A 72,089-nucleotide genomic window follows, 5' to 3' on the forward strand; every position below is an offset into this window, starting at 1 on the left:
GAGTGCTCCAATTTCGCATACTAGATTGCGACTATCCCAGACATGGTTCGACCGAATGGTGACAGCTTTTGGGCTGTGGTCAAACCCATTGGCCTCAGGATATTAGAAAATAGGTGGAGGTGCACCATTGGGTCTCCAGAACCATCGAAACGATCGATATGTGGCATCTTGAACCGGTCCGGTAATGTCACCGCCGAATCGGTGTTTCCATCTTTTATGTCTGGAATGGATTTCACACCCTGAGATTTCTTGAATAACTTTTCAAGCTTGCTTACTTTTAGTGCCGTGGGGTCCACCTCGAACTCAAAGGGAGAATCCGACAGGTTGGTCTGTGCTTTGGATAGTTGGGGTAGGATTGGAGGTGGAGCCAGCCCTGTTGGAATGTCCGTATCTTCCTGGACATTAGCTGTCTCCCCGAGTATTGGCACTCTTGGTGGGGGAGAAGCTTGGTATGAGCGGATGCTCCGGTTTGCTGTTGTAGCCTGGCAATTAACTCTGCCTGTTGAGCCATGACCTCGGCCTGTTGTTTGGCAAATTCTGCTTGACGAACAGCGTCCTACTACATGGTTTTCATACTTTCCTGGAGCTGACACATCATCTCTTCCATGCTAACTGAAAACTGCTGATCTAACTGAATAAGTGTGTATCCTCTTTTTGAGGTGGAAACAGATATCTCAGCCCAACTGTGCATAGGTGAGGTGGATAATGATCACTGATCCGAAGACTGTTGAACTGATGATCTGTTCCTGACTGGCCTTTTTACCCTGCCTCTGGCAAAGGAACACTGATTGCCCTTGAACTGAATCTCTGACCTAACAAAGTCTATCAGCACAAGTCCAATGTACCCGGGGATATCGAAGCCTTCTGAAGCTATGGTTCCCAAGACTACCTAGCAAAAGAGAAAACAAGCAGCATCTCAGCCCAATTTCACCAGAACAGATATGAGCAAAGCTGAATGACTGTGTCCTCCACTGAATTCTGTCCCAAAATTGAATCTGATACCCGCAGATACAATTGATTCTTAAAACACTGATACCGATGCCAGCAGGCCTGATACCCAGACTTGCAAACTGATATATGCATTCATGTAGAGACACACTCTAAAAGCACATAGCAAACAAGTGAGAGCCAAAACACCCCTATGTTAGGATAGGGTTTCCCTGTCCTATTTTGTCAGGAGCTAGGGTTTCACTACGCACGCAGCGGTTTCAAACAACCTATAATCGGGTAAGCAACCTATCCTAGTTTGGAACAGTCACTATGGATTCCGAATATGAACTAGGTCGAATGGTCAAAAAGGGTGCCTTGGTAAAAAAATTGGGGTTTGTGTTCCCATCGTGGCAGAGCCCGTAACCGATCAGCCTTATGGCATGCTTCTCAAAGCGAGCCTCCAACAAATCGTTCAGGAATAGCAGATGGCAAACACGGTGTCCTAGGCGCACCAATACAAATGCAATGCAAAGAGACACATAAGTGTAATCAAAATAAGATATCATGAGTTCAAGTCAAGTTCTCTAAATCCCCAGCAGATTCGCCAGAAACTGTAGACATCCCGAACGTCCCGGGAGGGAATCCCGTTTTGTTCATTGGGCTTAGTACAGTTTAGGACTCAATGTCACGATCTTGTATCTAATCTCGCAGAGTGCAATGCAAGACCGATGAATCATCAAAGAATCCAAATTCGGCAAATCGTTTTGAAAAACTGATTTTAGAAAGAAGTGCCAAACATGGACTGCTTTGCCAGATACAGAGTCGCCATCTAAATATTTTATTTTGGGGGAATTTAGGAAACCCTGACTCGTGCCTAAGGCCACTTGTCCGTCATCACCAAAGTTGCCTCGGCTCGAGAACTTGGGTACGATTGGGGAAGGTCATTTCATGAGCACCCCCGCTCGCTCGATCAAAAGATCGGCCACTACTAAGCATGATATCGAGTTTTGAAAACATTATATGTTCTTATTCCGGTTTATTAGCCTAGGATTACTATGTGATGCACACAGCATACAAGTATAGACTGGATCGTTTGAGTTGGAACAAAACATTTCGTGTTCGTTTATTTGAAAGATGGTTTGATGGTGCTACTCGCAAGTAGGCTAAGACGTGGATTTGCCACCCTCAAGTGGGCTTAGAAAACATGGTGATTTGCCATTATCTAGTGAGCTTAAAACTCGCAATCAATGAATTGTTCCAATTCAGATAATCCAACCTTCACCCACAGGCATTCAGACAGTTATATCACATAAGCACTTAGTCTCATGGTAAGCATGCTACCATGGCAGTCACTCACACACATGCAAGGATGCTAAAGCATAAACACTTACCGAGTACTCCGAGCCAAAGAAAGAAGCTAATTAGAAAACATGCATGAATCCTAACTACGCTGAGATGCCTAATGCAACACATGCAAGAATGCAACTAAGATAGGCTCGGCTATTCTAAGATGGCATATGAGATGCAACAATCGATACATGCATTCAACTTGGAATTGAAATACAATGCAGTTAGCATGATGCGCCGAGCCCGGTGCATGCAATACAGATGAATGAATGCAAACATGCGAACATATAGATGCTAATTGAAACATGCCCTAAAACTAACCATCATAAGTTGGTAAATAAAAAGGAGAAAGACGTGGGGTTGGAAGACATGCATCACACATACGCACACTTATTACAAAGTTTGCCCTCTCGCAGAGGGTCCGAATAAATAATACATAATCGAATTAACTAATTATTACACAATACTAGCTAATTAACAAATTAACTAAACTAGCATGTAAACTAAATGAAAGTGGGCTGCCTCAGCTCTATTTTGGATGACAATGGATGCATGCATGCTCGAGTCGCCTTGCCAAGAAATCCATCGCGATGCCCCGACTCGCCTTTGTTTGCAATTGATTTCAGAAACTTTCACAAAGCTCCAGAAGGCTGAAACTACACCCTAGGAACCCATGGGAAGGCTACCGACCAGCTCAGGACCTTGGAGACCACCTACCGACCACCTTTTGTGGGAGAAACCCAAAAGAGTGGTCAGCCTGCCAGAAAAGCTGGTCGGCCGACTAGTTTCTGCCCCTGGTTTCTGGTTTTTCTGCAACAAAGGCAAGAGAGAGAGAAGGCAAGTTATTTTCAACATATGTGTGCATGACCACTCTCCCCGTCATTGCATAAGATCTAGGGAGTGTAGTCCTTAATCCTCGTGTCATCAATCACGCATCCCGATGCATGATAGCCGAGGAGTCGAATTGCACGACTCAATGTGAAATGAATGCACATGTAAACACCTAAAGCCAACAACTCTATCATGGATAGTCAAGAGTGTCGGTGACCAAGAATCGAGGCACGTTTCGTCACTTTGAGTACGAAACATCCCTCGTTTCCCGTGTTTGGACTAAACCCTACTCCAAACACAATGTAACAAACAATGTATGGACAAATGCAACTCTAGCATGCGATCTAAATGCAATGCAACTAAGTGATGCGAAGATGCACGAAATGTCATGCAAGCATGCAAATGGCATACACAATGCTATGAACTAATCAATGGCATACTCAATGCACATGGATTATAAGGCATGCATACACGATGCACTAACATACGCAATGTTATGAACGAGGTATACGCAATGCAATGATCAAACATGCGATAACATGGACTATAGGGCATACACAATGCAAGATGGACTTAAACCAAGATGGATGGGCCTCGGCCACACTCAAATCAGTGGCCAAACATGATGAAAACAAGGCCCCGAGAACACACAAGCATACACAATGCGGGGGCTCCAAGCCTAAGGCACAAAAACACAACTTTGCACATGCATTGAAAGGACTAAACATGGAGTACAATGGCATATATTCCATCTCTGAAATGGCATATAACATGACTCTAAAATGACTCCGAATCATGCAAACAACTCATATAACGCATGTAGAATGGCTCAAGTATTGAAACTAGTGAAGTGCATTACACTGTAGGCATGCAAAGCGATGCTCAAATGATGAAACCAACCCCAAATAGACCCTATGCTGGCCCAAAACAGTGGCAAAATGAGATGGGATGATGGCTTGAAAGGCACGAAAATGAAGCTCATGTTAAGGCTCAAAAATAGGGCATACAAGCACAACTCTCAAACACATTGAATGAGTGATAAACATGAGAATATGAAAACCTTATATGCTCTGAAATATCATGCTTAATGATGCCAAAACATGTTAAGGGCCCCAACAACGCATGCTAGTGGACCCGATATGCAAAACTAGTGAGCTTAATTGAACTATGACCATATACAACAATGCATGCATGACCCAAAACACTTTAAACAAAGCTAAGGCAGCCCAAAATATGAATAAAATTATTTTGGATCATGGCCAAAATATGCTAGGAAAGAGGGCCAAAACATCATGCAATACAAGCTAATGAACCATGATTTACACTACAACCATATGAAGCACATGAGAGGCCACCAAACCAGAAAAATTTAGAGACATGATGTGCCAAATAAAGCCTAAAAATCCACTGAAACATGATCAATGCATGCAAGAATGATATGCTCCTTTGATAGGCTATAAGAGGAGTTGTTCTACACATGCAAGAGATACACCCAATGTGACAAAAACCAACTCTGGACAGAGCCTATGCAGGCCCTAAAAGTCACTGAAAAGGGCCTGAAACAAGGCTTAGAGGTGTGCAAATGAGGGCTCCTTTGTAAGGCCAAAAATGCTAGTAATAAGACAACAAGAGAGAGAGGGTCACCCCTCTTTGATTTTGGCCCTCAAAACCACATCTTAACTACTGAAAATATGCTGGATTTTAGTGGCTAAAGAGCCAAACAAAGATCAACACAAAGGCCATAAGGCATGGCTCAAAACAAGGCAAAATGAAGCATGCAAGGGGGTAGATGACCCTCAATAGGAAAATGATCTTTAACAAACATGTTAAGGACCTCAAAATAAGACTTTTTTCAGTTTACAGCAAAGCTCAAAAATGCTAGAAAGTATGACTAAAAGATGGAGCAAAATAAAGCTCAAAAGAGGGAATAGGGTGTTACCCTTGTAGCTCAGCAACTCTAGCAGCTTATGGACCAAAAATGCAGCTCCTTAGGACCTCTCAAGACCCTCCAAGAAGCTTAGGTTGGTGTTGGAGGTGTTAGGCTAAGGGATAGTGTGCAAAGGGGCAAGAACTTAGCACTTTGGAGCCAAAATATAGAGACAATGGGGAAATGTATGTGTGTATGCTTCAGTCAAATTTTTCAACCCTTGAAAAGGAAGAGGAGGCCTTCCTTTATAGACAAGAGGGACTAAAGCTTCTCCAAGAAGCTTCAAACCAAGGTGGAAGATCCTCCATACATGTGTATGGAGGATCCAGTCTATGCCTCCCAGCTGGCACAACTGGAATCAACTCATTGAGACAAGACAGAAGGAAAGGGGCCGACCAGTTCAGGTGGTCATCCCATTTGGTAGTCTCCCAACTGAATGCAAGCTAGTGGTGTGGTGGGAGACCAGTTACCTGACAAAAATATTGGTCGGCAGGGGAAAAGTGGTCTCCAAGGAGAAAAGGTGGTCTCCCACCCTTGTACCACCCTCTAAACAATGAAAATAGGGTCCATGCCAAAAATGAACCAAGACGGATGCAAAACGAGGGTTCGGGGGGCCAGAACGCGCAGCCGGGTGCCCCAAAAACTGACTGTTAAGCATCGAAAGTGGCGTGTGACCATGAAGGTGGTCTCTCGGGCCACAGTGTCCCTCTAGAGAGAGGAAACAAGGTGTGTGCCGAAAACCGGAACAAACAGAGAAAGTTAAGCGGTCCCGAATCGAAGCGCACGACCGACGGCTCCGAAAACTAGAAACTGGTCTCCAAACGGAAAAAGTGGCCTACGACCACGAAAAGTAGCCTATGGCCACTAAGAGATGGTCTACAAGACCTCTCCCTCCCTTCGGGAAGAGAAAACAAGACCTGGTTCGCAAATTGAGACAAAGCACAAAAGGGTCCCGAGGTCCGGGGCTAAGGCTCTCAGCCAAATTCTGAAACTTCAGAACGAGCACAACATGCACCATCACCAAGTGCTCAATCGATGATGTCTGAGTCTTAAAGTCGATCAAAAATGGGGTGTCTACAGTGCTAAACTCACTGTTCAGAATATAAATTGCGTACCTTAGACCCATCGGGGGTGCCTCTCTTTTATAGTTAACTCAATTCTTATCCCACTAAAAGCCTAGCTTCAATGGACTCTTACTCAGTGCTTATCCTGGACTCTCCGAGAGATAAAGATAAACTCCCCATGAGTGTTATCCTTATCCATGCTAAAGTCCTTTCTTATTCTAGGACTCTTGTGCCTTATCCGCTTATCTCGGATTCCGATATCTTCGGAGATAACCTAGGCCTTGCCGAGATAACCTCGGCGTCATGACCTGGACACGTGGCACCTCGGCTGACACGTCGGCATCACCTTGGCCACGTGTTGGTACTCAAAAAATATATCCCCACACATATCATCATCAAGTATGTCAAGTTCTTCATATTCTTTGCCATCTTTACCCTCTCGCATTGTTTCATTTGAAAAGTATTACAAAATGTTAGCAATATGTGTTGTTTATTTGAGTCATGACTCTTGTCTATGATTGCCAGTGTATTATTTTCTCAAAAAATGCCAATCACTAATTTATTTTCTTGAATAAGTAATATATTCCATTCAGATGTCTACACAGATAAAATATATGTAATGTCCAACAAATTGTATTGAAGTCCACAACATACTATGAGAAAAAGAATCTTCCAAGTCCATTATAAACCATTTTGTGATATATGGACAAACAAATAATATAACACACAGGTTAGAAAACTTCAAAACGCCTCATTCAATTTTAATTTTTGGAAGTCTCTCAAATATTGTGGCCAAGAGGTTGAAACATAATTAAGGCAAATGACAGAGAATACAATGATCAATCAAAATAATAAACTATGAATATAAGCAAATACAGTATTCAAAATTTTCCTCCGGTGCAAGTATGGATTTGAGACTATTATGGCCGCTAAAAACATTCCTTGATGAATGATTTGGACAAAATACTTGATGATGCTAACATACAAATGGATCAGGATATGAGTCTTTGTCTGTTATGCCACTTATCGTCATTTTAATTTAATACTTCTGTGTCTGCTATATGAAAAGTAGTTTAGCATCTGAAACCAGGTTTACATTTGACGTGCTTTGGTTGATAAATTATGGATGTAGCTGCTGTGCGTATATTTATTTGATGTAAAAAATCATGCTCTATGCTTTTAAGCTTATGCCCTCTGTTAATATTGAGCACTTCTCTATAGGGGTGAGCATGGTCCGGATTGGACCGGATTGGGATAAAACCAGGACCAATCCGTTATTTACGGTTCCTAAAAAATTGGAACCAATCCAATCCGTTTAAATCATGGAACCAATCCGAACCAATCCATTTAAATACGGATTGGATCGGTTTAGGACCACGGATTCACATAATTAAATAACAAAAATATATATATAACACTTGAATTTCATAAAAATATAAACATAGCGCTATATTAGTTCCATAATAGCAACATGTTTTTCTATAATAACGACATACTGTTCTAGAATTTAAACAACCATAAGAAAACTGGTTTCACCATAAGTATTTAGACCATTGCAAATTAAAACTTAAAACTAACAAACAAAAGTAATAAAAGAAGATATTATACGATTTTAGGTTTGAGTTTAGATTTTACATAGAATAAGAAAAGATACTATGGGGGAGGATGTATAATAAAAATATAGACTATTTGTATACGGTCCGGATCGGTTCCAATCCGGAACCGTGGGATTCAATCCGGAACCAATCCGTGAACTACGGATTTTTAATTATTCAATCCGGAACCAAACCACGGATTCAAAAAACCAATCCAAACCTATCGGATTGGACTGGACTGGATCGGATTACGGATTTCACGGATTCCTTGCTCAGCCCTACTTCTCTAGCTGTTAGTCATACAAGCATTTGTTATTATCTAAAAACAAATTCCAATTGTCTAAGAAACAAATCCTTCATGTTCCACTGTAATTGGTTTTTGGTTTGAGCCAAGTTTGATAAATGAAGCTCTTCAATTATTTGGTCTCTTATTTTTGGCAACATCAAATTGTTAAGAGTTTCTGGTGCTTACGTTCTATCTGCTTTAAGGTACTAAAGTTTGTTGAAAAGTACTATAATTATGTATTACTGTACTTAGATTAATGTTTATCAATGTTAACAAGGTAACACCTATATTAGGATCAACTGTCCATCCTTACCATATCATAAGCTGCACATTGACATGATGCACTTACTAACCATTTGATGTATGAAGTATGAGCAGGGCAAAGGTAGATTTCAACTATTCTGATGCCAAAAAAATTGATGTTGGGCAATGATGGGAAATGTTTTTTAGAGACTAATTATGCTAAGATTTTGTTGCAACTAGTGGGCAAAACAATAGAGTTTAAGGGTTTGTTTGGGTACAAAAGAAGGGAAAGAGTTTAGGGCTATGATTTTACAAAGAGAAGCAAGGGTTTGGAGCTGTGATAATACGACTGTGAATATTAATAAGCAGTTGATTTCAATGATATGTAGTGGTTAGAGTTGAAGGATTTAAAATGAAAGGTTTAAGGTTGGTAAAATATGATTTTAGGTTAGGAGAAATGATGAGGTAGATAGGGTTTTGGGGCTTTAAATGCTAATTCAGTACAGTAGAGAAGTAGAAGTATAAATTGGGTAGCACACATAGATTCATGTAGGATTGTGTCCAACTATACATGGACTTTTAAGAGCTCCTAAGCTATTCCTATTTGAAAACTAAGAATTTGACGAGCATAATCTATTTGAATTTACTAAAACTTGGATTGAAGACCCAAAAAGTGTGTTTGAGCCATCATGACCATTACAAATATCATGCATTTCATTGCTAATAGGACAAATTTCAGAAAACAGTTATATAGTTGACCATTCTTCATGATTATGCGAATCAATAACTAATGAGCATAGATGACAAGATGGTCTAAGCTTATAAAAGAATCAATATTCACTACTTCAATTCATAGTAGTAGTTTTAAAATTATTAGAAACTTGTCCAAAGCAAGGATCTTGAAATCCATATATACAATGTGTAACTGGTAACAACAATAAACACTAGTATTAATCTAGAAAATAGAAAAGACAGTTTCTCATAAATTAGCACAGAAGAACAAAATGTTGGTTGCCAACCAAAAACTGCAGCAATTTGATGTAAATTACATTAATGTATGCATATAGATATTATATGCATTGCAAAGAAGAAGATAAATTACCAAACACAGGCGATATTGAAATTTTGGCAGCCAAGGAAGAATAGAAAGGTCTCAGTAGTCATTACTTCTTCCAATCAAAATAATGATTTAACAAGAAGAACAAAACAAAATACACAAGATTCTAGTTGGATAGCATAGAGAAACAACTTGGCCTTAACCACTCATACACAATAATTAAATTTTAGTAGTGAGTAGAAAAATTAAGAGGGTTAAAGGAATACAGTAGAAAAGAAAAAAAAATAAAGCATGAAATCAAAAAGGTATTATTATTCTAGTTTTGTATTTTGTTTAACGTACAATACAAGATCATGTAATTTATTTTAAATTTTTTGTTTCAAGATTTTCTTCTCAAATGCATAATTTTAGATTTGATTGCAACGTCTTCCCTCCAAACGGAGAGACAGCAATTTTAACATAACTCGTACTGAACGCAATTTCGACTTACAAACAAAATATTATTTTCTGCCCATTTTTTTACTTCTTCATTTAAGAAAGGAAATGAATTAAAAGGGCTAGTATATGAAGGCCTCTCTCTTTTGTAATGATCCCTGGAAAATGTTTTTAATTGGGGGTATTTTGTGACGTAATCGGTGGGACATCTTTCTTTACAGAGAGCAAAGAATTGTTCCTCCGTTTCTGCTTCGCCAAGTATTCCCTTCCAGAGTTTGTCTCTGTTTTTCGAAGGACTTCTCCCCTTAGATGAAAATTCTCCCCATTCGACGAACTCGCCCCCTTTCTGTATATACTATCGACTTGCTGTTGGCGAGTGGAGTTTTTCTATATTTGGATAGTAGATCCTCCCATTGGTTTTAGTGAGATTGAAAAATCTCAGGTTGGAGGTTTGGATCTTCTTCGTGCATTGAACCATGGCATGAAGGTGAGGGTTTCCATCTTCATGGAGCTCCCTTGCGACAAGTATGTAGTATGGCTGACAAGCTAGTTGGAGGAGAGATTGGAGGAGTTCTAAGAGTTGTTCTTTTGGGCATGGGCATTGTGGGTAGGTGAGGAAGACATTCTTGGCATAAAAACGGAAAGAGGCTTGGCGAGGCATTATTTAGCTTATTTAGTGATTAACACTTAATTTACACTGGTGTGAATGTTGTTAGTTGAGGCTTTATATAGGGGGACGTCACACCAGCTGGGGGGGCGCTATATATAATATTACTAGCGCCCCCCTGTTGAAATTGTACCCGATAGGCAATTTCATCCGTCGATGGACGTACGGATGGTGACGTGTAAGGTGGAGATTAAATCCGTACTCACACCAAATAGTAATCACTATTTGGTGTGAGTGGTGTGAGTAGACGTGGCCGGATCCTGTCCACCCACGTGTCACGATCGTGGTGTTTTTGCTTGGAGATAAAGCAAAGGTGCACAGAATTCCGCGTGAATGAACAGTAATGGGCGGGAATCCAAATTTTAAATTCCGAATCTCCGTATTTATAGCTGTCTGTATATCTGGGTCCAGCCTCAGATATTTGTCGGTGGAGAGAGATATGAGAGATATGCTTTTGCAGTTGGAGAGTTATTACAAAGAGGTGATTTTTTGGTACCTTGTTTCGTCCCTCCTTTTCTTTCTGCCATTTTTGTCGATTTATTTGGTATACAATGTTGTACTCCTTAGAAGAGTATACCGAGAATTACGGGCAGTTCACTCAAATGTGTGTAGATCGCTTTTTGACGTGGCAACTAGGACTGTGGGAAGAGAGTTGGCGGAGAGCTCCGGCGAAGTTTGTTCCGGTGTACGAAGATCAGAGGGCAAAAATATCAAAGCTAAGGTGTCTGAATAGAAGGGTTAGCAGAGGTAACAAATCCTGTAGAAGTGTTCGTATAAAAGATTTGGAGTTATTTATAAAAAATGGAAGGAATAGGAAGCAGCTATTACCGGACCCCCCTTGCGTACCGGAGGTCAAGGACACCGGCGGCCAGTGGATATAGGCGTAGTTACCGTAATCGTGCACCTTTTAAGACCCAGTATGTTCGCAGACGGTACGTTCAGAATATTCCCCGATTTATTAAGAAGACTAAGAGGGGAGTAAGGAAATTACAGCTATACGATGAACAATTAAGGGACGTTAAGTTTGATAATAAAGGCGTGGCGAGATTACTTAATGGTATTGAGTTGGGTAATAAGAGATCTAACCGTCAATCAGACAAGAAATTGATTAAATTGAATAGTTAGATCAATATGTGCTTTGTTAGATTGGATTTTGTCATAGTGAATTATAGTCTTAAAGAGTCCAATATACAAGAGGCAGGAGCAGTATGATAGTTTTGATTTCAGCTTAACTCATGCTATGTTCTCTATTTATGTAATCATGTTAATGGAGCTCTGACTACTATTTGAAATAACTAGCCTATCTTCCCAAAAATGGAAGGACATTGAGATGGTTACTTGACCCATTGCTGGACATCATAACAAGAGGGGACTAGAGAGAAATGAAGTACATGTCCAGCATAAAAGGGCTTTAACCAGTCTTACTTTTAGAGAAATGAAGTACATGTCCAGAAAATTGGGGCTATAGCATTTTCCTTGTGATATAGTGCTAAATGCGAATATTTTATATGATTTGGATTGATTGTCTGTATTTGTTATTGAACATAAATGCTTTTGATATTTGTGATATAATGGTTTATGATTGATGAAATAGTATTTTGTATGTTGAATGATGTTTAAACAATGATTTTAGTGATTTTTCATATTAAATTATTGTTACTGAATGAGTGGAATGAAGGGACCCCTGCTTTATCCTCCATAAAGTAATAAACTACTTTGTTGTTAGATAACGAAACACTGTTAATAATTTCTTAGAACTTATCTATTTATTAATATTGCTTTGCCACACTCTCATAAAAAAATATAATTTAACCTAATCTTGTGAAAACCAAACCAGAAACAATGAAGGGATTTGTATGTTAAAAAGTTTAATGAATGTGTCAACGAATCATTTGTAATAGGATAGAACATCTCAGATAATCAACATGATTAATCTATTTTGACCACACACTAACAAGTTCCCATATCTGTATCTTTCTTTATCTTGCCAAACCTCAATCAATACAAAGAGAGAGAAACCTAGTAGATCCAGAGAAGGCATGATACAAATTTCTAGATAGGGCAAATCAATACAAAAGTTTACCATAAAAATTTCACAAAATGACATCAAAAAACACGGAGAAGGGAAAAGCAAAACGAAAAAGGCATTTAACCAATAGCTGGTTGACTAATCACTAATTATCTACGCTGTAAAAATAGTTTGATTATTGCTGATTTAAAAAAAGAAGGTTGATTCTTGCCACTCTTCATGTTGTAGACACAAAGGTTTAAGGTAATGAGACAAGACTAAACAAAAAAACAAGGATTTTAATATTTTTGTGATTTTTGGTGAGAAAATTATTTTATCACCAATTTTGGAGATATTAGTGATAATGAAAAAAAAAAAATAGTCGACTATTCCCCCCCTCCTCCTCCTCCTTTTTTTTTATTTTTTTATTTTTATTTTTGTGCTTATCAGTTTTACTCTCATCCCTCACTCCCAAAATAATGACTAAAGCTTGTTTTGGAAAAATCTTGTTGCTAATTTCTCTTGCTTATTGAACATCTACACTCATCAATTTTCATCAGAATTACAAACATTGAACATCTTAAAAAAGAAGTAAATACACACTTCATTATGGGTAATATTTGAAACAACAATGGAAGAACTTCATTGGACCCCTACCCTTTGCAAAGTTGATGCATGCCAAGAACATTGAAAAGAACTCAGAAAGTGAAAGAAACAAAGGAAACCCATCCAATACTCTCTAAAATACCACAAACACTATATTCATTGATCAATTATTGAAAAGGCCTATGGCCACATAACTTATCAAAATTTTCTTAATGATTGCAGCATAATTCTCTTAATGAAAAGATAATAAACTTCAAATTATAACTTTGCGCAATGGCAACGAATTATACCTACTAGCCCATTAAACAAATTTTTTTTACCCAGCAATGCCACTTAAAACTTGTAAAGAACACATACCTTTAGGCACTCCATTAAAAAACTTGTGCATGGTGTTTAAAGAAAGAAAGAAAGAAAGAAAGAAAGAAAAAGAGTTTGATGGTGTTTACAGTACCAGTAAGAGCTTTCTTAGTATCACACAAATTATAAATCATTGTCTAATTGACCCTTGTATGAAAATTTGAAAACAAGAGCATGAAACATCTTCACATGAATGAAGTCAAACTGTTTTGACAGCATAGATGATTAGTGATCAGTCAACCAGCTATTGGTTAAATGCCTTTTTCGTTTTGCTTTTCCCTTCTCCGTGTTTTTTGATGTCATTTTGTGAAATTTTTATGGTAAACTTTTGTATTGATTTGCCCTATCTAGAAATTTGTATCATGCCTTCTCTGGATCTACTAGGTTTCTCTCTCTTTGTATTGATTGAGGTTTGGCAAGATAAAGAAAGATACAGCCATGGGAACTTGTTAGTGTGTGGTCAAAATAGATTAATCATGTTGATTATCTGAGATGTTCTATCCTATTACAAATGATTCGTTGACACATTCATTAAACTTTTTAACATACAAATCCCTTCATTGTTTCTGGTTTGGTTTTCACAAGATTAGGTTAAATTATATTTTTTTATGAGAGTGTGGCAAAGCAGTATTAATAAATAGATAAGTTTTAAGAAATTATTAACAGTGTTTCTTTATCTAACAACAAAGTAGTTTATTACTTTATGGAGGATAGAGCAGGGGTTGACCCTTCCCTTCATTCCACTCATTCAGTAACAATAATTTAATATGAAAAATCACTTAAATTATTGTTTAAACATCATTCAACATACAAAATACTATTTCATCAATCATAAACCATTATATCACAAATATCAAAAGCATTTATGTTCAATAACAAATACATACAATCAATCCAAATCATATAAAATATTCACATTTAGCACTATATCACAAGGAAAATGCTATAGCCCCAATTTTCTACCAAATAAATGACCAAATGTCTCACATGCCATTTGCCCAAATACAGAATGAGTCATGAGTCAATAAGAAATATATCATAAACCCAGATACATACAACAACAAAACAAAACTGAGAGTAATCAAAGATCGAACAATTATCATATAATAGAGAGAGAGAGAGAGAGAGAGAGGGGAACCTGACCCTTGACTTTAGATTGATGTGAGCAAATTGATCGGAGGGTTTGTTGTCTTCTTCTTGGTTCGTCACGCCCGACATTTTTTCACAATTGAAGCCTTGCTCACTCTGATTCTTGTTCTTCATTGCAAACAACAGCTATGACTCTCTCTCTCTCTCTCTCTCTCCTCTCTGTTACTGATTTATCTCCACTAAGATTTTGTATTTTTTTATTTATTAAAAAAATGTCGAAGAGATTGTGGTGGGGAGTATTATCAACGGTTCAGATGCTTTTGTACCTTGCTAATCGACGAAAAAGGGGTAAAGTTAGTAGTCTTTTTTTTTCATTGCCACCCAATGTCAAAATTTTTCTTTCAAAATTAGCGACAAAATAATTTCCTCACTAAAAGATCTTAAAATATTAAAAATTATTAGTGATAAAAATATATTTCTCACTAAATGATCTTAAATATTTAAAATTAAATTTCTCAAAAAAAAAATATATATAAAATTATTGGTGACAAAAACATATTCCTCACTAATAATTTTATAATTGATGACAAATTGTTTTTTCACTAAAAGTCCCAAAATTTTGGCGCCACCAAAAAAAATTAGCGGGAAAATTTTTGGTGACGAAACTTAATTTTTTCTTACCTAAAAATAAGTATTTATTGACAAAAATAAATTTCATCACTTATTTTTTTTTTTTAATTATATGTGACAATTTTTTATAATTTGTCACGGGTTATTCTTATTTAGTGACGAAATTTATATTCTTCACTATTTTTCGTCATCATAAGTTACTTTTGTTGTAGTGTCATTATGTTCAAAATAAACAAGTCCAATGTCATCTGTCACATAATAGTCCACATATCAATAGGAATCAAAGTAGAAGCATGGGTTCATAATTCCAACAAGTCAATGAGTACAGTCAACATGTGTACCATCTATATCAAGCCAAAAAGTTTCACACTAATTTCTATATAAACACTTTGCACATAATGAAAGTCATACCTGCTTCAGGTGTCTCTGTATTCTGGGTCTTTTCTGAAACCAAGGTGTAAACCCTTCCTTGCTTGAGCTTGTTTCCCTTGGGAGTAAAAGTTGCCTTTGTTCTTGATACCGGAGTGGAAACTGCCATACTAGCATTCGGCCTATTGTTGATCGGATGGGCATGTGAGCAAGTGTAGCTCGACTTTTCGTGCCCCCTTTCGGAAGACGAAAAAGCCCTACAGTTCAAACTCTACTTGTGGTTCTGAATCTGATTTCACAAGTGCAATGTGAAATAGTGAAAACACAAAAAAAAGTCCAAATTCGGTAATTCTTTTTGAAAAATTGATGTTTTGAATAAAATGTCAAAAATGGACTGCTTTGCCAGATTTTAGAGTCGCCACCTAAATATTTTTAGAAAATTTAGGAAACCCAAGACTCGTACCAAAGGCCATTAGTTCGTCATCACCAAAGGAACTTAGGTACGAGAGGGAAATGTCATGAATTGAGCACTCTCGCTCGCCCAATCAAAGATCGACTTCTACTAATCATGATGTGATTCTCATCTACATTATATGCTCTTCTTCTAGTTTATTAGGCTAGCATTACTATGTGATGCGCACACACACAAGTATAGACTAATTTGCAAGAATTGGAACACTTTGATCTCATGTTTGTTTTTTAAAAGAGTTTGTAAATGTACCACTTGGAAAAGTGGGCTTAAATGAACATTACTCAAATTATCCCAATTCAAGCAATTCGCCTTCATTCACAGGCATTCAAACAATTTATCATGTAAGCACTTAGCCTTATGGTGAACATGCTTTGACATGGCAACAATCATACTCATGTAATTATGCTAAAGCAAATAAAAGCTCACCTAGTACTCCAAACCAAAAAAAAGATGAAAGAGTTAGAAAAAAAAATACATGATCCTAACTTATACAATATGACTAATGCAAGGCATGCGATATACAATCTAAATAGGCTTGGCTTCTTAACATAACGTATGAATCAATTTGATAGCATGCAGTCTGAGTATGTATTCAAAAAATGTTTAGCTAACAATGCAAGTTAGAATGATGAACCGAGCCTCGATGGATGCAATACAAGTGGATGCAAACATGAGTTATGCTAAACAAAATATGATGCTCTAATCTAACCATCATAAGCAGTTAAATAAAAGGGAGAAAGACGTGAGGTTGGAAGACATACACATTGTTACAACATTGTGTCCTCACACAGGAGGATTTGAATAAACTTACTAGCTAAGCTAATTAACTAACTATTACAAACCCAAATGAATAATTGCAACAAATTAAAACTAAATAATGAACTAACCAATTAATTAATTACAAATAAAAACGAACTAATTAATTCAAATCAACTAGTTAAATAAGAAACTAGTTATTCTAATTACTTCACCTTGGGAAACGAAGAGTGCTCATGCGTGTGCGGACTTTTCACTCGAAAAAGCCATTGTTTCTGCTACCAAATGCCTCTATTGCACAGTAAAACACTTCCACTGTTTTTCACCTCAAATCAGCTCTGGTTTGCCTGAAAAAGCACACTGCCTGGTTTTGCAGAGGTGGCCTGCCGACCACTGATGATTGGATTTTCCTGCTACAGCAGAGAGCAAACAGAGCAGGAACAGGGTATTTTCAAGGGTTGTTTACACAACTCACCCCTCCTTATCATGTGAACAGATCAAAGGAGTAGTAAACTTGGTTCACAAACCATCAATGGATGAAATTTCATTGCATGATGGCCTATGAACCAAGAGAGTAAAAGTTCAATAAATGCAACAAAACAAGACTCTTAAAACCACCTCCCTATCATGAATGATCAAGGGAAGTAGTTGGCAATGAATCTTAAGCCGTTTTCATCACTAATGAGTATGAAACGACTCAAGACTCAAGGGTTCGATTAACGTCCGATTGAACCCAAACCAAATTATTATCTTACATCATTTTAATCCAAGTTTTATTACTCAATTTTAGTTACCTTTCAATTCTTTAATCAATTAAGTCCAAAAGTGAGTTTAATTCCTCTAAAGGAGAGAAGTGTCAAACCAAGATTTGGCTTAAGGCATGAGAGAGATGTCATGCCGTTGATAATGAACCCTTAAAAGAGATTAAACCATTAAGCATGACAACTTCAATCTCAAGCTTAAAAGAACAATAGGTTTGAAACAACTCCCAATGCAAAGCAAAAGTCAAGAAAAGTGGGAGGTTACTGAAGTGATTAAGAGTGATCACAAGTATGAAAAGTATAAAATAAATGCTATCAATTCCAATAGGATGGTGGCTAAGGCCTAAACCACCAAACCTATAAGGACAATTGCACTACAAGCATGCAATACAAAGCTCAAATACAACAATGAACTAAAAAGAGTCCTAAAACAGTGCTAAATAAGTCCTAAAATATACTGGAATTAAGACAAAAATAGCTAGAACAATAAGCTAAAATATGGAGAGCTATGTAAGTTAGTAAACAAGACACAAGGAAGGGAGGCTAACCCCTCCAATTTTGGACTTCATAACATGTTTTTAGCCACTGAAATAACTCTGAAAATTAGTGTTTAAAAGCTCAAAAAGAGATAGTATAAAGATGGGAAACACAAAGGTAAATGCTAACCCAAAAATACAGAGTTTATACAGCCCAAAAACAATGGAAAAACAGTAAGAAAAGAAGCAACTAAAGCAAAGAGACAAGTAAAGCCTCATACCTCTTGAAAAGAAGACCAATTTTAAGCAATAATTCAACTCAAACACACCCTCAAGAGCTCAAGTTAGGCTCAAAAGTACCTCAGCTAAAAGATAAGAAGATTTGGTTAAGAATGTATAGGCTAAAGTTCAAGGAATTTCAAGAGAGAGAGAGAGAATTGTAGAGAGAAAATTAATTTTGCTCTAATTTTTCTAACCCTCAAAAATGGGAGAGGAGGTCTTATATTTATATAAAAATAGGCCACTCCCTCAAAAACATCCATCTATACACGTGTAAGTGGATGCAAGCATCTGTGCAAACAGCTGGCACAGCTGGTAGAAAATATCTACAAAACACACTTGTGGCCGGCAGGCTACACTCTTGGCCGGCAAGGCACAAGGGTGGCTGGCAGACAGAAGAGGTGGCCGGTAGCCCACAAAAATAGGCCTGCAGGTCCCAAGTTTTTTAGGTTTGAAAGGCTGAGGCTTTGGTGCAAAGACAAGGCACAAGGTTTGTAGGGTTCTGAGGCTCAGAGCTGTGGCATTTCGCTGAGGACTTTCGAGCACTTGACAAGCATATACATTCATCATTAGATGTGCAACTAATGGTGCCCAAGTCTTAAGGATGGTAAAAAATGAGGTGTTTACAATAAGACTTAGCCAGGTGTCCTTTCTGTCCACATCGAAAACAGGCTCCAGATAGGCGGCGACAAACACCCCAATGTTGTTTCCCACATACTCCACAAGTGAGTATGCCATTGGTCCCATTGCTTTCCCAACTTGTGGTGCCAAAAGTTCTCATTTTTTCATTCACAGAGGTCACTGAATCGCTGGTCTTTTCAACTTTATGTTTCTTTTGTTTCTTACTTTCCCCTTCCGTTATTGCTGTTGACATAGACATTTTCAAGGCAGCAATATTTGTTTCAGACATTAAGTCTCTATCAAGTACGTCCACATACTTTACTAATTTCAAAACATTTACCTGGTCAAGCTCTTCGACATCCAAGCCACCCTCAAATTTTCTTGCCTTCTTATAGTCAATGTCAACCACATGAGGTGCATAGCGGGCTAATTCAGTAAATTTTGCTTCATATTCTGCCACAGTCATGTCACCATGTTTTAGTTGTTCAAATTCCGATACCTTCCTATCTAGGATGCATTGTGGGATGTATTTTTCATAGAACATTTCTTTGAACCGATCCCATGTCAAGTCTCTATTCTCGTCTCGAACGAGCATCTACCACCTCCTAGCTTCTTCTTTCAAAGTAAATGTCGCCAACAAAACTTTATGTAAGTCAATACACGGAAACACTTCAAATATCTTTTCAATTTAAAGTAGCCAAGCCTCAGCTTTTAGTTGTTCAATACCCCCATAAATTCTAGTGGCTTCATTTTCTTGTATTTCTATGTAAGAGCAATGATGTCATCATTATTGATCAGTTCCATTTGAATAGGTAGCAGAGGAGGAGGCGGGAATGGTTGTCCCTGTTGTTGTTACCTTTACTCTTGTTGTTGTCTCACCAATTCAGTTAAAACCTCCACTATTCTTTCTAACCAATCTATTCTGGCATTAAAAGATTCTGACTCATCTAGATTTCTTGCGTTTGCGTTCTCCATTGGTCTATATACCTATAGCAGATATAATCATAGACAACCACGTTTCACATTCTATATACAAGGATATGGAATATAACAATAGTTCGGCATCAAAGAATTCAGATTCATTTCAGTTTCCCTTCCACTACAGTTCTTGTTCTTTCTATTTTCTAGGTAGAACACTACAAGCATAGGCAAATAATCCCGTACAGTTTTCACGGTGTTTCGTTCATGTCAGTTCAGTTCAGATATATTCCTTAGTTCACATGTGTTCATTTCATGTCATTCCCAATATGTGCATAGTATTCAAGTTCATTTCATTTCATATAAAGCACATACACACACACATGCCTATGCCATACCCTATTTATTTTCTAGGATACCTTATAACTCATATGGATACGTGTGTGGCAAAATTAACTCGTGCTCTGATACCATTATATCACAACCCAAACCCGCTCTTAAAAGTTTGGCATCATAACCAGGTACTAATTCTTGGATTACCAAAGCCCTTCCTGTACAAACAAAAATAATCGGGGCTTGCAGAAGCTATAGACAAAAACACCAATAGTCCAATGAGCTTTGCATCTATATGAATAAATACGTACATGCAAAAACGTTAATTTACCCAATTACAATACATAATGGTAACATAATATCTTATACAAAACATATGCACGGGTCAAAAGAGTATGTCATAATCAAAAGCTTGACGACGGCCTTCCAAGCCTAGGCACTCAAAATGACTTGGTAGGCTTCAGAGCAGTGGCTCAGCTAAAGACCTCTTCTAGACTTGCCCTCCGGAACACTCACCTATACATAGATATATAAAAACAGTGATCTAAAGCTCAATGAATAACATTAACGTAAAGGGGTTAATGAACGAATTCCAAATCATATCCGTAAAGCAAATCATGACGCAATCATTTATATCAATCTCATATCAAAACATAACATAATGGTACATCCCACAGAACATATCACATATTATCTTTCGACTAAAGTAATTAGTTCCGGATACCGATTAAACACATATCACCACAATGAAGTGGCTAACGAGATCTCATATCACATATATGTCATGGACTCGCATTTACATGCCGTCCCCCATGACTTGGGACTATCTATGGATGCCATAATAGATTTGCAATTAGGACATTCATTCACGTATCAAAATAACATGTCAGAAACCATAGCTTATCGATAACAGTTAAAACATAATTCATATCAACATATCTTTACAGAAATGTTACTCACAGTGGGCTTCCAAAACCGGTTGCACGGTCTTCAAGTCTTGACTTACAAACACAAACATTCATAGCACAATTTCTCAAAACACATTCGAGTCATACAGTTGAACCTTATTTAGTTATCCGTTACTTGACCGTTCAATTATTTTTATTCTTCTTTTACTTTCTTTCATGCTCATGAGATGCTAATGGATGTAAATGACATGTGAAAATCACGTAAATGAAGGCCCGGAAGTCAGAAAATGGAAAGAAAACAAAATTGGAAAATCTGCTCTGTTGGGCCGCACGTGTGGTGACCTAGCCACTCGTGCGGTGGGACTTTAGAATTGAATTTTGGCCGAACCAAGGTTGGCCGCTCAAGCAGTGGCCTAGGCCACTCGAGCGGTCTAGGTACATTTTCAATCCGAAATTTTGCTCTAAGTTTGAAACTTAATCTTTACAAAACCAACTTCAAATTCATACATTTCAAGGCTCAAAACTCTTGAAAACAACTTGAATTTCCCATTTCTAACTTTAAATAAAAAATCATGACTTCAAAACAAAATCCAAATGTCCATGTAAAAGCTCATAAACTTGAATTAAGTTGGTAAAAAGCATAAACATGCATATAAGAGTTCCATTTCTCAAATCTATTGAGTTTCCTCCCCAAATATGAAAATCATGCAAGAAAACATGATTTATAAACATGAATTTCATAAAATTATGCCGTGCATGTCATACATATGAACCAATTTTCTCAATTCTTGCCATGTATATATGATTTCTAGGTTAAAATATAATACGATACTCTAAATTAGACATAATTTCCTCTCAATTCAACTTAACTACCATGAGATCATGAGTGTATCAACCCTCCTTCAGGACATTTTAGGAAGATTCTTACCTCAGAGGGTTGGTTTATTGAGATCTTGATTATCTTCCTCTTCTTTTCTTCTTTTTTTCTTTATTCTCTTGAACTCTTTCTCCCTTTCTCTAGAAGGATCTCTCTCTCTCTCTCTCTCTCTCTCTCTCTCTCTCACAGATATTTGATCTCAAATGATAAAGATAAGCTCAAATATGTATAACATGCCATGTAAATCTATTTAGGCCAATCAAACATAACTTAACGAATCAGACGGAATCAATTTTTAATTAAACTTCCCAAATGGCTCAAAAAATTCCCAATAGTATATCCATGTACCTAATTTCGTTTTCTGAACCCATTAAGGTCGTCAATTTCAATTCTGAAGTCATAGCCCCAACAGATATTTTCCCAATTCAAACAGATATTCTCAAATTAATTCATATTATCGCATAATTAAATAAAGATAATTGTGACACGTATTTTGGAGCCGTTACAATATTGGCTAAAAAATAAACCCGACATGCTTATATAAGGTCCAATTACACAACCTTCAAAATGTTTATTTCTGACCTGCAAAATAGCATGTTCACACTAACATTGAATGTCACATAGGCTAAATACCACGACAACCAACCAATTTTTTTTGCCTACAAAATACAAAGTAATACCGTGCTGCATTCTCAAATCAAACACCTATACAAACATGCCACAATTTCCAAATCAAAACTAATAATACATACACAAACTGACGGGGGTAACCTTTTACCGCGCACCACACCTTTGCTCAATGTTCACACAAAAAACAAAACGTCACGTCCAGCCAAGGCTTCATACATCATTTAACCTACAAAATACTACATGCACACCTACCTGATTAGCCTACAATAACATTTATACGTTGGACACTACCACAATTAACTAGCACGTTAATGCTGGTGTACTTCAAAAAAAACTACGCCATGTCAACATTTACAATACCCACACAACAAACAAGGGCCACTATGCTCTGTAAAGCCACCTACACATATAAAACATTATACCTGTTAGGTTTTTGTTCTTGGAAATCCCATTTGACAAAACTTCTTTCAGTTGTAATTTAATTCGATCTTTTATTTCAATGAGGATATGAGTTTTTAGATGTGAATCTAATTCGAATTGTGCCTATGTAGAGGAGTTTGCGATCTTAATCCTATCATGTTTGCCACTTCGTTGACTATGTCGGGGATCGAGCTATTTTTCTACTCAAGCGACCATTCCTACGCTCGAGCGGAGATCGCGACTTTTCAGAAGTTTCACTCGCCTACAAAAGCACTGGGAGTTGTTTTTTTCCGCTCAAGCATAGATCCTTATTTTGAAACACGCATTTTAATCAGTCTATTCTAGCGGCCATTCTTGTGCTCGAGTGGAGAACACAGATCTGTTTGCTATAAAAGCTGCGATTTATTCAGATTTTAGGGTACGGCTTCCAGATCTTTTTCTTGAGTATTAGGGTTTTCATATGGAGGTTCTTTGCTTGTTTCCTTTGATATCTGTGAGAGTTTATATCATGAATTGAGTGGATTATATCAAAAGGTTTGTTTATTTTATTTTATTCATAAAAGAGAGATTTGTTCTTCAGTGGATTCCGTGGAATTTGGGCCTGCAGCTTTGGTGGATTCTGGAGTGGCTCATCATCGTGGATTCGACATCGGCGTTGTGGATTCAACGTTGGGCAAGACGATTCCGAGGTGAAGACCGTGGTGGAAGAGGCATATAGGGGTCGGTTCAATTCGGGCGTAGATTCGCTAGATAATTGAGAGTACACTTATGTAATTCCTTTTGTCTTCTTAGTGGATTGTTTTGTGGCTTTTGCTCGTGGGTTTTTTTTAATCACAATTGGAGGCGCTCCAATTGTGGTTTTTTCACGTTAAATCATTGTGTTAATTTGTCTTTAATTGTTTGATTGTGATTGTTATTTTACTACAAGAATTTTCACTTTTGGTGACTAAATTTTTAGTCGCCTAAAGTTAATTTTTAGTCGCCGAAGGGTTTCAGCGACTAAATTATTTGGTCGCAAAAGTAGTCGTCAAAGAATTATCAGTAAAGGTAATTAGCGACTAAAATAATTTGAGTCGCCAAATGTATACAATTTCCGATTAAAATTTTAGTCGCCAAAAGGTTGGACATTAAATTAACTTTTACATTTTCGGCGACCAAACTTTTAGTCACCTAAAGTGCCACATTTTTAGCTACTAAAATTTTAGTCGGCAAAGAATTCTTGTTTTGGCTACTAAACATTTGGTCGCCTAAAGTTTCAAATTTTTGGCTACTAAAATTTTAGTCAGCAAAGAGTTCTTGTTTTGGCTACTAAATATTTAGTTGCCTAAAATCTCATATTTTTTGCTACTAAATTTTTAGTCGGCAAAGAGTTCTTGTTTTGGCTACTAAATATTTGGTCACCTAAAGTCCCAAATTTTTGGCGACTAAAATTTTAGTCGACAAAGGTGTTTTTATTCTTTAGCTTTTGTTTTTAGCTACGAAATATTTTAGTCACCAAATGTTTGATTTTCTTTTGGCTACTAAACTTTTAGTCGCCAAATGTCTTTTTTTATTTTTTTTTTGTTACAAAACTTTTAGTCACCAAATGTCTTTTCCCAATTTCTTTTTAACTACTAATTGTTTAGTCGCCAAAAATATAATATTATGTTTTATCGCAAAATTATAATTTCTCCACAACCTATCTATATTCCATGCAACCTGTACTACGTATATAAACAAAATGATACATTTGATCAATCATTTCACAATTTACATCCATATACAAAAAAATAAATAACTTTAAATGTCAAAGTCCATACAAACCAACTATTGTCCAAACTAAAATAATAATTTCATACAAAATAAATCATACAAAAATCAAAGCCCTTCGTATACAAAAAATACATTTACTACCAAGCAAAATTACCATTTGGCATGGTACAAATTACCATCGTAATCTATACAACGACAAAAGATGATATATGTACCACGACAAAAGATGATATATGTACCACAACAAAAGTTTTCTATAGACCATGACAAAAGGTCATAGATGTACGTCGACATATATGTACCACGACAGAAGGACCACCAAAGAATCCACATTGTGATAAGCGAAAAATTTATGTCATAACTCAAGCTAATGAAAGACTAAGTAGGACTTTTGAGGATGGCCATAAAATATGACAATTTGGGTGGAGTAGGAATATAAAGAAAATACAAACAAAATTTATCAAAAAAAAAACACACAAAATTTATGAAAAGAATGATACAAGACATGAGCAATGTGGAGACCAAATATCTTCATTTATTTATGATGTCTTCAATGTAAATAACCAAACATATACTCATTACTAAAAAGGTCATTGTTGACTTGGCTTATTACTTTTAAATCCTTGTATATATAGAAGATTATTTTGAGATTCTAAGATTATTATAATATTGTAAGATTACTCATTGTAATCTCTAATGCATAATGAAACTTGATAGACAGAGATTTATAACCAAACCACAAATAAGGGCAATAATTTCCCAAACTAGAAACCAACAAAGGATAAACTATATATACTTATACTTGGCCCAATACTAACAATGAAGAAAATGATAAGAGGGATGGAAAATATTTTCGAAATACATTCCATATTGGGCTAACACAATTTTTCTTTATGGCATAAATGTGAAAATTAGATACACGAACTGATAAGAGACGAGCTATGGTAATCTAGTGAACATGGGAGCTTATTGAGAAGTATATTTGGCGATTGCAATAATTGTCGATTATTCTTGAGGAAGCTAAGCTTGTGGCCATTTGATCAGTTTACCTTTTCGTGGTTTACATCGAATATTTTAGCTAGTTTCCATATTATTTCATGCATCTCAGATTTGTTTTAAGACGGCATATCAATTTTATCATCCATCACTTCCTTATGGGAACTCTCTTCTTTTTTAATATTTTATTTTTTATAATTATATTTAATTTTTACTTCCTGTATATCACGAATCAACTTCCTATTTCTAAACTTTCTACATTGGGAAGTAATTCTTGAATACTCAGGTTGCCATTTGGAAAACTTAATTAGTTTTGGAAATGTACATGTACGCTTAAATGGATGGTGCTCCTTTTGTTGTTTTCGATTTTATAATTTATGCTTCTACAAATATATCTCATCAAACTAGCTTCCCTAGTGAAGCACAAAAAGGGTTTGATTTCGCGCAATGTTCAACCACAATTAGTTTCAAAGTGTTGATTTAGAAATTCATCAAAAAGTGTTTTACAGCTAAAAATAAATAAAAATCAAAATTTGAAAATCAAATTGATATATTGAAATATCAAAAATGAAACAAAATGCATACTTTGGGAATTGACAACATATTTAACCCTAAATAATATCTTGGAATCAAACATCTTATTATTTTCAATGCTGTCAACATATTATTTCTGCTGCATTCATCATCATCTAGTGCAACACTTTTTCATGTTTAGGGTAAACAAAAGAAGAAGAAAAATTTGTTCACAAAACAAAAACATGTTATTATATATATATGTGTTCTTCTTTTTTAGATGGAAAAAAATAAATAAATAAATAAAGAACAAGTATATTTTTATTTTTATTTTTCCTCATATCCACTTTGGGCTTAAGCTGGATGGCAACCAGCAAGCAAAGTTAGAGCATTCAAATGCAAGAGAGGGGACTCAAAAACCTAGTGGATTCTATTAAAAAAACAATGGTACGTTGTGAATAAAATCAGGTTTCTCTATGTATAACACACATAAATCTGAGGTTAACTAAGTCTCCTAATCAACCTTATGTATTCCTCTACTTCACTTATATTCTGTGAAATGACTGAAGGGTTTTTTTTTTTCCCCCTTCATGTTTTAATAAATATTATTACAACACAATAATACTCACGTCATAAAAAATTACAGGACACAAACTCGATACCTTATGTAGTGTAGGTTGAATGATCCAGCTGCTGTTGAGTGACAATAGGCGTAGTGATTGAATCACTTACATATGTAGACAAAACATTATATATAATCAGTTTGGTTGCTGAGAAAATTGAAAAAAAGAAAGGACAGATTCTTCATAATCATTTTGTCTCACTGGTTCTACAAAATATAAGGATAAAAATAAAATTCACCCATATCTATAGGAAATTACTATAAACATCTGCATATATCCACCCATAAAATTCACCCATAAACATCTGTAGGATAAAAATAAAATTCACCCATAAGCATTTGCATATATATATTTACACAGCATTATATATATATATATATATATATATACGCATTCCACAATCTACATTATATATACACATACATTCACTTGCATATACATACACACACATTCATGTTTGAAATTTATCATAAATTACAGCCCCAAACACTAAATTTTGAATAAACCCTAAAGCAACAATGTAAGAAAATGGGGAAACAAAGCAGGAGAGATAGGGAGAGAGAAAGAGACAAATAGAGACAGAGATAGAGAGAGACTGTTTGTGAGAGAGCTAGAGAGAGAGAGAGAAAGAGACGCCTGCAATACGTGTACAAAGCATTTTATATGCACACACATATATTAAACATCATCTTTCAAATTTTTAATAAATTAAAGGCACATACATTCAAATTTGAATAAACCCTAAACCAATAATGTTAGAAAATGGGGAAATATAGTATATAAGAGAGAGAGACAGAGGAAAAGAGAGACAGAGAGACTGTATAAGAGAGCTCAAGTGATAAAAAGAGAGACGCACGGACAAACCGTGAGCGAAAGTGAGAGTGCGAAAGAGAGAGAGAGAACTTGCGATGTACGGCTATAACGGTAGTGAGTTGTGACAATGGTGATTTGTGCAGAGGGCAGTGGCCGTCGTAATGTCAAAGCTACGGTGAGGGGGATGGTTTTTGTGAGGTTTGGTGAAGGACGGTGTGTGTGTGTTACAAAGTGTGATGTTGTATAACAGAGAGAGGGGCGCGCAGAAATAAAGGATTGACGGGTTAAAAATTGAACATTTAGCGACTAATATCTGTTTTTGTCGGCAAAGAAACAAATCTACCAACGAATTTTTTTTGTAGCCAAAAGGCTACTAAACAGCAACGAAAACATTAGTCACCAAAAGTATTACTTGGCGACTAATTTTAATCTTAGTCTAGAAAAAACCAATATTGTTGATTAATTTATTTTTTTGGGCATAAAATTTGGACTAACAGCAACCAATTAAAATTTTAGTCGCTAAAAGTGGGCTTTTTACCAACTAAATTCAAATTTAGTCGCCAATAAGTAATATTTATTGACTAAAATATTTTAGTAGCGATATCTTGAACCAACGCCGACAAATTTAAATTTTAGCTACCAAAAAATGTACTTTCGGCGACTAACATTGGTTTAGTCGCCAAAAATGATCGCCAAAAACGCGATTTCTTATAGGCCTCGTTTGGGAAGTGGCTATTTTTTAGGCTTTTTGGCTATTTTAGTAGGCTATTTTAGTTTTTGTGTTTGGGAAGATGAGATGAATTTTTATTTGAATTGTTGTATTGGAAAATGTGTTGAAATGATGTTTAAAGTTAAAATGACAAATTTGTCCCTAACTTTTTATTTTTCAAAATTAACTAAAGGGGCAAAATTGTAATTTAACAGCTGTGGGATAGCTATCCGTAGGCTGTCCGTAGGCTGCTACCTTGTCCTTTAGCTTTTCTTTTCTTTTTTTTTATAATAAAAATAGGTGAACAGTGGGCTTTTTGGCTACTTTTCAATTTGAGGCTATTATAGCCTCAAATTGATCTTCCCAAACAGCGCCATAGTGTTTACTGGTTAAAATTGATACATAATCACAAACCAATATTTCCGAGATTTTAGATTTTTCAATACCCATTTTTACACTACAAAATTCAACGTACATTTCGACTATTGGACTTCCATCCAGTAACATTACACAACCACTGTCAAAAACCAGAAACCCGTTGAATACAACAAGAAATTTGGGACCCATAATCACATAACATCACATCAACGCACACTCCACATATCAACACAAGATTGCATACTGATCGACAACAACAAACCAGCAACCCCATCACCCAATTAACATTTTTCTAACAATGTGGATATCCAACACGAAACTCATATCACACACACATCGCAAAAACCCCTTGCAATCTAACCCAATCTTGACAAACCTATAACCTCAACATAACAAACCCTAACATTGAGATTTCCAATATCAAATACATACGAACTAAACATCACTAACCTGTCCACCTTGTTGTCATCTACTACAAAATTGGTTCAATCATTCGACTTCCAGGTATGCTAGTGTCCACTGCAATTCCTCGTCTGTACAATGTAGGGTTTCACTCTCGAAACGTGACTGCGTTGGACGCCTACTGCTAGCGTCAATCTCTCATCAACATCATATGATTACAACTCCTTATGCATAACCCATCAATTGAACATTACAAAATACAATCTTTCCATTCCTGATAGCATGGGATTCGTTCGCAAAGGAGGGAAACGATAAAAGTCTACAGTGAGCTTGGTGCAAATGTGTAATTTCATCTTACCACGAAATCCCACATTCACCCATCACTTTGTTCAAACGTATGTTGTTAGCCCATCCTTTTGTGTAAATTCACTTATGATGGGACTTTTGGGTCCAATAAAAAAAAAGTTAGGATTATGCAGTTTACAAATGAGATTCAGGGATTTATTGGTACTTCTCCCATAATTTTTTCCTTAAATCTTATCCAAAAAAAAAAAAATAATAATATATCCCATCAAAATTTTTAAGGGCGTAAACTTATGAAAGTAATTACAGATTAGAAAAATATTTTATTAATGTTAATAATTAATAATTACTAATTAAATTTATAAAAATTTTAATATTTTTTTTATTATTTATTTATTTATTTATTTTTCTGTGTACACTGGATTATCCCCAATTTTTATGCACCGATTTTCAATCATACATACTTTTGGTGCGTACAAAGTGAAGCGTTGCACAAATAATTTTGGTGAGTACATACATACTTCTTCCACGAACTCCACTCCATCCAATAGATAAGGTTCAATTCTATTCTATCTCCTACCTCATTCGCAGAACGCTAACCCTACATTGGTTTGGTTGGTAGAATAATGGCGGCGGCAACAACTAGTATGAGTTTGAATTTAGTAGGGGCTTTTAGAGGACTCTCCTTATCTTCAAGCTCATCTTCTTCTTTCTTCAAAGGAGACTTTGGTTCCATCAATCTGTCTCCCAAGGTCTCTGTATCGTTTCCTTTTAAACTTCCATTGACGATTGAGTCCGCGCACAAGAAAGGAGCAGGAAGCACCAAGAACGGTCGAGATTCCAGAGGGAAGAGACTTGGCGTCAAGATTTATGGCGATCAAGTTGCCAAGCCAGGCGCTATCATAATTCGGCAGCGGGGAACCAAGGTATCATATATATGTTTTAATTCAATTGATTTTGCTATATGAGTATGGTTCAGAGATGCACAAAAGGTATTTGATTCGTGTTGTGATTGGTGCTATTTTGCTCTTCTTTACCCTGAATCTTCATTTAATAGAATTGAATTATTGTAAATTTAGAATTTGGAATTAGTAATTTCATTCTTCTTTTTCGTATTATTTGTTCTTATTAATGTCCATCCGTGTATGGAACTATTAGTAGAGGAGAGCTCTTAGACAAAATGTTGTGGAACAAATATGCCATGAAAGATAAGAATACTTAAGAAGTGATGTTTTTAGAGATGATTTAAGTTTATATCCATCAAGTTGCTATGTTTTGATTCCTATTGACATGCACATGAAACAATAATAGCTATCCTGTAATATGCTTCTCGAGTCATTTGAACTTTTCCAAGTAAAATTTGATTTTTATATACCCTGGAAATAACTTTCACATTGCCAGAAATCTGACTTTAAGTCCAGACTCCAATCAATATGAGCTGCAATATTCTCTGCACATCTCATAGCTACTACAACGACCCGTGGTGAGAAACCTGTGATCCTTGTTAATCAGAACTATGATTGCAATTGCTATCTCACATTGGTTTTGCAGTACTGATGTGTTCTGTCAAGTAAATGCTGTTTTGCCTCACTGTTATATGAAAATGGGGGGAAGTGCAGAAACTTATAAAGAAGTTTGTTCTAAAAAGGATTAATCCATTTGGCCCAAAAATAGCTGCCTTTTTGCAATGATAAAGAAAACATGAATAATTGTTCTCTTTTTCCCTATGTCTAATTTTTCTTCCCCATTTGAATATGGGTGAAGGTGTAGCATTCTATAAGTAGAAACATAGAACCTCATAGTTGGTGCTTATGTGCATGATGACCTATGAAATACGGATAGTTCAAATAGAGTGACGTATCCATATCGTATCCGTATCGGATACCGATACTCCTTGGATACTCGCGAATACGTATCGGATATTTATTAAAAGTATCGGATACTTCTTAATTATTTTTTCATTAATTTTGGAGTATCGGATACTTAATTTTGAAGTATCGGATACTCCAAGTCATGTTTACTTGTTTTATGAAATTAGAATTGTAACATTTCTAACATAGTAATATAATATAATATAATTGCAAGTATAAATATAAGAATATTTTTCTAATACGTTGTTAAGTTCTTCGATAAGAAGAGTATAGTCAGTTAAATAATAGAATTTATTAAATTGATGTATCCTAATTATTTTATGCATGTCTCCTATAGCTACATAGAAAGTAAAAATTAACAAGAGAATATAACAATAGTAAAATTAAATATCAATAAATAAATAAGCAAGTAAACTTGAATACAATATTTTTCACTAGTGTCAAAGGAAAAAGTATAGGGACAAGTTATGAATTGTTCTATTATTGTAATATAAATATATTAAACTTGATATTGAAATAAAATATTTGCAAGACCTATTAAAAATTTAAAAAGTAAACAACCTACTAATTTAAATTAATATAAAATTCTTAAAGGTTAGCATTTTGCATTATAAAATTACATTGTGGTTTCTCAACGTTCTTTAACTTATGTGTAACTCACTATTAATAATTTTAAAAAATATATTTTTCACAAACGTATCCTAGCCGTACCGGTATCCTATTTTTTTAGGTTTTGTCATATCGCCGTATCCGTATCGTGTCGTATCCGTATCTCGTATCCGTATCTATGCTTCTTAGATGATGACAGTGGTGTCCATTGATTACTTTTTCTTTACCGTTGAGTGGCATATGATCTTGGAGCTTGTGCACTTTGGAGCATTGGAATTTGGTGGAATTCACCTTTCTTGAACCGGGAGTTTCTCTTAATTAGTCAGATTAAGGCTGGCAATGATAGAAAAGAACTGGCTTGTGGTGCTTTTTGTTTGGAAGTGAAGGAGTAGGCAACTTGTTAAGATGTTGAGTTTTGACTCTAGAGAGTTAATCTAAAATCCATGGTACTTAAGATCCTTTTTTTTTCGTGGGTTAGTTGTCATCAATTTACTCCCTTTGTATGTGAGCTTTGACACTTTTCTTTGTTGTGGTTGAAGCTTTTAATCCATCAACAAACTTGCAGGAAACAAAATAGGGTAGCTTGAATTGTCTTGGTGCCTAGCTACCCAGATTTGCCTGTTGATGCTTCATGATATTACTGGTGAACAGAGGCTGTAGCATTCGACATCATGCCCCAATTGTAGACTTTTATTTTTTTAATTAAGGGTAAAAATTATGAGATTGCTTGCTTCCCTATGGACAATTGGATTTTAGGATGGTTGTTATCGTTTGTACATCTTGATATAATGGAAGTCACTTGTTATGCAAGTTTGCCATAACCTGGATCTAGTGATGAAAGTGTAACTGGAAAGATTTTGGATAAACCCTATATAATAGGAACATACAGAAGAGCTTGAACATCTTTTTCAGATAATAAACCACATTTGTGAATCTTAAAATTCTTCGTTGTCGAATCAGAAGATCACTAATAAATTATAGAAGCTATGGGGGACTTGGGAGATACTCATCGTTTACATTTCTATATACAAGCTCCCTGCGTCTTGTATCCAATCTAAAACCATCTCATAACCCATTTCACTAAACCTTTTGGCTAACAGTCTCTACTAACTTGTGAGGTGTGCTGGATGTAGAGGCTTTCATTTGGTGATAAAAGGATTGATCTTAATGTTCGCATATATAATCGGATGAGTAAAACGCAGCAGTCTTTTTTTACTATAAAGGACTGCATGATTGTGTACAACATTTTTCTTAATATTTCATAACTAAGTTAGGGGTGACCATTGGTTCAATGGTTAAGACTTGGCCTAAAAACTTTAAGGTTATGGATTCAAGTCTTGATGCCACCACTTTATGCATTATGCTAAAGATTAGGTGTGTACTCAATCTTTCCCTTCTCAAACACATTAATGTGTACTAATTGGGCGTTGTTTTTTTTTTTTTTTCATAACTACGTTCTTTTCCCATGTTAGAAGTTGTCTACTGTGCACTTATTCTATGTTGTTGGTCGTGCATAAGATGTGTTTTTTTATGAAATGTTTTCAAGACACATTTGGGGATTGCGAGTTTCCATGTCAAGATTCACCATAGTGTTGTGTTGGGAATTTTCCAAGAAGTGTTGTCAAAGTGTTTGAAATTAGAAATTTTCATTCTAAGTTTTGCAATGAAGCTGCATACTTACTCGACCTGGCCTTTGTCGAGAAAGTTAATGCAATGGCTGATGCTAGAGTTCTATAAACTCTAAATTCCTCCCTAGAAACACTTACAGTGAAACATACTAATTATGATACTGCCCATTAGTTAATATCTTTGATGGAAAAATTATTGGTTGGTCCTTGGGCATCATGTGGCCATGCCTAAGGTTAGTCACAAACCCCCATGCCCTCTCATATTCTCCAATCACTCAATACAAAATCATAGGTTCCACTCTCTCTACCAATCACAATACATGTGGAGCACCACATGGCGCTGCCCCTGGACCAACCACTAACTTCTCTCTTTGATGACCTTAAATATTCTTCTCTCTCCATGACATTTGCAGTTCCATCCTGGGAACAATGTTGGGCTTGGCAAGGACCACACTATCTTCTCCTTGATCGATGGATTGGTCAAATTTGAGAAGTTTGGACCTGACAGGAAAAAGGTTTAACTTTGAAGTTCTACAAATTTTCAGTTTGTGCTTCAGACAACTAGGGATGTCAGACTAACACAAATTATGTGTAATCAACAGGTAAGTGTTTATCCACGTGAAGTGCAACCTGAAAACCCTAACAGTTATAGAGCAAGGAAGAGGGAATCTTTCAGACTACAGCGTGAGCGCAGGAAAGCAAGAAAGGAAGGCATTGTTGTTGAACCCGTTCTAGTACTGGCTTCAGCCACAGAGGATACAAACAATCCGATTGGCTGATCTTATTACTAAATTTCTTGCATCCAAGTTTGTAATTTCTGTCATTATTTTGTTATAGTTCTTGCTGGGAAGACCAGAAGCTAACTTCTCACTCCCAAATCTGAAATTTCCGGTTAGTTATCTAAAGCAGGTTCACCATTTCCATTGACAAAAAGGTGTGAACGATGATTTTTTTTTTTTTTTTGGAAATTTCAAATTCTAATTATTTCTTACCCGTCATATAAAAGGGGTTTTTACTTCATTTTACAAAAGTTCAACTTAATTCATGGACTCAAATCCCAGGGTGGTCCCTTGACCGCATAGTTTCACGGATAGTGGGATTTTGCATGGTTGTTTTGGAAATTAAGGTGCCGTTTGCACTTACGTTTTTTATTTATATTTATAAAAATTTTAAAAATTTGAATAAAAATTTATTTGGTAAAATTTTTGATTTATAAATTAGTGATCGCAATTTATAAATTTGGCCAAAAAATAAAAACACAAAAAATGTGTTTTCATTTTGAGTTTTCAATTTTTTTTTTTTTACCACCCAAGACTAGCCATCACGTGTCACAATTTTCCACCACTGTCTTCCGTCGCCACCACCACCCACTCCCCACCACTACCGTCTTCCGTTGCCACCACCACCCACCCCCTACCACCACTTGCCATCACCACTCACCACCCACCACCCGTCACCACCACCCACCCATTACCACCCACCTGCTACCCACTCGCCACCACCATTCACCCATCGTCGCCACCGCCACAACCACTACCACCCACCATCCACCCGCCATCACCCGCCACTACCATCCACCGCCCGCCACCTACTTGCCACCACCACTCACCACCCACCGGCCACCACCAGTCACCCGCCACCCACCTGCCACCACCCACTACTACCGCCACCACCACCCACGCGCTACCACCTACCACCCGCCACCGTCACCCACCCACCACCACCCGCCACCACCCGTCACCTGCCACCATGACTCCCTGCCACCACCACCACCACCACCCACTTGCTATCACCCATCACTCGCTACCGTCACCCACCCACCCACCCACCCACCATCACCACCCACCACCCATCCGCCACCACCATCCGCCACCCGCCATCGTCACCCACCCACCCACTACCACCACCCGTTACCTACCCGCCACTACCCACTCGCTACCACCCGCCACCGTCACCCACTCACCCACCCACCACTACCACCACCACCCACCACCACCCACCACCAGCAGCTACCCACCACCCACCGTCATCACTTTCCACCACCGTCTTCCGCCGTCACTTGCCACCACTTGCTATTTCTCACTCTTTTTTATATTTTTAAATTTTTTTAAACGTTTTGTCAATTACCAAACGCATTTGTAGTTATGTTTTTCTAAAAATAAACAAAAATCAGTTTATAAAATTTTTGTAAATATAAACTGAATACGTAAACGTTACCAAACGCACCTAAGTATTTTAATTACATCTTTAGTTTTTTGGGAAAAGACAAAAAAAAAAATAGAGAAAAGCTTTTTAGTAATGACTTTTTGATTAAAATAATTTATTGTCAAATTTGCCCAATCTTCAAGGATGTCTTTTTTACGGTGTTTGGAAAGTGAGTTTTTATGTAGATTTTATTAGATGTAGGTTTTTATGAGATAAAAAAATTTTGGTGTTTAGGAAGATAGTTGGGTTTTTATGTGGTTGGATGTGATGTTTGTGAGAGAAAAAGTGAAATGATTATGGGGTTGGATGTGATATTTTGTTTGGATGTGTTTTTTTTTATTTTGCAAAACTTTTATCTTTTAGTGGAAAAAATGAGAAAAAAATTTAAAAACTTGCTTGGTGGGAGAGGACTTGTGGATGCAAAAACTTGGGGATTTGGGGCGACTATTGTGCACCCGCGCAGCAGTCACTATTGTGCATTTAAATAGGTCTATTTCAGAGTTTATTTTGATAATTCAAATTGTTCACATTTTAAAATACATTAAGTAAAAAATATTTGTAAAAAATTAAATTAATTAGATATCATTTACCCATTCATTCATTCACATTTACATTTACAAACTAAATAACAATTGTGATTTAAAGTATTAAAATGAATACAAATGTGAGTGAATAAAAAAGTAAACAATATCCGATTAACTCAATTTTTTACAAATATATTCTACTTGATAGATATATTATAAAATGTAAATAGTTGAAATTATCAAAATAAATCCCGAAATGAACCCATTAGATTACACAACAGTGCTGTTGTGAACCCTGCACGCGGATAATAGGTCAACCATTAGGCTGAATAGTTTTTGAAATTGAATTTTGTTAATGTTCTTAAGACACATGTTGAGATGTATAAAACGCTTGCACGTTTCTAAAGAAAGGACCTAAACATCCAACAATACGTCCATTCTTAGGCACCGTTTGGGAAAAAATTAGTTGGGCTTTTTTGGCCATTTTAGCCACAAAAAATAAAATAAGCTATTTTAGCCATAACAAATAAAACATCACATCCAACCCATAATCATTACACTCTTCTCTCACAAAAAAAGTCAAAAAAGCCAAAAAGCCAAAAAACTCTTCCCAAACCAAGCTTTTTAACCTAGGCTAAAATAGCCAAAAAAGTCAAAAAGCTAAAAAGCCAACCCACTTCCCAAACGGAGGCTAAATGTCTCAAATTTTTGGTACCATAGGCATGTGAGTACTGTGTCAATATTTTGATAATTTTTTTAGTCTCTAGCTTTAACAAATGGCACTGTTGATCTGTCCAATGTAGAGGTCCAGTAATTAGATTAACTCAACAGCATACTCCACAAGTCAAATATTATCCTCCTAAAAATGTTTTAAAACGCAAAAAACCAAAAAAAAAAAACGCACGAACTTCATGCTGAATCCAAGACTGTTTTGATACAGCAGCCTAACAAAAACAACATGAGACTACCAATAGATTCAACTGACATCACCACAAAACAGTAAAGGGGGAAAAAAAAATTGTTTGGCACTAGAACGCTACTGAAAACAAAGTATTTAATTGGTAATGCATCTGTTGAAAAGGATCCTACAAAACTTAAATCATTCTCTTCTCTTTGTGGTTTGCACCCTATTGCCAACTGCCACTTTCATGCACTCACATTTGCACCTGACCTGCAGATATTTAAAAAGAAATCAGTAAATCCAAGATAATCAAAAGTTCAGAACCTACATATAAAGCAAAATGTGTCAAGCTGGCAAACAGTAAATAAAGCAATAAAGAAATAAAATAGGGGATAAAAATTCCGTTTCAGTTGAACAGAATAGAAATACAACTAAGTTTGAGCTTTAAAATTAATGAGCTCCAAAATGTGTCAAGCTTAGCTAGTTTGGATCAAGAGTTGGTCTTGAACAAGCTTTTAGGCCTAGTTTGGGAAGATTGAAAAAAGACAAAAAGTCAAAAAGTCACTATTTTATTTAAGTCATATCATCTTATTTAAGTCACATCACCTCTCTAATACATCACTTCAAACCCAACCCAAACCCAACCCATATTTCATAAAAAGTCAAAAAGTACACTTATTTAGTCTTCCCAAACTAGGCCTTAGTGAGCTTATGAATTGAGTTCAAGTAACCTGGTTGGTTTTAGAGCCCTACACACAAATCTATCCTACAATAGGTTCATGCCTAAAATATTCATTTTTTTTTAGGTGAGCTCATTGGATTCTTACAAAATTTGCTCAAATACACCCAATATACACAACCTCAAATCATCCCCCAAATCATGTAAAGGTTGTAAAGCCAAATTACTATTCCCAATGAGGAAAATTATGGAACACCAGTTATAAGCACAAAACATAGCACAACATAGGAGTCAGTGATACAAGAGAGGAGTGGATAAAAAGGGGAAGAGTTTTCTGATTTGTTTGCAGAAAAAAAAAAAAAAAAAAAAAAAAAAAAAAAAGAGGTAACACTAATCAGTTTATTCTTTTTCACACTCATCATTTTAAAACTAATGAAGGAGGATTGTAGCATGCAGAGCAAAATGGCAAAAAATAATTCATGTACTGAGCGAAATGGCCAAAAAAAAAAAACAAGATTAATTCATATACCTGGCCCTAAACAGTTTAGTGAAGGCTTGAGTTGAGTATAAAACTGGTTCATAAGAATGAATCCCATAAGAGCAAAACATATACATTTGCAAGAAGCTAATACAATAGGGACTAACTGAAAGATGCCCGCTGCATAGTTATAAAACCAAGATGGACTCATTTTCCTTGATTCACGAAAGAAATAGTAAGACTTTCATAAGACAAATGTCAATTTCCCAAATATAATCTATGTTACATGGACTCTTCAAATTAAATCAAATACCCGTGTCGGACACCCGACACTCGGACAAGGGTATGGGATATGTGTCGGACACTTTTCAACGGATACTTCTTATATAATTGTATATAACACTATTATTATATGTATATATTGTTATATAATTGCTATAAATGTCCTTTTGACACTATAAGTTACATATAATACCATTTTATCTCACATATTAGATTAAAAATATAAAAATATGACATTTTTTTGCCGAATCTGCGTATCCTTAAATTTATGATTTGATGAGTCCGACCTCTAGATACATACCCGCACCCGACATCCGTACCCGAGTCCATGTAACATAGAATATAATGCATTAATGACAACAGGATACTTTTTTTTTTCAACCCAAAAATTAAAGATAAAATGCAAAAGCATTTCATTAATTAAAATACATGCACACATTTGAGACTGTATGTTGACTGGTTTCACAATTATATCTCTAAATCTCATCAGCATCAACTTCTAGAGCATTTCATGTGAGAAAAGTTCAAATTAAATCCAAACAAAACTTCTAAAACTTACAGAGTCCAAGATTTCGAAAAAAATCCATTAGCTATAAAGTATAGGTACTCCAAAAATGTTGCCGCACAAGTACCGGGTGCGGGTGCGGGTACCGGATAAGCCAAAAACACACCGGGTATGTTTCATACGGTCAGTATACTAATGGGTATGCCATGGGTACACCATGGGTACGTTTTTGGGTACTCCGGGGTAAAAAATGAGATTTTTTATAAATTAAAGGGTACCGGAGCAATTTTTTGTGTTTATTTTAAAGAATTATAAAAATCTGGGGTTTTTTTGTAATAAATAAAACATGAAACCAAATAAAATTAGGGTTCTTTATTCTCTCTATCATTCAATCATCTCAGCTCCTTCCATATCTCATTCCGAAATACTCCAAGACTGAAGAACTTCGAAGGGGCTAGAGTTCTATGTCTATTCGATCATCTCCTTCCAGAAATACTCCCAAGAGAGTCCGAAGAACACTTTGAAGGTGCGATTGAAAGATTTAATCGAAGGTGCTGCTGATTCATTCTCTCCTTCGAAGGTGCGATTGAAGAGGTAAGTTCATCTTCAATTCTTTCCCCTTTTGTTCTTCAATTCTTTATCCTCTTTCTTTCATTTTTTTTTTTTCCAAATTTTTGTGCTGTTTCTTCGCTGCAAACGATGGATTCTTCTCTTCTCTTTGGTTTTCTCTTTCTTTGATCCTTCATACTCTTCTTCATTTTTCTTGAACTCCCTTTTTTTTTCCCCCTGATATATGTCATATATATATGCAATATGATATTGGTTGTAAAGCTTGATGACAAATTAAAATCCCTTGACACCTTAAATTCTCTTTCATAGTAGTTTATTTTGGGGGGGAGGGATGGGGGTTTTGTAACTGAAAAACACAGCATTAATTTGTGATGCATAACCATTGGTTTTGAGTTAAGTTATCTGTCTGTTTCCACATTGGTTAATTTCCTTGTAATGCTTGATGTTGTGGGTGGATATGATTGGGTTATTGTTTCATTGTCTTTCATGATCTAAAATTGAGAGATACTTTGTAGGTCAATATGGGAATCAGATTGAAAGGTGTTGTAGTGTCCTTGTTCTTGTCATACTTGTCACTGAAATATATATTTTATTCAATATATGCAATATATTAGACCTGCCCAAATTGATATTTAAATATTTGATGAGCAGAAAGAACGATTTTTAAAATAAATTATGATCACAGATTCACAATGCATAACATGTCAAAGTGAGATTTCACAAATATTATTTTTAATTCTTAATGGTTTTAAATTATAGGAAAATGAGTTCATCAAACAGTTCAGGTTCATCTACAAGTGCTTCTTCCGCTCCTTCCATTGATCAATCTGGACATGAAAATGCTCCTCTTTGGGGCTATGTTACAAAATTAGTCAAAAGGGGGAAAGGAGGAAGTGGTAATACAAAATTTAAGTGTAATTTTTGTAACATTGAGTTCCAAGGATCATATTCTAGAGTTAGAGCCCATTTGTTGCTACTTACTGGCCATGGAATTAGAGCGTGTGCAATTGTGAAGGACAAGAGTGATCTTTATGAAATTCAAAAGGCAGATCAAGAAGCTGAGAACCGGAAAAAGATGGCAAAGCCAAAAAATGTTCCTTTACCACCTCCATCTTCTCAAATTAGTACTAGCCACGGCGGCGTAGATGTTGGAACATTTAGAATGGAAGGTTATGCACCAAGAAAGAGAAAGGTAATTGGGAGTAGTCATTTAGATAAGGCATTCAATCAAAGTGCTAGAGAACATTTACATTCATTAATTGCTCGTATGTTCTATTCAGCTGGTTTGCCTTTCCATTTGGCTAGGAATCCATACTTTGTGAATGCTTTTCAATATGCTGCTGAGAATCAAATTGTTGGGTATGTCCCTCCTGGATATAATTTGTTGAGGACTACTTTACTTCAAAAAGAAAGGGCAAATACTGAAAGGTTATTGGAACCAACTAAAAAGTCATGGGATGAGAAGGGGTTCAGTATAGTATCTGATCGATAAACTGACGCACAAAGGAGGCCTCTTATTAATTTTATGGCAGCATCTAATGGTGGAGCTATGTTTATAAAAGCTGTTAATTGTAAGGGTGAGACCAAGGACAAGTATCATATTGCCAAATTAATTAGTCAAGTGATTGATGAAGTGGGCCCTAATAATGTAATTCAAGTAATTACTGACAATGCTCCTGTTTGCAGTGCAGCTGGATCAATTATTCAAGGTTATTATCCGAAGATCATTTGGACACCTTGTGCAGTGTACACTCTTAATCTTGCTCTTAAGAACATTTGTGCTGCGAAGGAAATTAGAGTTGCTGCATATGCTTATAATGAATGCCATTGGATCACTACTGTGATTGATGATGTAATGTTTGTGAAAAATTTCATCATGAATCATTCTATGAGATTAGCTATTTTTAATGAGTTTGTACCTTTGAAGCTACTTTCTGTTGCAGATACACGCTTTGCATCTGCAATTGTTATGCTAAAAAGATTTAAACTTATATATCATGGTCTCCACACAATGGTTATAAGTGAGAAATGGGCTCCTTACAAGGAAGAAGATGTTGGGAAAGCAGCTCTTGTAAAGGAAAAGTTGTTGAATGATATTTGGTGGGATAAGATTGACTATATACTCTCATTCACATTGCCTATTTATAAGATGCTTAGATTTTGTGACACCAATAAGCCATGTCTACATTTGGTTTATGAGATGTGGGATTCAATGATTGAACGGATGAAGGCATCCATCTATAGGCGTGAAGGGAAGTCAGAAAATGAAGAGTCGTCCTTTTACTCTGTAGTGCATCAAATATTAGTGGAAAGGTGGACAAAAAAATAGAACACCTCTTCATTGTCTTGCTTATTTTTTGAATCCAAGGTATAACTCACATTAGACTCATAGTTTATACTTTAATTTTTTTTCATTGTATAATTTACTTATTATTTTTTTTCTAATTATGAAATCTAGGTATTATAAGGGGATGTGGCTTCATGAAAATCCCATTTGTGTTCCTCCTCACAAAGATATTGAAATTTCTGAGATGAGAATCAAGTATTTTAAGAGATACTTTCCTGATTCAGATGAGAGAAGGGTTGTTAATACAGAGTATGCTAAGTTTTTAGGTTGTTTAGAAAGTTTTGAAGACTCTAATTCAATTTGTGATAAAGGAGTAATAGAACCAGTGGTTTAGTGGTTGGCACATGACTCTTCTGCACCTATGCTCCAATCCTTGCCAGTGAAATTACTTGGCCAACCATGTTCCTCATCATGTTGTGAAAGGAATTGGAGCACCTACTCTTTCATTCACTCTATGAGGACTAAAATGACACCACAATGGTGCGAGGATTTGGTTTTTGTGCACTCCAATATTCGCCTCTTATCAAGGAGGAGTTAACTATACACAGAAGAAGAGACCAAGTTATGGAATATTAGGGGAGATGCATTTGATTCATTGGAGGGTTCTGCTTTCCTTGAAATTACAAATCTTTCACTTGATGAGCCAGAGATGGAAGCTATTTTATTCAATGATGAAGTTGATGGAAGTGAACTTTAAAGTGTCAAGTTTAGATACATAGGACTTTCTTTTGTTTTTTCCTTTGCTTGCATTATGGACTGAATTGGCCTTGTTTTTCCTTTGTTTGGATTATGGACTGAATTTGCATTGTTTTTCCTCTGGTGATAGCGTTGTTGAATTGAAATATATTAATATTTGTCTTTTAGTTTTGTAGTTCTTTTTTTATTTTTGATATTTAATTTTAATTTGTAGGTTGGATCCTTTAACCATAATTATAAAAAATATAAAAATATCGGCGTACCGCAACCGTAACCGTGTCATACCTTTTTGGGATTTTTCCGTATCGGCATACCCGCACTCATACTCATACTCGTACTCATACCCGCACCCGCACCCGCACCCATGCTTCCTAGTCCGTTAGCATATAGTTATTACAAGTTTGTCTCTTTACTAACAATTTGCAAATGTAAAGCAACACTATCCTCAAAATTGTCACAAAATTAAGGCATTCATTATACAATAATGTTTGGGAGCTCTAATTTGAGAGTTTTGATAGAGCTCTAATGGTGTCCCACATGGTGATGTGACGTTTTGGCTTGTGTAATTTTTTTTTTTTTTTTTTGCCACATCACTAGAGCTCATATTAGAGCTCTAGTTTTAGAACTCTCTATCATTACCCTTCATTATATATATTGATAATCATTCAATTCTAGCATAAAGACATAAAAAATAACAAAATTGAAACGTTTGTTTGTTCTAGTTAAGTCTTGAACACTATGATTTGTCTAAACTGAAACTTACATGTATTATTGATCCATTCATCAACTGAATACCATACCATAGTATTGAAAAAGAACCACAGCAAAATAAGAACACAAATATAATTAAACGATCAAATCTGCAATTCAATTCCTAAATCCACATATATTCAAAATAGCTAGTTGACTAGGAAGTGAAATTGAGCTAGTAATTCATACTAAACAACAGAATTCAGGTACATCATGAATCGCATGTTTATGAAAGCAAAACTAGAGGAATCCGCACTCTAATTCCATATCCAAGGCATAGATTCCGTGCTCCCAAACACATCGTAATGGTAATTGACAGCATGCCAAGACTAATGATGCAGAATAATCAAATACAGAAAACAAAAAATATCACCTCAACCAGATCCGACGATGATGTTGTTAATGGGTATGAAGATCAGCTTCACGAAGAAGCCTACGAATCCCATCACCACGAATCCAATCGCTGTACGGACCGCGACCTTAGTGAATTCTACACACACAAAAAGACAAACAACAAACAGTAAGCCAGATCAGATTAAATCAGATCGTTAAACAAACAAGAGAAGAGCAATAGTATCAGATCGAATCCGCAAAATGGAGATAGAATCGAGAGATTGTTGTGGTTTTACCTTTGCGATCGGGCTTGTGGCATCTCTTGACGAGACGAACGCTGTCCTTCGCGAACTCCCTCAATGGATCGAATACAGAATCCAAGGCATCCATTATCTCTGCGTATGTAGAGAGAAAATTCCAAGACAACGAGAGCGAGCGAGAGAGAGAGAGAGGGGGGGGGGGGGGGTTAGATCTGGAAGCCGAAATGCGGAGGCTATGGACACAGCTTCTGTTCCGGTGCGCATTTGGGCCAAAAGATCCTCGTATTTATTTTTTATATTGGGGGCCCAAGTTGCTTCATTGCTTGTTCTCTTGGGGCATTGGGCTTTGGGTCGTTGAGGAATTAAGACCTGGGCTTCTTTTTTAAAATTGAAAAAAAGAAAAGAAAAAATATATATATTAAACATTTTTCACTTAGGCCAAGTTTAGGAAGACTAAAAAAGTGTATTTTTTGTTTTTTTGGACTAAAAAATTGAGGTTAAAAATATGGATGTTTGGGTTAACTTTTTGACTTTTTATTGAAAAATGTGTAATAAAAAATTGTAAAAATTGATTTGTAGGGAAAAATTTGAATTGGGAGTTGTGCAGCCGTAATTGTTGACTTTTGGTGAATAGTGTTAACTTTTTAGCTTTTTGAGTAACTTTTTGACTTTTTGACTTTTTTGGATCTTCCCAAACTTGGCCTTATTTTAAACTAATTTTTTTAAAGGATACGAGAAATCAAGAGATGTTATCAGTCCCAAAAACAACGTTTTGAAAAAAAAAATAAATAAATAAATAATTTGTTTAAGTAATCATGCAGTGATTCAAAATTGATCAAACAACATAAATAATTATATTAATCTTGTTTTTTCTATATCTTATGGGTTGATTAGCTTCCGCATAAGACCTTTTCAACAATGAAGAATTAATTAATTATTGATTGGTTTCACAACCTCATGCCAGTTATGTATATTAAACATTTTCACTTATTTTAAACTAATTTTTTTAAAGGATACAAGAAATCAAGAGATGTTATCAGTCCCAAAAAACAACCTTTTGAATAAATAAATAAATAAATTTGTATAAGTAATCATGCAGTGGTTCAAAATTGATCAAATAACATAAATAATTATATTAATCTTGTTTATTCTATATCTTCTGGGTTGATTAGCTTCCGCATAAGACCTTTTCAACAATGAAGAATTAATTAATTATTGATTGGTTTCACAACCTCATTCAGTTGCAATTTTGTTGTACAACTGTCATGAAGATTATTAAAAAAATTCTTTCTAACGATATGATTTAAATAAATATATTTTTTAATTTTTTATGAAAAGATATACAAAAAAATAGAGAAATAATAGGATCTAAAAAAGATAAAAAGATTAAAAAAAAAAAATACGCCAATATCCAACACGCTAAACAAATTCTGAATATATTATTTTGTTTTCAAGTGTGAATAACAAATTTATCATCTTATAGCACGCGTGAGAAAATAACGTAACAAGCGAAATCAAACTGTTCAATCCATATCGAACACAAGCTGCTGAGACCTAGGAATATTTTATTTTATTATTAATTAATAAAGACCCACAAACTATACGTCTTTATCAAACTTAGTGGTCGGCTTTTAAATAAGTTATTAATCCTTTTATTTGGTGCTTATTTAATCCAAATACATAAAAAGTTGAACGGCAATGCTATATATCATTAAAAATGGTGCTCTAAAGCATCACTAGCGTACATACTTTAAAAAAAAAAAAAAAAAAACTATGGCAGTGGGTGGGCTCCACTGCCACTAATTAATGGTCTCAACCATTTTTCAAAATTGAATAACATAGGTCCCGTTTGAAAAGTGAAATTTTAGCATTTTTTAAGTTAAAATTTATAAAAAGACAAAATAAATAAAATGTCACATCAATTCCATAATCATTTTATTTTTTTTCTCACAAACATCACATCCAACTATAAAAAAATTCAATCATCATCCAAATATAAAATTTTAACCTACTAAAATAACTAAAAACTAAAATAATCTATTAAAATAACAACTTTCCAAACACCCACATAATTAAGATAATACCTTTCCTCAGTATCACTGAAGGACCCATAATTGTGATTGGCTACCCTAAGAATTTTTCTTCTTCTTTCCCATGCAATGTTATCAAGTGGTCCTGTTCAATAAAGAAGGGGTTAAAATAATTTTAGTTATATAGATAACTTGTAATGCTAAAGATGTTTTTAAATTTAAAATTGTATCTTTCTTTGAATTTTAAAATGTTTTATAATGTACAATTATGAACCAAATCGTATTTCATGACATTGACTCTATAAATATGAATATTCAAACTCGGCAATAAAATAAGAGCAATTTACGCCTTAAAAATAATATTTGCAACATATATCAAAATCTCATATCAATCTAGTTTTTTTTTTATTTTTTATTTTATATCTAAATGATGAAATTCCCCAACAATATGATAATCCTAATTACTACTTTAATTTCGAATGGTCAACAAAGTTGAGTGTCCACATATACCACATAGAAGCTATCAAAGCTGTGAACTCCAAAGCTTTTTTATTTTAATAATTATTTTAAGGGAAATGAGTGAGAGTATTAATTAGTGCTATCATTAAAGATGTGGCAGTGGGCCCCACCATAAATGATTTGATGTTTTGACCTTGGTGTTGTATTTTTTTCTTTTTTTATTGAGTGTCATGTCATTAGTGGTCTTTTTAGAGCTCCAAAATTAGTAGTCTCTATCATTGTTATTATTTTAAATCGGAAGTGTTGCGTGCATCTCATCTAGATCTGGTCATTTTCAAAATGAAGTAATAAAAGGTTAATTCTAGAAATGGCATTAAAAAAAAACCAAAAACACTACGCTAGCTAGCAATCCTGACTGTGCAATGAAAAAATAAAACAATATTGGTAACCTAACTTCACATGGCCATAAACATTTTGACCGATCATATGAACCTAATATGCTCAAATAATACATTTTTTTTATTTTTAATTCAAAAAATATTTACATTTTTCACTTATTTTTAAAAGAAATTTTCATTTATTCCCTGTAACACGCAAAACAATCATTTCGGTAACTCTACTATTCGCTTTGGCAACACCTCCCTATCACACTCTCCTCCCCTGCAACTCACCAAACATGATTTATTTTTCTTATTTTTTATTTTATGTATTAATATTAAATTTGTTTTATGAAAAAATGAATTGAAAACTGGCAATGCTACCAAATACAACCTAAAATTCCTTGTGCTTTATCTGTTTTGAACTATTGTTAATTTGGTGGAAAGTTGAACTGTTGTGAAGAGTCTAGGCCTCTGTTTGGGAAGAAAAAGCCCAGGTTTTTTTGGCTAAAATAGCCACAAAAAACAAAATAGGCTATTTTAGCCACAAAAAATAAAACATCAAATCCAACTCATAATCATTACAATCCTCTCTCACAAAAAAAGTCAAAAAAGTCAAAAAGTCAAAAAGCCCTTCCCAAACCAGGCTAAAATAGCCCAGGCTAAAATAGCCAAAAAGCCAAAAAGCCAAAAAGCCAACCCACTTTCCAAACGGAGGCTAGGTACGTGGGTTCTCATTTGAAACATCACAGGCCTCAATAGGGAATAAGGTTTGGATAGTCTATTGTGAAATACTTGCATTGCTTGACTTTGTCGTGATCTATTTTAGTCTATCTTTTTATCTCTTTTAGATCACATCAATTAATATCTACTCTTTACTTTTTTACATTTCTTTTTATAAAAAATTAAAAAATACATTTATTTAGAACTTCCCAAATTTATGGATGAGCAAGCAATATTCCCTATGTAGAGAGAGCCGTTGGAGTTGTTGGAGCTGTAGATCTGTTCATGTGTCATTTTCACTTTCCTGAATTGAACACCATTCACTTCGAGAGAGAGAGAGAGAGAGAGAGAGAGAGAGAGAGAAAAGTGCCTCAAGGCGTTGAGCATCTGCACTGTAATCTACAACACATACCAATAAATTTAGCCACCCAAAAAAAAAATTTAAAATTAAAATCACAAATTTATATCTATATTATATATTAAGCAAAATGAGATTTTTAATCCCAAGGCCTGTGGGAGTTTCAATATCTCAATCTGAATTTTTTAAATTTCTTATTAAAAAAAAAAATTCAGCATTTATTGATTTGGTCAAAATCACCGATCAGCATTTATTAACTTTTTTCAATCCAGATGTCTTTCTACATGCCTGCATTTATTGATTTGGTCAAAATCTCCTTATCAGCATTTAAAATCTCCTCATACAAATAATTATAGATACGTGTATAGTTACTGCAGTACCATTTTCAACTTCTTCTATACATTATGGTTAGTGATAAGATTGTTAAATTATTTTTATAAAAAATCTTAAAAAACATAATTTATATATTAATAAAAATCTAAAATAAATATAAATATCTATAATTATCTCGTGCATAGCACGGGTAATAGACTAGTCTATACTATATATTAAGTAAAAAGGGATTTTTAACCCCAAGCCTTGTGGGAGCTCCAATCTTCCAATCTAAATTTCCTGATTTTTTTATTTAAAAAAAATAATCTTAGCATTTATTAACTTCTCCCAACTCCCAAGTCTTACAATCATAATAACTCTTTAATGCATTAAGAACAAGCAGAAAAAAAAATTCTTTGAAATCCAACACATATGAATTTCTTAAAAAGTTCCAACACATATGATTATTATCTCTCATAATAACACTTTAATACATTAAGAACAAGCAGAAAAAAAAATTCTTTGAAATCCAACACATATGAATTTCTTAAAAAGTTCTAACACATATGATTATTATCTCTCATAATAACACTTTAATGCATTAAGAACAAGTATAAAAAAAATTTCTTGAAAAGTCCAATACATATGATTATTATCAAAATATTAAACTTTAATATTATATAATAAAAAAAAGACATTTAATTCCTTGAAAATTTCAACACATATTATTATTATCAAAATATTAAACTTTAATATAATATAAAAAAATTAAAAAAAAAGACATTTAAAAAAAAATTAAAAATCACATTTCACATATATAGATAATTGTAAACGCAATCCGTGCATAGCACGGGTGATATGCTAGTATTACATAAGGAAAAATGGAATTTCTAACCCACAAACTTTGTGAGAGCTTCAATATCCCAATCCTAATTTTCTAATTTTTTGATTTAAAAAAAATAAATAACCTTAACATTTATTGACTCCTTCCAACTCATAAAACTTTTTGACTTCTCTCATAATTATTACAGCACCCTTTTCAACTTTTCTCATACACTATGGTTAGTGATGGGATTGCTAAATTATTTTTATAAAAAAATGTAAAAAAAAATAATTTGTATATAAAAAAAAATCTAAAACAAATATAAATATCTATGTCTATCTGTATATTATATAAGAAAAATGAGGTTTTTAATGATAAACCTCCTAAGAGCTCTAAACTCTCATTCTAAAATTATTGATTTTTTAATTTATAAAATAGATTACAAAAAACCTATTGGCTGATTTATTTACTTAATTATTTTAGAAATAATAATGAGAAGATAACAAAAATATTTCATAATCTCTCCATTATAATCTTTCTCACCAATTTTCAAAAAAAAAATATTAAAATTTGCATTCATTTTCTCTCCTCCAAAAAATAGATAAAATAAATAAATTTGATTTTTATTTATTCAGTTAAAATATTTCTTTTGCCTCTCAATATCCAATTTTAAAATTTAAAAATCTATAAAGTTTATCTAAACAAATCTAATTTGAAAATATCCCTCACTATCATATTTTAAATCAGTAAAACTCACATATCTATCACATATTTAACTCGCATTATAACTTACCTAAATAATAATAATTAAAAACAAATAGAAACCATAGATAAATTAAATTAAAAAAAAAATAGAAACCCAAAACTCCATCTAAAATAAATTAAAAAATAAATAAATAAATAGAAACCACACAAAAATAAAGAAGATAAGAATTTAGATATAGATCTCAAAAAGATATAATAATATCTAAATTTGAATTATAATTTAATAATATAATTATCTATTTTTTTGATGTATATCTATCAAAATTTTAAATCACTTAATGAAACAAATTAATCAATTTTGTAAAATTATTAATTTTTCAATTTATAAAATAGATTTTTTTAAAAAAACTATTGATTGATTTATTTATTTAATTATTTTAGAAATAATAATGATCCTTTAATTTATGAATTTTAAATGGAAAGATAAAAAAAATATATTTCATAATCACTCTCACCGATTTCCAAAAAAAAATATTAAAAGTTGTCTATTTTTTCTCTTTTCCAAAAAATCAGATAATATTTTTTTATGAAAGTTGTGAATATTTATCTATATCTTATATATTATATTATAACATAACCAAAAAAAAAAAAACTAAAAATCAGATATACAAATAGATAAAATTAATAAATTTTATTTTTATTTATTCAGTTAAAAGCTTGTTATTGCATCTCAATATCCAATCTATATCTATATATATATATATACACTATATATTAAGCAAAAGGAGTTTTTAACTCCCAAAGCCTGTGGGAGTTTCAATATCTCAATATAAATTTTCTAAATTTTCTAAATTTTTTATTAAAAAAAAAACTCAGCATTTATTGATTTGGTCAAAATCCCCTGATCAGCATTTATTAACTTTTTTCAATTCACATGTCTTTCCACATGCCTATATTTATTGATTTGGTTAAAATCCCCTGATCAACATTTATTAACTTTTTTCAATTCACATGTCTTTCCACATGCCTGTATTTATTGATTTGGTCAAAATCCCCTGATCAACATTTAAAATTCCCTCATACAAATAATTATAGATACAATCCGTGTATAGTTACTGTAGTATTTTTTTCAATTTCTTCCATACACTATAGTTAGTGATAAGATTGTTAAATTATTTTTATAAAAAATCTTAAAAAACATAATTTATATATTAAAGAAAATCTAAAACAAATATAAATAACTATAATTATCTCGTGCATAACACAAGTGACAGGCTAGTATCTATACTATATATTAAGCAAAAGGGGATTTTTAACCTCAAGTCTTGTGGGAGCTCCAATCTCTCAATCTAATTTTCCTGATTTTTTGATTTAGAAAAAAAAAATCTTAACATTTATTAATTTCTTCCAATCTCCAAGTCTTACCCTCATAATAACATTTTAATGTATTAAGAACAAGCATAAAAAAAAAATTCTTTAAAATCCAACACATATGAATTCCTTAAAAAGTTCTAACACATGTGATTATTATCCCTCATAATAACACTTTAATGCATTAAGAACAAGTATAAAAAAAAATTCTTGAAAAGTCCAACACATATTATTATTATCAAAATATTAAACTTTAATATAATATAATAAAAAAAAGATATTTAATTCCTTAAAAAGTCTAACACATATGATTATTATCAAAATATTAAACTTTAATATAATATAAAAAAGGAAAAAAAGAAGACATTTAAAAAAAAAAAAAGACATTTAAAAATCGCAATTCATATATATAGATAATTGTAAATACAATTATCTAAGGAAAATGAGATCCAATATCCTAATCTTAATTTTCTAATTTTTTTATTTTTTAAAAAAAATCAGCATTTGTTAATTTCTCCTAATCCCCATGCCTTTTGGGAGATTTGGTCAAAACCCCTTCATAATTAAACTTTAATGCATTAAAGACCAGCATAAACAAATTTTTTTGAAAATTTCAACACATCTATCTATCTATATTATATTATCTATATCTATATCTACATCTATCTATCTATATCTATATCTATATCTATATCTATACTTCTATCTATACTATATATTAAACAAAAGGAGATTTTTAACCCCAAGTCTTGTGAAAGTTCCAATCTCTCAATTTAATTTTTCTGATTTTTTAATTTAGAAAAAAAAACCTTAGCATTTATTAACTTCTCCCAACCCTCAAGTTTTACCCTCATAATAACATTTTAACGCATTAAAAATAGGCATAAAAAAAAATTCTTTAAAATCCAAAAAATATGAATTTCTTAAAAAGTTCCAACACATATGATTATTATCCTTCATAATAACACTTTAATGCATTAAGAACAAGTATAAAAAAAAATTCTTGAAAAGTCCAACACATATGATTATTATCAAAATATTAAGCTTTAATATAATATGATAAAAAAAAGATATTTAATTTCTTAAAAAGTCTAACACATATGATTATTATCAAAATATTAAACTTTAATATAATATAAAAAAGGAAAAAAAAGAAGACATTTAAAAAAAAAAAAAGACATTTAAAAATCGCAATTCACATATATAGATAATTGTAAATACAATTATCTAAGGAAAATGAGATCCAATATCCTAATCTTAATTTTCTAATTTTTTGATTTAAAAAAAAAAAAAACTCAGCATTTGTTAATTTCTCCTAATCCCCATGCCTTTTGGGAGATTTGGTAAAAACCCCTTCATAATTAAACTTTAATTCATTAAAGACCAGCATAAACAAAATTTCTTGAAAATTTCAACACACCTATCTATCTATATTATATTATCTATATCTATATCTACATCTATCTATCTATATCTATACTTCTATACTATTTATTAAGTAAAAGAGGGTTTTTAACCCCAAGGCCTGTGGAAGCTTCAATATCCAAATCTGATTTTTTAAAATTTTTTATTAAAAAAAAAACTCTGCATTTATTAATTTGGTCAAAATTCTTTGATTAGTATTTATTAACTTTTTTCAATCCACATGTCTTTCCACATGCCTACATTTATTGATTTGCTCAAAATCCTCTGATCAACATTTAAAATCCCCTCATACAAATAATTATAGATACAATCTGTGTATAATTACTGCAATACCTTTTTAACTTCTCTCATATACTATGATTAGTGATAAGATTGTTAAATTATTTTTATAAAAAATCTTAAAAAATATAATTTATATATTAAAAAAAATCTGAATATCTATAATTATCTCGTGCATAGCACAGGTGATAGGTTAATACTATATATTAAGCAAAAGGGGATTTTTAATCCCAAGCCTTGTGAGAACTACAATCTCTCAATCTAAATTTTCAAATTTTTTGATTTTAAAAAAAAAAACCTTAGCATTTATTAACTTCTCCCAAACCCCAAGTCTTATCATCATAATAGCATTTTAATGTATTAAGAACAAACATAAAAAAAATCTTGAAAATCCATCACATGAATTCCTTGAAAAGTCTCAACACATATGATTATTATCCCTCATAATAATACTTTAATGCATTGCGAACAAGTATAAAAAAAATTTCTTGAAATGTCCAACACATATGATTATTATCCAAATATTAAAATTTAATATAATATAATAAAAAAGATATTTAATTCATTGAAAAGTCCAACACATATGATTATTGTCAAAATATTAAATTTTAATATAATATATGATTATTATCAAAATATTAAAATTTAATATAATATAATAAATAAAAGAAGATATTTAATTTCTTGAAAAGTCCAACACATATGATTATTATCAAAATATTAAACTTTAATATAATATAATAAAAAAAGAAAGACATTTAATTTCTTGAAAAGTCCAATACATATGATTATTATCAAAATATTAAACTTTAATATAATATAAAAAAGGAAAAAAGAAGACATTTAAAAAAAAAGATATTTAAAAATCGCAATTCACATAAATAGATAATTGTAAATATATTAAAGAAAAAGGGGTTTCTAAACCCCAAGCTTTGTGGGAGTTCCAATCTCTCAATTTTAATTTTTAAAATTTTTGATTTAAAAAAAAAACCTCAGCATTTATTGATTTGGTCAAAATCCCTTGATTAGTATTTATTAACTTTTTTCAATCCACATGCCTGCATTTATTGATTTGGTCAAAATCCCTAATTAGTATTTAAAATCCCCTCATATAAATAATTATAGATACAGCCCGTGCATAGTTACTGCAGTAACTTTTTTAATTTCTCCTGTACACTATGGTTAGTGATAAAATTGTTAAATTATTTTTATAAAAAATCTTTAAAAACATAATTTATATATTAAAAAAATTAAAACAAATATAAATATTTATAATTATGCTGTGCATAGCACGGGTGATTGGCTAGTATATATGAAGGAAAAGAGGATTTCTAACCTCCCAAATCTTGTGGGAGTTCCAATATCTCAATATGAATTTTCTAAATTTTTTATTTAAAAAAAAAAACTCAGCATTTATTGATTTGATCAAAATATTCTAATCAACATTTATTAACTTTTTTCAATCCATATGTCTTTCCACATGTTTGTATTTATTAATTTGGTCAAAATCTTCTGGTTAACATTTAAAATTCCCTCATATAAATAATTATAGATACAACCTGTGCATAATTATTACAGTACCGTTTTCAATTTTTTCCATATAATATGGTTAGCGATAAAATTGTTAAATTATTTTTATAATTTTTTTTTTTAAAATATAATTTATATATTAAAAAAATTTAAAATAAATATAAATATTTATAATTATTCTGTGCACGGGTGATAGACAGTAAGAATTGAGAACTGAATTATTCAATAAACAACAAAGTTGAATTTTTCAATACCTAAATGTACGAGCTAGCAAGCAAGCTCATTGAATAGTATTGGTGGGTCCAAGAACAAGACGATTAATTTCATCTAATGGGTTCCTTGCCGTATCAATCGTTGGATCAGACAATTGGCATTGATTAATGTGTTTCATTGAAATGAATATGATGAATATTTTAAACACAAATTTCAGTCATATGTCAAAAAAAAATTATTTCAAAAATTACTTTGAAAATAAAATGTGAAATAAATTTATTCTAGATGTAATTCATATCACATTAAATTTATACCATGCACTTCATTTTTATCTTACTTTTTTGAGGTACATGGCTTTTTTCCTAAATCCCATAGTCCCTTATTGCGAAAAAAAAGAAAAAAAAAAGAAAAGGTCTATGTGACCAGAACAAAAAAAAAAAAGTTTGGAAGTGTTCATTTTCTGCCAACTATTTTGAGCAACCTTTTTAGATTCCACGGTATTATTGAACGACAATACTAGGTAGCTCAAATTTTTGTGGCTCAAATGGCTCAAATCTGTCAAAACGACGTCGTTTTAACAGATTTTGAGTGTAAAACGACGTCGTTTTGACAGATTTGAGCCATTTGAGCCACAAAAATTTGAGCTACCAAACATTTTCCATTATTGAATGTAGAATGATGTGATCGGAATTAACGACATTGACATCATTATTTGGCATTTTTTTTTTCTCAGAAAAGTTAGGGATCATGAAATTTTTTTTATGAAAATGTTCATGAAAATTTTATTATTCTTGGATTACCTTGATTAGTGTGTGGTGATTTATTCTAAGTATAATCCAAGGGTTACTGTGGGGATATATTTTCTGAGTACCAACACGTGGCATGGTGACACCGACGTGTCAGCTGAGGTGCCACGTGCACCGACGTGTCAGCTGAGGTGCCACGTGCACCGACGTGTCAGCTGAGGTGCCACGTGTTGTGATAGTTATGCCGAGGTTATCTTTGGCGAGGCCGAGGTGATCTCCGAAGATATCGGAATCCGAGATAAGCGGATAAGGGACAAGAGTCCTAGAGTAAAGAGAAGACTTAGCCAAGATAAGGATAAAACTCTTAGGGAGTTTATCTTTATCTCTTGAAGAGTCCAAAGTCAGTATTGAATTGGAGTCCATAGAAGCTAGGCTCCTATTGGGACTAGGATTGTATTGGCTATAAAAGAGAGGCACCCCCGTGGGTCTAAGGTATGAGTTTTATGCTTTGAGCAGTAATTTTGGCAATTGATTTATCTTTGAGAGATATACTGACTTGATCGTCGGAGTGCCCCCGGGAGGTCGAAACTACCGTGGGATTCTTATATTTCTTTTGCAGGTCAGTCAAGTGCCATCTATTCTGCCAGTACTCTCCAGCTAATTACTAAGCGGGCAGTGTGGTCGGAAAATCACCCACACAATTTGGCGCCGTCTGTGGGAACTTAGAAGAATAGATGGCCAGTGACGGACTGAGGGAAAACATTGGGGGCGACACTCCTGCTGGGAGTGGCAGACCAATTGATCTTGACGTTGAAGGAGACAACCACAATACAGAAACTCATGGCCAGGGCCACGGAGAGAAAGACGTCGGCCAGGAGAACGATGCTTCGAAGAGGACAGACCAAAGCAAGTATTATAACGAAGATAACCTTCAAGTATGGAGGGATAGGTGCCTACGAAGGGATGAGGAAGTAAAAGGCTTGGCAAACAAGTTGGCAGACCTACAGTCAGTGGTCAACTTCATGATGCAAAATAATGTCATGCAGCCACCATACCCGCTGTAAGATACGCCAATGCAAGCAACTAATACCCAGAAGGGAGGAGGAAGAACGATCCCCGAAGTCCCTCAGCACACCAGGAGCGGAAGACACTCACACCGACCTTCCAAGGAAGGCGAACGAGAGGAGCCGAGACGAGAGGAGTCCCAAAGAACGTATCACACGAAGGATCCAGAGCCCAAAGAACATCGGCATGTTCAAGGGCAAGCACTCTGCTTTGACACAACCCATGGAGAAAGATCGAAACGGGCCCACCACGAGGCTGAAAGTAGTATGCCAAAAAGATTAAAGTCCAGAGATAGCCGAGCTCCAGGTAGGAGTAAAGAAGACTTGAGGGATTACCTCAAAAGGAGGCAGCAGAATGTTGAAGCCGAAGTGACTTCCCCAGTTAAGCCGAGAACACCATTCTCGGTGGAACTGGACAAATTTGAAGCACCAAAGAGATTCAGTATGCCGAGGTTTCCAAATTTATGATGGTAAGTCAGATCCCAACTTTCATGTCGGACTATACCTTAATTCAATGACATTATATAGTGGGAACGAGCCGTTGCTCTGCAAAGTATTCCCCTCATCCTTCGGGGAAATTGCATCAGATTGGTTCCACAAACTACCGAAGGGAAGCATAAAGACTTGGGAAGGCCTGGCCGAAATGTTTGTGGCCAGATTTGTAACAAATAAACTACAACCCTTGAGGGTCGACGCACTGATGGCTTTAAAGATTGCCAAGGACGAAGGCGTTAGGGCCTATTCAAAAAGGTACTACGGGTGTTCAATCGAATACCTGATTGCAACCAAGAGGTGGCGGTCGTGTCCTTCAAAAATGGCCTGAAAGATGACTGCCCACTACGGAAATCTTTGGCAAAAACATTGCCAAAAAGCATGGAAGAACTCATGGCGAGAATAGAGAAGTACGCTAGAGCCGAGGAAGATACGTCGGGAAATAAAGAAACAAAGCAGGAGAAAGGAAACGGCTAGCCGAAGCGAAGCCGAGGCAACAATGGACCAACCAAACAAGAAACGGAATTGAGGGATAAACAGGCAGTAACAACTATATTCCGAGTCCCAATCCACAAAGTCTTGGATCAAATACGAAACCAACCCTATTTCAGAGCTCCAGTGAGAGCACTAGGGGAATTCATGGGGAGAAATGTTGGTAGGCGTTGGGCTTACCACAATGAAGAAGGGCACCCAACTCAGGGTTGCAGAGCCCTAAAAGCACACTTAGAAGACTTGGTAAGGCAAAGCCATCTGAGGGACCTTGTTGATGAGGCCATGACAAGAGAAGAATAGGCAAGATTGCCTTAAGCACCTACAGCTCCACCTCCCCCAGCACAACAACCACAGGCAAGAGGACCACGAGTGGTTAATGTAATTCACTCAAAGGTGAACGAAAGCGACATTCGAAAAGAAACCCAAAGAGTAAAGCACCTACAGCACGTGAACCAGGTCGGACATAAAAGACCTCGGCCTGAAGAGTGCCAAGGACCGATGATAGCCTTCACTGAAGCTGACCTAGAAAGGGTCCAACATCCGCATAATGATGCCTTGGTAGTATCCCTCCAGGTTGGGGAGTGCCAAGTGAAACGCATCCTAATAGATCAAGGCAGCTCTTGTGACATCATGTACGTTAGATGTTACAAGGAGCTAGGCCTTCACCCAGATGACATGGAGCAATCGAATGGCCCGATGGTCGGCTTCAATGGAACGCCAACGTGGCCACTGGGCGCAACAAGCTTGGAAGTACAAGCTGACACTAAGAAGATCAGGACAGAATTCATGGTGATTGACACACCTTCACCATATAATATCATCTTGGAAATACCATGGTTGCATGCAATGGGGGCAGTTCCCTCAACATTGCATCAACTACTGCGGTTCCCAACAGAGCATGGGATTGAAGAAGTCAGAGGAGATCAACTACAGGCAAAAAGTTGCTCCATGGCAGCAATGAAGTCTACTTGCAGCGTTCGAGAGCCAAAAGAGGCAGAAATTGAAAATGAGGACATGGAAGTACTAGAAGGCGTCGGCAAAGAACCAGCCGAGAAGAGCGAAGAGACACTAAAGAAAATCCTCGTCCAGGAGGGCGACGAAGAGCGCTTCTTTCTTCTCGGCTCAGGCTTAGCCGAAGAAGAGGAAAGGGAACTGGAAGATTTTTTGAGAACAAACATAGAGGTATTCGCCTGGACACCTTATGAAATGCCTAGCATTGATCCCGAGGTCACTTGCCACAGACTGAATGTCGACAGGTCGGCAAAACCTGTGATTCAACGAGCCAGAAGACCGACGTTGATGCACGTCGAAGCAGTAGAAGAAGAGATAGACAGACTTCTAGAGGCTAGGGCCATCCGAGAAGTTCACTACCCGACATGACTGTCCAACACAGTAGTTGTGAAGAAGAAGAACGGCAAATGGAGGGTTTGTGTAGACTTTACCAGCCTCAACAAAGCCTGCCCCAAAGACAGCTTTTCTCTGCCCAAGATTGACCAGCTCGTAGATGCTACTTCAGGGCATGAAATGATGAGTTTTCTAGATGCATACAGAGGGTGCCACCAGATTGCCATGTACCTTCCAGACGAGGAGAAGACCGCGTTCATCACCCCTAAAGGCCTGTACTGTTACAAGGTAATGCCTTTTGGGTTGAAAAACGCAGGTTAGTAACAAAGATGTTCAAGCACCTGATTGGTAAAACGGTAGAAGTCTACATCGATGACATGGTCGTGAAGACCAAGGAATCTAAGGGTCATCTTGCCGACCTAAAAGAGGTCTTTGAGATACTCAAAACATACCGACTCCGACTCAACGCATCAAAGTGCGCGTTTGGAGTTGGATCAAGTAAGTTTTTAGGGTATCTAGTAACAAAAAAGGGTATTGAGGCCAACCCAGACCAAATCAAGGCCATCCTAGAGCTGAAGAGCCCGACGTCGGCAAAACAGGTTCAGATGCTTACTGGAAGGGCCGCAGCCCTAAACAGATTCATCAGTAGAAGCTCAGATAAGTGCAGACCCTTCTTCAACCTGGTGAAAAAAGCCACAGACTTCCTGTAGATAGAAGAATGCGAAGCCGCTTTGACCGACCTGAAGAAGTACTTGACCACAACTCCGGTTCTTTCCAATCCAGAACCAGGGAAAAAACTGTTTTTGTACTTGGTAGTTTCAGAACACGCAGTCAGTGCAGTACTAATCCGAGAGAAAAAAGGGGAGCAAAAGGCTGTTTATTATGTAAGTAAAACCTTGGCCGATGCAGAAACAAGGTATCTACCATTGGAGAAATTAATGCTAGTCTTAGTAATGGCTTCAAAGAAGTTGAACCATTACTTTCAGGCGCACAAGATTGTGGTCCTAACAGAGCACCCACTAAAGTCCTTGTTGCAACAAGGAGACTTAACAAGAAGGATAGCAAGATGGGCAGTAGCCCTGGGCCAGTATAACCTGGAGTTCAGGCCGAGAACAGCAATAAAGGGCCAGGTTTTGGCCGACTTCGTGGCAGAATTCACGCCTGAAACCATTGAACATCGGGCTCCGTTGAGCCAGGATGAACATTGTCCCAGCAAGCAAGGAGAATCCCAGCCTAGGGCAAAAGAGCAAAGGAAGGAAAAACTCAGACCCTGCAGCATCTATATCGGCGATTCATTCAGACTATTCGTCGATGGAAATTCGAACCGACAAGGAGCGGGGGCAGGAGTACTGTTGATATCTCCAGATGGAGAAATAATAGAACAGTCCATCCGTTTGGGGTTCAAGGCCTCAAACAATGAAGCGGAATACGAAGCATTAATTGTAGGGCTAAAACTGGCAGCAGTAGCAGAAGCAGATGAGGTAATAGTTTTTTATGATTCACAACTTATTGTCAACCAGTCAACAGGAGAATATGCAGCCAGGGACGAAAGGATGTCGGCATATGCAAAAGAGGTCATCAGATTGGCAGCCCTATTTTAGAACTGCCGACTACTCCAAGTTAGCCGAGATGACAACACCCACGCCGACGCATTGGCTAACCTGGCAAGTTCAATGCAGACTGAAAAAACAAGGACAATTATGATCGACTATATATCGGGCCCGAGCAATGAACCACAGAGCACAGAGCAAGAAGCAATGTGCGTAGACTTGGGACCAAGCTGGATGGATGCAATCGTTGCATTCCTAAAAGAGGGAAAGCTGCCAGAAGACCATAAGGAAGCACATAAAATTAGATTGAAGTCGGCCAGATTCAGTCTGACAGCAGAGGGCCATCTCTACAGAAGGTCCTTCACTGGACCCCTTTTAAGGTGCGTACACCCTTTGCAGGTTGAAGATTTTCTATACGAGATTCATGAAGGGATTTGTGAAAGCCACGCTGGGGGCAGATCATTAGCCCACAAGGCCATTACCCGGGGGTATTGGTGGCCCTACATGCAAAAGGATGCTGAAACCTATGTGAAGAAGTGTGAAGAATGCCAAAGGTTTGCACCTTTGATACATCAGCCAGTCGCTGACCTGAACCCAGTATCTAGCCCTTGGCCGTTTGCCCAATGGGGCATGGATCTTGTTGGGCAACTTCCCCAGGCAACTGGGCAGAGAAAATACTTGCTGGTAGCAACAGATTACTTTACGAAGTGGATAGAGGCAGAACCTCTTGCCAAAATCCGAGATGTGGACATCAAGAACTTTATATGGAGAAACGTCATCACCAGATTTGGTATTCCAAGAGCAATAGTTGCCGACAACAGAACGCAGTTTGACAGCAAACTCATCAAGAACTTTTGTGCGAAATTCAAGATCAAGAATTACTTTTCAACTCCAAGTTTTTCCCAAAGTAATGGGCAAGCAGAAGCATCCAACAAAATAATTTTGGATGGAATAAAGAAGAGGCTGCAGGCAGCAAAAGGAAAGTGGGTAGACGAATTGCCCAACGTGCTTTGGGCGTATCGGACTACGCCGAGAAGATCAACAAGGGAATCCCCCTTTGCCATGGCTTATGGCACAGAAGCAGTCATCCCATTGGAAATCGGCATCCCAGGGATCAGGACCTAGGGAGTAGAGAATGGCACCAATGACATACTCTTAGCCCGAGATCTGGATCTTTTGGAAGAACGAAGAGAGAAAGCTGCAATTCAGCTCGCAGTATACCAGCAACAACTTGCTAGAGCTTACAACAAAAAGGTCAATCCAAGAGATTTTCAAGTCGGCGACCTAGTCCTGAGAAAAGTCGTCGGCAACAAGAAAGATCCCAGAGAGGGCAAGCTTGACCCAAACTGGGAAGGACCCTACAGAATTACTTCGGTATTAAGTAATGGAGCTTATCGGCTTGAAGATAACGAGGGCAAAGCACTGCCAAGACCTTGGAACACTTGTAATTTGAAATTCTTCTATCATTAGATATGCAGTATTTTTGGTCGATGTCATCAATAAAATCTTTTCCCTTTTCTTTAAAACACATATGATTGATAAAGTTACATATCGGTGTTTTTGGAGACATGAATAATGAGAACCCAAGTAGAACTCAGGTTCACATTGGAGGTAGAGAGAAGACAGAGACACTTAATTCACTTGTTGAAATTTGTAGCAATTTACAAGTTGGAGTTAAGCCGAGTCCTTAATCCACTTGTTGAAATTTGTAGCAATTTACAAGTTGGAATTAAGCTAATTCCTTATCTTCACTTGTTGAAATTTGTAGCAATTTACAAGTCGAAGTTAAGCCGAGATTATTCCTTATCTTCACTTGTTGAAATTTGTAGCAATTTACAAGTTGGAGTTAAGCTGATTCTTTATCTTCACTTGTTAAAATTGTAGCAATTTACAAGTTGGAGTTAAGCTGATTCCTTATCTTCACTTGTTGATATTTGTAGCAATTTACAAGTTGAAGTTAAGCCGAGATTATTCCTTATCTTCACTTGTTGAAATTTGTAGCAATTTACAATTTAGAGTTAAGCTGATTCCTTATCTTCACTTGTTAAAATTTGTAGCAATTTACAAGTTGAAGTTAAGCTGAGATATTTCCTTATCTTCACTTGTTGAAATTTGTAGCAATTTACAAGTTGGAGTTAAGTTGGTTCCTTATCTTCACTTGTTGAAATTTGTAGCAATTTACAAGTCGAAGTTAAGCCGAGATTATTCCTTATCTTCACTTGTTGAAATTTGTAGTAATTTACAAGTTGAAGTTAAGCCGAGATTATTCCTTATCTTCACTTGTTGAAATTTATAGCAATTTACAAGTTGAAGTTAAGCTGAGATGGTTCCTTATCTTCACTTGTTGAAATTTGTAACAATTTACAAGTTGAAGCTAAGCCGAGATTACTATTTCTCTTCACTTGTTGAAATTTGTAGCCATTTACAAGTCGAAGTGAAGCCGAGGTCATAGTTTGCACACTTATAGCAATCTAGAGGTTGGCCCAACCAAAGAAGATGCTTAACACTTGTTGAAATTTGTAGCAATTTACAAGATAATGTTAAGCCGACATGTGATCATCTTTTGAAATTTGCAGTAATTTGCAGGTTGAAGTAAAAGTTAAGTATATTGTTTAAACGCTTGTTGAAATTTGTAGCAATTTACAAGTAGATCATTGCTTAAAACACTTGTTATAACTTGAGAAAAGTTTACAGTATATGATAACACTTGTTGAAATTGGTAGCAATTTACAAGTAGGTTAGACTAAGATCACTGTCTAAACACTTGATTGAAACATTGAGAAACGTTCACAAAATTGACATTGAATAGTATATGTCTTACACTTGTTGAAATTTATGAAAAGTTTGCAGGTCAGTATCTTGCCGAAGTAAAGCTTGTAGTTATTATACCCGAGATATGTAACCCCGAGAAGATTGTACAAAGGTGGCAAAATATGAAAGGCATACAAAATATTCTAAGTATAGAACCATGCAGAAGCAAATCAAGAAAAATTAAAAGATTAAAGCATCCATAGAAAAACAGTTGCAGTTGTATACAAAAGAAGGCACTACGGCCTACCAGAAGTAAATTGTTTTGAAATAACAAAGAAAGGCACATCGGCAATGAAAGGAAACTTACATTGTCCAGAAAACAAAACAAAGTACAAGGATTCAAAAGAAAAGACATGAGAGTTAAGACTTTTCAGCATCAGCAACTGGCTGGATCTGAACCTCAGAAATCTCCTGAAGAGATACCTTGGCTTCCTCATCTGCAGCAATCTCGGCGTCGATCTCAGCAAGGGTTTCATCAACGCTCTTGCCGATTTGAGGAATGTCGGATGAACCCTGCTCCGGTGTAGCCTCCTTGATAACTTCATCGCCATCATTATCTTGAGTCAGGTTCAGGACCTGCTCATTCAGAGAAGGAGACTTAGCCCCAACAGCCTCCTTGGATTTTCTTATTAAACCCTCCTCCTCACCTCCCTCCACATCTTCAGACTTAGATTCGGATTCTTCTTCAGGATGACTTGGAGGAGGAGGGAGAGGGAATGGAAGAGGGATATCATCAGCCTTGCGCAATGGCGAGTCATCTGGGATGTTGAGCTTTTTGGCAAGGGCCATCCAACCAAGGGAGAAGCCCCTGTTGCATGCCTGCCTAACTTGCAGTTTGTTCTCCTCAGTGACGTCGGCCATTCCTTGAGCATAAGCCTTCTCGTCAGCCTCCTTAATCTCAGCATCTTTGGTAACTAAGGCCTCCTGAAGTTCCTTTTCGGCTTGGACCTTTTTGTCCTCGGCCTCTCTCTTTTTGGCCTCGGCGACCTTCTTAATAGCTTCGGCAGATTCGACCTTTTCCTCGGCAAGGGTTTGGGCCTTGGTGGCAGCCTCAGCCTGGTCTTCCAGTTTTTTCATCTTTAATTGAATAGTTCTATTCTCCTTTTTAAGGGCAGAAACCTCTCTCTTTAGGTCGACCAACTTTACTCTGTTTTCAAAAGCTTGCATGGAGAGAGAGTGGGCATGTTGGATGGCCTGAAAGAACACAAGGCACAAATTGTTACAAGATTTTACAAAGTAAGAGAGAAAACAAATTTCAGCACAAAGGCACTTACTTGGACAGAGCGTTGCAGCATAAAGGCGTAGTTCTCATACTCACTCATCTTGGCATTCCGCTCAAGATCGCCTGGGAGGAGTAGAGTAGTACTGAGTGCCACGCCGACGTTTATATCATCGGCGCTGTCGCTGGCAAGGACATGCTTATCTTCTAGAGTGATCTCAGGTGTCCAGGGGACTTTTGGTATTCTGGAACCCGAGGACGTCGCAGACGATGACCTCGGCTTCTTTGATTGGGTGGACTCTGATGGCTGGGCCTCAGCAGACCTTTTTGCAGAAGCAGAAGCAGTTTTTTTATTCTCAGCCAATTGTGAGATGGGCAAAGCATCCTCAGCCTCAACCTCAGTAGCTTTGGCCTTAGGCTGAACCCTTTTTGTTCTTTTTGGCTTTGGTGGGAGCATGGATTGGGTTGGTCCAGCATCAACATCAACTGGGAGGTCGGGTAGGAGATCTTGGGCAACAGGCTTCGGGCGACCCATCTCAGCAGTTTTGACAAGTCGTCACCGACGTTTTCTTTCAGATATTGGGACCAAGTATGGAGCTGAAGTTGATGGTTGATCGGCTGGATTAGAGGTTGACTCTTGGTCAGCCCGAGATGTTGATGCGGTTTGTAAAGTGGCAGCAGAAGGAGGAGATAAGCTCTTCTTCTTTCTTTTTGGGACGTCGGACAGTGTAGACTTGTACGTCGGAATAAAATTCAGTACCAGTGGAGCCTTGCGCTTTTGGATTGGCAGATCTAGGAGCCTCTTTAAGTCTTTGCTGGGAATGTAGGATTGGCGAAAGTCTTTTGGTGGCTTACGAATGTCTGCAAGAAAAAACAAACATTAGAAACAGATAAAATATTGAAGACTTGAACAGAAACAACTAAGTATTGACGCTGGGCTCTTACCCTTGCCCTCTTTAACTGATCGGGGAAGAGGGTAGAGATGGGTGTCCTCGTCTGCGCCAAACTCCCAATTTCCCGAAGCAATAACATAATCATCTCCAGCCCTCTTGTTGGAGTCTGGAAGGTCGGCTACGATTTTGAATTCAGTGGACCTCGGCTTGAGGTAATAGACGTAGTCTTTTTCCTTCAGGTTAAGGGAGCACATGGTATAACAGTACTGGATGTCAGCAAGGGTGATCCTAGCATTCTCCTACCTAGCTAAAACTATGATGCCATTGATCACTCGATAAGAGTTTATGGCAAGTTGCATAGGGTTCAACTTGTAAAAGTAAAGAATTTTGTGAAAGAGAATGTTAAGTGGGAGCCGGAGTCCGCACTCAGTAAAAGCTACTATGAGAAAGGGCATTGAATCATCTGTGGGCATGATGGAGTCGTTATCTTCAGCCAGCCTCAGATGGACATCGACAGGAATAGAGAACTCTTGCCTAAAGTACTCAAGTTTGGTCGGGGTGTCTACCCTATGTCTCCACATACCCATAACGTCGGCCTAAAATCAGAGGGCTAGGTTTCAGAAAGAAGATGCTCTTAAGAGGATTAGCGGACCTCGGCGAAACCCTAGGTATATACTAGTAAGGATTGTTTCAGTTTTTTTCTAAGAATTGATAGATTCTATAGACAAATCCCAAACCTAAATCTATGAAGGCAAAGATTGAAAGTAAAAATTGAAGGTAGAGATCTGACAAAGACACAAAAAACAAAAAATAAAGGCGGAGTTTCAGAAACAAGAACAGGGATGGGCTATCAAGAACATGAAGAATACAAGAAATAAAGGACCAAGATCAGTGGCAAAAATACAGTGAAATGGTGCAACGGTGCGTGTGTTCAAGGTATAGGTAAGGGCCAAATCAAAGAGTAAACACATTCAGATGAATGATTCACAAAATAGATATTTGAGCAAGGCAGTAATAACATGAAATTTCAGAAATGGTCAAGAATTGAAATCAGAAGGAACAATTGCTTACCAGAAAAAATGAAGCCGATGTGAGGACTGCCGAAATCAGTCGGTAGTTACAGATGTGGCAGAACGACGAAAGTTCCACTAGGAAGACAAACATAGAGCTTGGAAGCTTCAGCAATGACGGATTCGAGAGAACGAGTTTAGAGAGAGAAACAACAAATGCAATAGTGAAAAAAATGAAAAAAGAAGGAAGAGTTTTTGTCAAAAACCAAAAACGGTGGCAAAAGATAATCAATGCGCCTGGAGCAGCGCATACGTCAGGCGGCGTACGCAGGAAAAACGTGGTTTATAAGCGCGTCACAAACACGGACCAATAAGGTAAAGACGCGTAAGAGAAACGGTTGAGAAGTGATGCATGACAGCTCATGCGCGTGAGAAAGTTCACTGGAATTCTTGTTCTCCGAAGAGAACATGTCGGCTTGAAATAAATGATCTCGGCTGAAGAGTTTGTCAGCCAATGTATAGAAAGAGATATCGATATAGGTTCCATCACCTCAGAATGCTGAGGTAATAGAACCTAGGGGGCAGTTGTGGGGATATATTTTCTGAGTACCAACACGTGGCATGGTGACGCCGACGTGTCAGCCGAGGTGCCACGTGTCGTGGTAGTTATGTCGAGGTTATCTTTGGCGAGGCCGAGGTGATCTCCGAAGATATCGGAATCCGAGATAAGCAGATAAGGGACAAGAGTCCTAGAGTAAAGAGAAGACTTAGCCAAGATAAGGATAAAACTCTTAGGGAGTTTATCTTTATCTCTTGAAGAGTCCAAAGTCAGTATTAAATTGGAGTCCATAGAAGCTAGGCTCCTATTGAGACTAGGATTGTATTGGTTATAAAAGAGAGACACCCCCGTGGGTCTAAGGTATGAGTTTTATGCTTTGAGCAGTAATTTTGGTAATTGATTTATCTTTGAGAGATATACTGACTTGATCGTTGGAGTGCCCCCGGGTGGTCGAAACCACCGTGGGATTCTTATATTTCTGTTGCAGGTCAGTCAGGTGCCATCTATTCTGCCAGTACTCTCCAGCTGATTACTAAGCGGGCAGTGTGGTCGAAAAATCACCCACACAGTCACAAAGCTTTCATGATTATTTTCATGAAAAGTTTTTCATGATACTTAGCATTGTTGTTTTTTTCCCTTGTATTTTTAATTGTAGTATTAGGGATCATGAAAAAAATATCATGAAAATAATCATGAAAGTTTCTCCACCATTAGATTACACATATAATAAACCACCACACACTAATCAAAGAATAAAAAAAATTCATAAAATATTTCATGATACTTTTTCACGATCCCTAAGTATATTTGTATATTAGTGTCTTGCAGTGAAAATTTTGCAGGACTGGGAAGAGATGTATGGAATTGAATCCTGCCATGCGATTTGAAGCACCAAGGTTGTTGTGTAATAATATATGTGATTCAGTGGGAAGCCTACGTCCATGACAAAGGAAGCGAACAAAATCTACTATATACAACAACAATTACAAGAAGGCTCATGTCTCGTTTGGGAACAGGTTAATTTAATAATTTTTTAATTATTTGACTAAAATATGAGTTAAAAAAATTAGTTTGTTTGGGATGATTTTTTAACTTTTTATGAAAAGATGTGCAAAAAGTAGAGATTAAAAAGAATCTTTGACTTTTTGGTATGGATTGTGAGCTTTTTAAATTTTTTAATAGTTTTTTGACTTTTTTAATAATTTTTTGACTTTTTAACTAAACGGACTGATTCCCAAACAAGACCTCAAACTCTCGGCAACTATATTTCACTGTAACATTTTCAATCTCTACTTGAAAATAGCAATATTCTTGGTCTAACAGCCTCGACCCTTCACCTCTCAAAAAGCCCCTTATAGTTGTGTAATAAATACGAAACATCTCACAACAAAGGTGTTATCCACTAAAGTAGTAAACAGAAAATGTGTATAGAAAAAGTACCCGAAAAAACAAGAAAAATGTATGATCTTCATTAAAAAACAAGTTCGGTGTAGGTTACATCCAATCAACCACGCATTTCATTTTCCGTATTAATAACATTCCTGGTTGTATCTTCTCGACCAACGCTACTGCTTAGGGCTGTTCAAAAATCTGTTCAAATCGATAATTCGTATTGAACCAGACCGAATTGTCCGGTTTGGTTCGGTTCTATTAAGAATTGGTTCGGTTTCAGATTAAGAAATATGAGAACCGTACAAACGGTTCGGTTAATGGATTTTATGAAAATACCGCGGTTCGAACCGAATCGAACCGAACCGAATTTTAAAAGATATATATATATATAATATCAAATTTTATTTTTATTAATTGATTTTTTATAATTTTAATGATATTAAGATGGTATAGATATGTAATGTTGAGTAATGCCTTAATATTATTAGTTTTTATCATGAATTAAATGTAATTAGTTTGAGTAATTATTTTGCTAATATTAACAATTTATTTTTGTAAATAGAAATTTTTTGAACCGTGAACCAAACCAAAACCGAACAGTTTTTTCGGTTTGGTTCTGGTCCGGTTTTACAAGTATAATGGTCTCAAAATCATAGAACCGTTAGGATCGATTCGGTTCTTGAATTTTCTCAGAACCGAACCAATCCGAACCGTGTACGCCCTACTACTGCCCTAACAAATGTAGAAATTTAAACGATAGGACAAAGACCTACCCAGCTACAGAATTTACTGGTACAATTTGACTTCGTAGTATGACAATGATACCATGTTTACATCTTATGGGAATAAATAGTGTAACAAGCCACATTAATACCAGATAGTGACCAGGCTTAGACCAAGCAAAACTGCTTTGTTTAATATTCTAAGTATGGTTAGTTCGTAGAAGGGTCACTGTTCTATCTCTCTCCCTTCGCTCCTCATCTCCTATATTATATATATGGGAGCCCTCCAAGAACTATACACACACACACACAAGTGAAATTTGTGTTCAATTAGAGAAAGATTAATGGAGGCATGGAGAGGATTATTTTTGGTAATGGTGATGATGATAGTCATGGAGAGAGGAGAAGGGCAATTAGTAGAGAATTTCTACAGCTCAAGTTGTCCGAACGTGGAAAGCATCGTGAATCAGGTGGTATCTACAAAGTTCAGCCAGACGTTCACCACAGCTCCGGCCACACTTCGCTTATTCTTCCATGACTGTTTTGTTGAGGTACCATACTTTGTGGTGTTCTTATGCCTTTCTGTGCAATCATCTGTTCATGCTCAGTTTATATTAATGTGTCGAGAATCTCAAAATTTAAAAATCTCGAGTTATGATCATATGACTGAAAGTCCATTGAATCATATGACAGATTTTGAAGTAGCTGAAGCCTGTCATGGCATCTCTGTAACTGCTACATATTATAGTTATGTTATAAAAAATGATGGGTATTCACATAGAAATACCATACATTCATTTAAATTTTAAATTACTTATTCAAATAGAAGACACGGTTGCATTTTTATCTCAAAACATTTTCAGGCTGTTTGGTTTTCATGCTGAAATTGAATGCTTCTGTTGCGACCTTGACATGACATGAATTTGATCAGTTTGATTTTTTCTTTGTTGTTATTTTTTTTTTTATTTTTCTTTTTCTTTTTCTTTTTCTATTTCTTTTTTCATGGGAATTTCCTATTGTTTTGTCACCTTTCAACCAACTAACCTGCACTAAAATGTCAAAAGAACACCATAATGGACTAATTCAATTGCTTGAATGGATTGATGGCAATTAATGACAAAGCATAGTCATTGACTTTATACTGATTTTGCCCATTATTTGTTCTCATCTATTCTTCCCCTGTTTATGTACCTTAAAAAAATATCCATCCCCTGTTTTCCTTTGCAATTGGCAGGGATGCGATGCCTCGATTATGATTTCGTCACCGAATGGGGATGCAGAAAAGGATGCTCCAGATAATCTCTCCCTCGCAGGAGACGGTTTCGATACTGTGACCAAGGCAAAACAAGCAGTCGAAGCAGTGTGCCCTGGGGTAGTATCATGTGCTGACATCTTGGCAATTGCTAGCAGAGATGTTGTAGTCCTGGTATACATTCACTACCATGCTATTTCTACTTTGAATCGAAGATTCACATTATACCTTTTTGTTTAATCTGATGAAATGAAACCTATTTGTAGGCTGGAGGTCCTTCCTTCAGTGTAGAGTTGGGACGTCGTGATGGACTAGTCTCCCAGGCATCTGATGTTGCTGGAAATCTTCCAGGGCCTTCCTTCAATCTCAATCAACTAAACACCATATTTGCCAAGAACAATCTTACGCAGTTTGATATGATTGCGTTATCTGGGGCTCACACTGTCGGCTTTTCCCACTGCAACCGCTTCGCAAATCGTCTCTACTCATTCTCTTCATCCTCTCCTGTGGACCCTTCACTGGACTCAAGCTATGCTCAGCAGCTGATGCAAGCATGTCCTCAGAATGTAGATCCCAGCATCGCTGTTGACATGGATCCTGTGACCCCACGAACTTTTGACAATGTCTATTACCAGAATCTCATTGGAGGGAAGGGTCTGTTCACTTCAGATGAAGTGCTCTTCACCAACACAGCGTCTCAGTCAACTGTCAATGATTTTGCTAAAAACTCGAATGAGTTTAACGGTGCATTTGCCACTGCAATGAAGAAGCTTGGCCGGGTGGGAGTCAAGACTGGTAGCCAAGGACAGATCAGAATAGATTGCACAAGCTTCAATTCGTAAGGGCAAGCTTCATGCTAAACCTTGGAACACAAAGAGACATATGAAATAAGACCCGTAAAGAAATTATCACAATCATCTATTTTGTAGATACAGGTGGGTTATCTAATAATTTTCAGTCCACAATTATATATTTCAGAGTTCAGAAATAACTTTTTTTTCTCCTAAAAAAGGTTGTGTATGGTTCAAATTTCATTGATTTGTTAACATTTCAAGTTAAGATTCACTTAAACGGACTATTTTATAAACCAGTTCAAAACTGGTCCTTAACCAGCAATACCAGTTTTCACAACAAACAAAAAAAGCCCTATGAAAATTTAGAAACTTCGGTCTCGTAAGCACGAAAGGAAAATATTGAAAATAATTAGGAATATCATCATCACTAATACGGACCAAAAATTGTCTGGCAATGGTTACTAGGTTACAGACCTGATGCATGATGATAAATTCCTTTCCCCTGTGCTTCAAAATCCTCTTCCTCTGAAACATCATAAAGCTTTCTCATTCTGTGGATGGATAACACGCTTGCCACAAAACTGGGGGCATTCTTTTGGTATAATCCTAGTTTATAACCCATAAAGCAAGACTATGTTACATGTGCATCAGACAAGTTCCTACCTAAGAGGGCATCACCACCATGCGGTGAGATACGGTATTTGTCGTGGCCTACTCTGTATGAACCGTTAATTTTATTGAACCAGAGCGTGTTGATGCTAAAACATAAAAGATCTGAAATCGGAAAAGGAATCCTCTGCTGAAAGCAGGATTCATTACAAAATGGTTTACAAAGCCGAGTTTAATGATCAACAGTTTAATCCAAGTTTGACAAGATACAACACTTGACATTCAAAACAGAAGATGTAACATCACTCAACAAAATAGACCCATCTGGGTTAGTAGAAGAGTGTGGTAATACCCCAAGTACATCTGGTCCTCATTCTCTGGAGAGCTGTCATGACGTATGTTTGCCATCATCATCTCTCAATGAACATCTTTACATAGGTTGGAAACAGTAGAATCTCCACTATCTTGCACAAAATATAATAATCCAAAATAATCAAGTTCTGAAAGCCATGTAGG

General features: G+C 35.7%; 4 protein-coding genes and 1 non-coding gene across 5 annotated transcripts in view; 3 read left to right on the forward strand and 2 right to left on the reverse strand.

Annotated features, from left to right (window-relative positions):
* The first annotated feature begins 29,798 nt into the window (after positions 1-29,798).
* Positions 29,799-34,422, forward strand: RPL27 (ribosomal protein large subunit 27). The gene is made up of 3 exons (XM_028207958.2): positions 29,799-30,307; positions 33,903-34,004; positions 34,092-34,422. The coding sequence occupies exons 1-3, from the start codon at positions 30,008-30,010 to the stop codon at positions 34,266-34,268; spliced, it is 579 nt and encodes a 192-aa protein (XP_028063759.2). The 5' UTR covers positions 29,799-30,007; the 3' UTR covers positions 34,269-34,422.
* A 2,587-nt stretch (positions 34,423-37,009) lies between these two features.
* On the reverse strand, positions 37,010-38,376 carry LOC114266974 (uncharacterized). Its single transcript, XR_014348947.1, has 2 exons — positions 38,328-38,376; positions 37,010-37,389 (listed from the first exon to the last, which is right to left on the reverse strand). It is a non-coding gene; the product is annotated as an uncharacterized LOC114266974 (transcript).
* A 2,782-nt stretch (positions 38,377-41,158) lies between these two features.
* On the forward strand, positions 41,159-42,677 carry LOC114267015 (uncharacterized). Its single transcript, XM_028207997.2, has 3 exons — positions 41,159-41,946; positions 42,092-42,229; positions 42,557-42,677. Exons 1-3 carry the CDS (start codon positions 41,159-41,161, stop codon positions 42,675-42,677), a joined length of 1,047 nt encoding a protein of 348 aa, XP_028063798.2.
* A 26,313-nt stretch (positions 42,678-68,990) lies between these two features.
* Positions 68,991-72,089, forward strand: part of LOC114266977 (peroxidase 55) — a 3,497-nt gene continuing 398 nt past the window's right edge. The window contains exons 1-3 of the mRNA XM_028207968.2: positions 68,991-69,469; positions 70,153-70,344; positions 70,437-72,089. The exon at positions 70,437-72,089 is cut by the window's right edge and continues 398 nt beyond it. Of these exons, the coding sequence (XP_028063769.1) occupies positions 69,263-69,469; positions 70,153-70,344; positions 70,437-71,012 (975 nt within the window). The 5' untranslated portion in view covers positions 68,991-69,262 and the 3' untranslated portion in view covers positions 71,013-72,089. The remainder of the gene's footprint in view (positions 69,470-70,152; positions 70,345-70,436) is intronic.
* Positions 71,740-72,089, reverse strand: part of LOC114266976 (protein NUCLEAR FUSION DEFECTIVE 4) — a 4,846-nt gene continuing 4,496 nt past the window's right edge. Inside the window, exon 3 of the mRNA XM_028207967.2 lies at positions 71,740-72,089. This exon is cut by the window's right edge and continues 521 nt beyond it. The gene's annotated coding sequence lies outside the window, so the exon portion shown is untranslated.

Source organism: Camellia sinensis, chromosome 1 (genome assembly GCF_055761805.1).
Source record: "Camellia sinensis isolate YWXY chromosome 1, ASM5576180v1, whole genome shotgun sequence".
In the NCBI taxonomy this organism is placed as follows: Eukaryota; Viridiplantae; Streptophyta; class Magnoliopsida; order Ericales; family Theaceae; genus Camellia; species Camellia sinensis.

Coding starts and splice junctions, on each gene's coding strand:
- RPL27 (XM_028207958.2), top strand. CDS start 30,008: ATGGCGGCGGCAACAACTAGTATGAGTTTGAATTTAGTAGGGGCTTTT. Junction 30,308..33,902: donor TTCGGCAGCGGGGAACCAAG/GTATCATATATA, acceptor TGACATTTGCAG/TTCCATCCTGGGAACAATGT. Junction 34,005..34,091: donor TTGGACCTGACAGGAAAAAG/GTTTAACTTTGA, acceptor TGTAATCAACAG/GTAAGTGTTTATCCACGTGA.
- LOC114267015 (XM_028207997.2), top strand. CDS start 41,159: ATGGCAGCATCTAATGGTGGAGCTATGTTTATAAAAGCTGTTAATTGT. Junction 41,947..42,091: donor CATCAAATATTAGTGGAAAG/GTGGACAAAAAA, acceptor TATGAAATCTAG/GTATTATAAGGGGATGTGGC. Junction 42,230..42,556: donor AGAAGGGTTGTTAATACAGA/GTATGCTAAGTT, acceptor ATGGAATATTAG/GGGAGATGCATTTGATTCAT.